This window comes from Apodemus sylvaticus, chromosome 16 (assembly GCF_947179515.1).
Source record: "Apodemus sylvaticus chromosome 16, mApoSyl1.1, whole genome shotgun sequence".
Classification (NCBI taxonomy): domain Eukaryota; kingdom Metazoa; phylum Chordata; class Mammalia; order Rodentia; family Muridae; genus Apodemus; species Apodemus sylvaticus.
The window spans coordinates 8,218,540-8,288,959 of NC_067487.1; the positions used below are offsets into that span (position 1 = coordinate 8,218,540).

At 50.1% G+C, this 70,420-nt stretch overlaps 1 protein-coding gene and 1 pseudogene across 2 annotated transcripts; both read left to right on the forward strand.

Annotated features, from left to right (window-relative positions):
* Positions 1–7,543: 7,543 nt before the first annotated feature.
* Tent4a (terminal nucleotidyltransferase 4A) lies at positions 7,544–40,896 on the forward strand. 2 transcript variants are annotated; one of them, XM_052159514.1, is made up of 13 exons: positions 7,544–8,647; positions 25,265–25,388; positions 26,089–26,135; positions 27,159–27,279; positions 29,166–29,273; positions 30,118–30,246; positions 32,438–32,651; positions 34,144–34,270; positions 35,075–35,175; positions 35,719–35,891; positions 36,442–36,600; positions 38,213–38,377; positions 38,776–40,896. In XM_052159514.1, the coding sequence occupies exons 1-13, from the start codon at positions 7,956–7,958 to the stop codon at positions 38,968–38,970; spliced, it is 2,355 nt and encodes a 784-aa protein (XP_052015474.1). In that variant the 5' UTR covers positions 7,544–7,955; the 3' UTR covers positions 38,971–40,896. The 2 variants fall into 2 exon arrangements, with proteins under 2 accessions (XP_052015474.1, XP_052015475.1); XM_052159515.1 differs by having other exon boundaries at positions 38,779–40,896.
* Positions 40,897–62,824: 21,928 nt separating this feature from the next.
* Positions 62,825–63,207, forward strand: LOC127666478 (protein FAM136A-like; annotated as a pseudogene).
* Positions 63,208–70,420: the final 7,213 nt, after the last annotated feature.

Genomic DNA, 70,420 nt, shown 5'->3' on the forward strand with positions numbered 1-70,420 from the left:
CCTGTATCGGAAAAACGAAAACAAAACAAACCAAAACCAAAACAAACAAACAAAAAAGCAAAAAGCTACTAACTCAGTTGGCTGTGGCAGCTCACATGGAGGCACATGCGGGAGGCTGGGATAAGAGGCTATCCCAAGTTTGAGGCCAGCGTGGGCTAAACAGTGAATTAATGCCAGGCCAGCAAAAGGGGTGGGCAGAGACTATAGAAAAACTTGAGAAATGGAAGTGAAGAGCTGTTCTTCACAGCTGTGGGGCGAGAACTAGCCTGAGCCAAGCCAAGAGTGGGAGGCAGGCTGTGGGTCTATCTGCCTGCCGTCTTTTTGCTTCACTTAGAGGAGGAGGCCCAGAGGAGCCTGGAAGGCTTGGAGGGAATCCCAGATTCTGACGGAATCCCAGAGGCGAAGCGAAGCGTTGCCTGAGGGATAAGGTCTGAGAGGGGTCACTGTTGAAAGCGGCCGGCCACAGTGTGAACCCTTCATTTTCATATGTAATCTGAAGTGTCAGTGAGCAGGCTCACCCACCCTTTCCTGAAGATTTGGGGTGTGAGAGCTCAGAGGTTTTTCAAATTCCCTAAGGCTATGATGACCAAGCACAGAGTTGAAGGTTGGGAAACTGACCCCACAGGCCCCGTCCTCACTGAGTCCTGGAAGGCTGTTTGCCCTGTTTACGGACTTGGCTCCTGTAGGAGTTCTGTACATTTCCTGCTGGGTCTCCTCACCTAGGTGTCGTCCTACCTAGGTAGAGAGTGGAGTCTCTACTTACTGACTCCTGGGTAAGTAGCGAGGCGCGGCACTGGGCTACCCTGAGGTGTGATCTCAGCCAGAAAACGCTGCCAACTTGGTCAGTTCGGCTGAGGGAAGTGTCCAAGGGCAGCCCCGTGGCGTGCAACACCCGTGCTCGGCGATCACTCCCTGTCCCCTCAGACCACGGCCAGGATGGGAAAACATGGATGCTCCTGTTTTAACCGTTATTTGTCCTCGAGGAGTAAAAGGAGTGTCCTATAAACTGAGTGCCAGCCAGAGACGCCAATGTCCAGGGTCAATTGCTCCGTGGTGCCTCTGCCCGTCCATGTTCTCACAGTGGCAGCGGTGGCTTCCGTGTTCACATCTGAGCCCTCCTGCTCTGGTCCCCAGCAGAAGCCGGCAGCACTCTCCTGCCTCCACACTGAATCCACCGTGGATTCCACCACTTCACCTCCTAAGCAGTTCGTGGGAGAGTCAGCACTATACACCTGCCGTTACGTTCTGGGCACAGCCAGACCAGTTTCCAGTCTTCCTTGGGAATCTGCATCCATGTTGCAGATGCGAGGCCAGGCCTGCCAGGCTCCTGCAGGACTGGTTCCATTCTCTCGCCTGCTGGCCCTCCACGGGAAAGCGGAAGGCTCTCAGGCCCAGGGGAATGGCGATGCTGGGAAGACACCTGGATTTCCGCGTGGGTGGGTGACACTGAGCCCCCACCCCCACTCAGTTCAGTGGATTGAGATGGGGTCATGAACAGGACAGAAAGATGCTGGCTTCTAGCAGCTTTCGTTTCCTTCCGTATTTGACAGCGGCCAGTTGGGGCAGCAGCAGGCAGGAAGCCAGTATCACTGCCGGTCCCATTTCCATGCAAGTCTCAGGGATTGGGACCCGGGGCTTGGGCACTGTTGCTGTAGTTGGTTAATCTGCTTTAATCTCCCTGGTGGCGACAGTGGTGCATGCGCCCCAGTGATCTGGATTCTTGAAAGAAACACACATGCGCACATGCGCGCACACATACACAGCAGCCTTATATTTAATAAGCCTTAATCCGCTCAATGGCTGGGCCACTCCCAGACTTCCACGTTGCTCCCTTCTGATACTCCCCAGTTATTACTTACTAAAAATCTATATTCCATTTTTGCTACCCTAGACCCAATGAGGGGGGGCCCTGGGGCTGCTCGTCCCTAGCTGTTAACATGATCGGTATGCCTTTTCTTCTGCCACTTTCAAGCCTGGATCTTATGCCTTTCCTGGCACGGTGAAGCAACTCTCTCTCCCCTGCGTTTCTTGCCCCGGATCTTCAAAGTGCCGCCTCTGTCTCCCTGCCCGGCCACTGGCCACTGTATTTACCAATCAAAGACAACTAGGGGAAAGGGATTCTTAGTGTCTTAATGGAGACGGATTCTTGTGCACTTTGGGGAATCTAATTAATATAACACAAGCAATAAAACAAATCCACAGGAGGGCACAGCCAGAGTTAAGAGCTCTCAGCCTTGGGTCCAGGCCCCTTTGGCTCGAAGACTGACAGTTCTCTGGAGGTCTTCCGGTGTGCAAGCTCTCTTCTCTAGCTTGTAACCTGCTCTGTCATAGTCTTTCTATTTCCTATTATCCTCCTGTCCTGGCTGTTTTTGAGCTCTTCAGCTCTCCTTCCGTTGTCAGTGGCTGCGGCCAGGACTCAAGTTTGATGTCTCTGGTGAAAAGCATACCAGAGCCCGGATGCGGCCGGGGTGACTGCCACTTCTCAGGAGCTGAGGTACCCAGAAGCCCGTCGGGATCTGGACATGGAGTACAGCTGGGACCATCAAGCACAGCCATCTCCTCCTCTAGGAGGTGGAATCCAGTGGATTGCCGGGTGGTCTCCAAGCCACACAGTATCACATTACAGAGATTCAGGCTTGGGGCTCTGACTGTGGGTACGCCCCAGGCCACTGCTGCTGACTGGGGACACATCAAGGCCAGTTGTCAGTTGGCACGCTCAGTCCTTTTGTTAATGCCCACACCGCTTTTGCCACTCTCTGATGATACTGTCAGTAATTCAGTGGGTTCTCCTGAAAGCAGGACAGGCCAGTCAAGAGGAGTCTTTGCTGCAGCTGATATTGCAACGCTGTGAGACAGAGCAGAGGGCCTCTTGGCCAACACACTTGAGCCTAAGCAACCTTCTTACACAGCCTGAAAAGGGAGACCATTAACCAACCATTTGCTTTCTACTGATTGTGGTTATTAGGAATTGTGTTTTCGACCAATCATGGCCTTGGTACAGACTACAGTCTCCCCCCCTAGTAGGGGGACAGCTTGCTATCACAAGCCTCGTACAGACCGAAACAGCCTGCTTGGCCTTGCCTCTGAGAGCCAGGGCAATCATCTGTCATCTTTCACAGTTATTTCAAGGCATCCATGGCATGTTCAAAATGGCTGATGCTGGCCTGAGGCCTTGCCCTGCTGATTGTTAAAGGGACAGGCTTTTTGCGTAGGGTAGCCCTAGTAACAGGAGAGAGCTCTCTATCTAATAAGGAGTCAAGCTACTCTATGCTAGTGTCCACCTGGTGTGTCTCGACTGAGACCTGCACTCTGTACTCAAGTCCTTGTCTGACTGGGTGGAGCTGAGCCCCTCTCCCCACACACGTCCCGAGTGACTGAACGGAGCATAGTCCCCTTTCCCAGATCCTAGATTCCTGGATAATGAGGTATAGTGGAAGTTCCTTCTCTCTCACCCAGATCCAGAGCAGAGTCCTCCTGCTTATGCTCCCTGCCCGTCTTGGGCCCACACTTACAGGGTTGTGCCAGAATCAGGCTCTCCATAGGACACCCCATTCCAGCTTAAGATTACTTCCTATAGTGGCCTTGTTTGCTGACCCTAGCTAAACCCTGCACCCCTGACTGATTTTCTCCACCACCCCTTCCTTCTGTCCTTCCCTTCACACCCCAGCCTAAAAGGCACGGTCAGACTGCATTGTCCTGGGATCGGAGCTTTAACCAGGGCCTCTGCTGCACCACATCATGTCACCCTGTCCCCGATGCCTGTCAGCATGTGTGTTTGACTGTCGCCCTCCCCAGCTTTCCACCTGCAATACACCTCCCTGGTGTCAGTCTGGAAGCCTTTCTTGATTCCCTCCCTCTGCCCCATCGCCCTCTGTGCATTCAGGGCGCACACTGCGTTCTCCACTGAGAACCTCTGGACTTTCTCTCATGCAGAGGCTGTGCAGGTACTGAACACATGGCAGGGACTAGGATCTCTCAGTTACGACAGCCTCTGCATGAGAGAGCACCCAGAGATTCTAACACGAGCTTAGTACCCAGCATCCACATTGGGCAGCACACAACCATCTTTAATTTCAGTTCCAGAATATCCAACATCCTCTCTGGCCACCTCAGACATCCACATGCATGCAGTGCACAAGCTTACACAGGCACACAGACCACATACATATAGGTAGCAAACATACCATATTTACAATATATACATAAGTAAAATATACCATGTGTGTGACTGCGGTATCTTTCATTAGGACAAAAAGACTGTACGCAGACACACTGGTTTCTATCAGGATCGTATCTGTCACTTGGGTTTACGGTGTGCTGAGATGTGATGACTCGCCAGCTTCCGGCTTATGCACCTCTGCTGGCTTCCTGTCCTCTTTAGCCATATGAGAACAAGCCAGGGCAGCTTGTTGCATAAGGAAGTACACGAGGTAGGGAGCCTCCTCCGTGCCCTGGCTGCCTGCCCGCCAGCAGCCAGCGGTCGGAGTGTGGTCCTCTGGAAAGCCCACCTTTGGCTGCTCTGCCAGGTAACTTACAGCAAGGTTAGCTCTGTGTGGTTTTGGCAGAACTACTCTGTTGGTATGCTGACTTTGAGGAAGACTAAACACTATTTTGCCACTGGGTTTGAGGGTAGCCTGCTCTCAGCAGTAGCTGATATACCACTCAGCCTGGGAACTCAGGTCTAGATTTTCAAACTTCTCTGTGCGTCCTTCAAGCCTCAAAGGGAAAGTGTTGGGCTCTTTCTCTGTAGAAGCTGATGAGAATGATTTCCCTGCCCAGGGTTAAAGCACTGAATTTTACTCGCAGCATCAAGAAATACACAGCCTCTATGGCTGGAGGTGGCCCAGCAGTTAAGAGCACCCGCTGCTCTTGCAGAGGACTTGGGTTAGGTTCCGGGCAACCACACTGTAGCTCGCTATCTGTAGCTTCAGTTCCAGGGGATCTGACACCCTTCTGTGGCTTCCACGGACACCAGGCACACATGCAGTGCACTTACATGCATACACATTATTATACATAATTATACACATAAAATAAAAAATAAATAAATCTCAAAAGAAAGGAACATATATATGGCTTCTGATTTACATAAAACATTTGTGGGCTGGGCAGTGGTGGCGCACGCCTTTAATCCCAGAACTTGGGAGGCAGAGGCAGGCAGATTTCTGAGTTCAAGGCCAGCCTGGTCTACAGAGTGAGTTCCAGGACAGCCAGGGCTACACAGAGAAACCCAGTCTCAGAAAAAAAAAATGGTGATCAAACATTTAACAAAACCTTTGCTTTGATTACAAAGACTTGTCTAGTGGCTGATTAATCAAGAGCGGGTTAGCTAAAGGAAGCAGCAAAGGCAGTGCGTGAGACTATATGAAAAAAAAAAAACCCACAGTGGAGAACTCTAAGAAGAAAATATCAACAGCACAGATGACAGACCTGGAAGCTGGCAAGGGGACCGAGTGTGCATGGCCGTCTGCTACCCCTTGTGGGAGGACTTACCCTCTGTCCTAGAGCTAGAGAAGTCTAGCAGAGAAGCGGATATGCCCGTCTCTCCTTGGAGACCTGCCATTCTGACAAAGTAGAGGGAACACAGAAAAACTATGTATTGGATGGTGTAGTCGGTGAAATCAAAACGTGTTGAGGCCTCTCTCCCAGGTGCCTGAATGGCCTTGCAAGGAAACAGATCTTCACAGATGTTCTCAGGTTATGGTGACACTGTTAGCATGTGCCCAATCCAACAAACAGGCGTCCTAATAACAGAGACGGACGCAGCTAAGTACCATGCGATGATGGAGACAGGTTAGTGAAGTGGCTGAACCAGCAGGGCCAAGGATTGCCAAGAATAACAGACACCTGGAGGAAAGCGGGAAGCAGGGCTGGTTTTCCTTGTACAACCCTTCTGAGACAACACGGCTGCTGACATCCTGACGTCAGACTTCCAGTCTCCAGAACTGTGAAGGAGCAAACTTGTTTTCTGGATCAGTAAAATCGGGGAAAGAAATGGGGGAAGCCGAGGATGAATTATTCAGGGTAAGCAGTTACTCGGAAGTCCTTAAGCCATGAAAAGGGCATGAAGAGACCTGTACGTCTGGGGAAGGTCGCGCCTACTAGCTATAAGAGCCAGTGTAAAAGCCCCGGGGCAGGACTGTGCCTCACACTCGCTGCTTGTGAGGCATTGGGACAACCTGGAGAAAAGGGGGATGCTGAGGTGGAGTCTGGCAGGTGAGCAACGCGAGATCATTTTGATCAGCGAGAGTAAGCTCCTGTAAGAGTCTGAGGCGATAGACGATCTGATTTCTTAAAAGTTACAGCTTAAGTATGTATGCATTCACGTGTGGACATATCAAACGCTGGGATCACCTGCTGTGTGGGTTAAAAACTAAAGGGAGCAAGGAAGGAATACGGGAAAATCCCCGGGAGACACAATTTTAAAAATAGACCAAAGACAGAGTTGATTGGAAGGACCAATGGGAGGAGAGGCAATAGTTGCGCTTTGGCTGTCCCTGGCAGCCAAAGGACAGTAGCAGGGCCAAGGGGGCAGAGGGCTGAAGGGCAAAGACCCGAAGCACTTTTGCCCGGATCCATTAAAAGTAGAGTTCACACAAGAACTTTCCTGTAGTATTTAACACAACATACCCTTTCTTTGGGACAGGGTTTCAGGGCTTGCTTGTACTGTTTGCAATCGCCCTGCCTTGGCCTGGAATTACAGGCACTCGTGACCACACAAAACACAGGCTCTACTCGTTGGCTGTGATCTCCACATATGCCGGTGGTCAGGAAAGGCCAGAGATGAAGCATTCATTCACATGACGCCACGGACTGAAGGCAGCAAGCACGCTACACGGCCCTTCCTTCCACCTTGGTACAGTATGAGAAGGACCAAGTACTTAGTAAGGTTTGCTCCACAGTGGTATAGACCATGAGGGAAGCAGTTCCCTCGTGCTCAAATTTTAGCGGAGCCCGGATGCAGAAGCCCAAGTGCGGCACGGGCAGAGCGGCCACCTGCTGGGCCGGACCCGCACACCAAACGTTTAGGACACTGGAGCTGCTTCCGACTTCACCAGCAGTGTGGCCCGCGCAACGCGCACGCCAAAGCAGGCGCACTAGTGGAGCGCTCTGCGAGGGGCGAGCTACGCGGGACAGGCTCTGCCCAGTCACTCGACTGTACAGAACACGCGAGGAGATGGCGGGAGGGCGGAGGCTCGACTCGCAGCCCAATCCCGGTGCAAATGCACCGGTTTCGTTTTCCCAGCAAGCCAGCGATCGCTGCACACCAGCCGGCGCGGAAACTTCCACCCGGCTCCCTGGTGTCTCTGCGCACGCGCGGCGCAGCCCACACAGCGCTTACCCGTCCCCCGCCCCCTTCGGCCCCGCCCTGTCTGTCTGGTCTGCAGGCGTCCGCGCCGCTGTCTTTCCGCCGCCGCCCAGAGCGTGCAGTGCGCAAGCGTGGTAACTAAGGCGGCGCTGTCTAGTGAGGATTTGAAATCCCCGCGCGTGCGCACTGCGCCGCGGCCCGCGAGGGAGGCCGCGCCCCCGCCCCACCGCCCCCGCGCCTCCTCCCCGCCCCTCATTGGAGCGGAGGCGGCGGCCCCGATCCGTCCCCGTGCCCGGCCGCCGCCGAGGGCGTCTTTCCGCCGCCGCGACGCAGGAACACCGTGACTGACTGACGGCCCGGCGCTCTGGGCCCGCCCCCTCGGCGGTCGCCGCCCCTCCGATGGCCTCTCCCCGCCGCCCGCACGCTACGCCGCCGCCGCCGCGGCCCCCTCGCCCTCCCCGCGCCGCCTGAGCCACCCGGACCGCAGCTGCGCCGCGCGCCCCATCGAGCGCCGCCCGCGCCCATCCGCGCGCACCGGAGCGCGGCCCAGGCCCGTCCGTCCGTCCGTCCGTCCGCGCGGCCGGCCCGGGGCGCGGCGGGGGCGGGGCGCGGCGGGCGGCGCGGGCCCCGCGGGGGCGGCGCGTGGATGGATCCGCGCGTGGCCTGGATCCAGCCGGAGCAGAAGGGGCCGGCCAATGCCCTGTGGATGCAGATCTGGGAGACTTCGCAGGGCGTGGGCCGTGGCGGCTCCGGCTTCGCGTCCTACTTCTGCCTCAACTCGCCGGCGCTGGACACGGCGGCCGCGCCCGGGGCGGCGGGGCGCGCAGCACCAGCAGCAGGAGGCCCGGGGCCGGCGCCCGCCGCCTCGTCCCCGCCGCCCGCGCCCGGCCCTGCCGCGCTGCCCCCGGCGCTGTTGACCGCGCTGGGGCCGGCGGCGGACGGCCCAAGGCGCCTGCACAAGTCCCCGTCGCTGTCGTCGTCGTCCTCGTCGTCGTCCAACGCCGAGTCGGGCACCGAGAGTCCCGGCTGCTCGTCGTCGTCCTCCAGCAGCACCTCGCTCGGCCGCGCCGGTAGCGGCCGCACCTTCTTCAGCTTCGCCGACGGCGCTGCCCACGCACACTCGGGCCCACGCGGCCCCACGCCCGTCGGCTCGCCGCCGCAGCACCAGTTCCACCCGGGCCGGCGGAAACGCGAGAACAAGGCCAGCACGTATGGCCTCAACTACCTGCTGTCGGGCAGCCGCGCGGCCACGCTGAGCGGAGGGGGCGGCCCCGGGGGCCAGGCGGCGCGGCCCGGCACGCCGTGGAAGAGCCGCGCGTACAGCCCGGGCATCCAGGGGTGAGTGCGCCCGAGCCGCGGGGCTGCCAGCGTCGCCGGCACTTTAAAAACTCGTGAGATCGAGACCCACCAGCAGGGCATTGACAGTTCGGGATGGAGGCCTGGGGCTAGACTCGAAAGCGGTTCCTTTCTTTCCTCCTATCCAGGGCTGGAGCAAGCGAGGGCTGGCAGTCAGAGTGGGAAGCGTGTATGGTTTTTTCCCCCTGTAGGCTAAATCGGATATTTTAGTGTTGTGAGGCTGAAAGTAAAAATTTTTTGTTCCTTTTTTGAGACAGTAGGTTTTTTTGGTAGTGGTGCACTTTAGCCATCAAGAGAGGTTTAGAAGTGGAGTCTTGTGTGTGTTGAGGTTACCTTGTACGTTTTAATTTTGAGCAAACGTTCACAGAAAGACCATCACCTGGGGTTTCTGAAAACCACCTAATAGTACTCAGGTTTTTTCCCTGTGTCCTCCCTCACAGGAAGGTGTAGTTTTCATTTAGAATTTTTCCACACAGCCTAGAGGACCTTAGAGGTTTAATGTGCCCAGTGACAGCAAGGTGGTGGGGTTGGCCTGGAATTGCCTCAGCTGACATTGCTCTAGCGTGAAGCTCTTCATTCACCTCATTGGCTTTTCCGAACGTCTAGAAACAGAATAGTCGTTTGTAGTCTCAAGACTGGTGAGCTTGGCTTGCCTCAGTTCCTGCAGTTCTAAAGGGCACCTAAGCCCCCTCCCCCTCCCAGCCTTCCCGGGAGCTACTTCCCCAGTTTAAGTCCACCCGGATGGTTGCTAAGCCCTGGGACTCCTTTGAGGTAACTTCTTAGGGGGCTGTTTGCGGTTTGAAGTCTGTGGGGAGCACTAATACTTCTTGGGGGGGGGGTGTTGCATAGAAACAATTGTCCACTGCAACTTGTTTCACCTGCGTTGGGTTGGATTCTCCAATATGCATGCACTACAAATCCAGGAGGAGCCTTGTTTCTTCTGCTGGTTCTCCACAGTGCTTGCTTGTAGAACTTTGTGAGTCAGGTGTGGAGGAATGGATTGTGTGTGGCAGTGGACCTAAGAGAGGTTTCTGGATTGTTACATAACTGTAATGGACATGCTGTCTGCTGTGAGACAGAGCCTGACCCCTCACAGAGCTCCACTTGTGTCCTGAAGCGTCAGCAGCGTTATCTGCCCCTCAGCGAGAGTTCTGCCCCCTGAATCCGTCTCTCTGGTGATTTGTAAGCTGGTCAGCCTCTGCCTGTTCTTCTGTAGCTTTTGTTAGTATCTGTGCTTCTGGGCTAGGTGTGTTTTTAGAATCTGGGGTGCAGTTGGCATGGGTGGCATGTAGTTCTCTTCTCACAAACCTGGTTCCGTCTTTAAATACCCTTCCTGGTACAGATGAACATTGCTACCTAGGTATTCATAGTTGGCTCCTGTCTAGACTGCTCCCAAGTCTATAGTCCTTGATAAGTCGCTGTCCCCGGAGCCTGGGTGTCTCTTCATACTTCCAGCACATTGTAACCACCCTCTGGAGGAGGCCTCTTAGGCAGACTATGACTGGGATCTTCTGGGCACTGGCCTAGCCTGTGCCCTTGGTCAGCACCGTCAGTGGGATGAGGTTCTACCAGCTCCTGACTCTCACAAGAGCCTCCATTGCTTCCCCACCCCCAAGAGCGATAAAGGCCTGAACTCAGTGGTGCTTGGGTTCTGTTACTCTGCCTGAGCCCTGCCTCAGATCCCCATTCCTCACTTCAGGGCACTGAGTTATAGCTCTTACGAAGGCTCAGAAACCAGCTAAGAGTTTGGCCTTGAATGCTGCCAACATATCTTTCCCATGCCTGGTGACTCTTCCTTGTCTGTCTAGGTGGCATGTGTCATGCTTTTTGTTGAATGGTGAATCCTGGAGGAGGAGCTTGCTAGTTACCTTGGCATGTGTGCGGAAGAGGGCAGGGTACCTCTGTCTGTCTCCTCCTGTGACTGACCTCTCAGTGGGTGTGGGGAGGAATTCGTAGTAACCCTGGGGCCAGCAGAGCTGAGCCTGTGTGTTAACAGTAAAGGTGGCTCCAATGATTGCTTCCATGTGGCTGGTTGCTCTTACTCTCTCTGACCTTGGGATGGCAAGAAAGGGACCTGTCGGAAGCTACTCTTGTGCTGTGTAGGGCGGCACCAAGCCTTCCTTTGTGGCTTAGCAAGAGACACAAGTAAGGTTAAGTGTTGGTTTGAGTGTGGCCCAGTTAACAGTGAGGGGGCCTGCTAGTGAGAGGCTGCTGAGTTTTCTTTCTGATCTTGGGGATATGCTTTTGGGGGACTCTGTAGACCTCCAGAGAGGACAAGTGGTTTTCTGGAGAGAGTCTGGGTCTCTGCCTGGTGGACACGTGGCATCTGCACCATTCAGCTCTCTCTGGGAGGAGTCTGCCCTTGGAAACTGCTTGTTGGCTTGGGTTCGTGAAACTGCTGGATGGCATTCGATCCCAGGTTGGGTGAAGAAAATGGAAAGAGGACAGGGCTTAGTGTATGAGCTTGGGGAGTAGAGAAGGTGAGGTCTGCTGTGGGAGCCACCGAGCACAGCCCTGAAACCTTTGTTAGGACATGGCGTGCTAACGGCAGACATGCCCCTGCCTGAGCTTCTTGCTTAGAGATGGAGGCAGGTGTGGCAGGCTCTCCTGGGCCTCCCTTCCCCCTTTAACTAACTCACTGTGCCTCCTGAGTCCTTAACTCTGACCCACAGTGTGGTTCCCTTGTCCTGTCAGTCTCAGGCGTTAGAGTCCGCCTTGGGGTAGAGGTAAAGAACGGTGCCCTGAAAGGGAGTTGGGAGCCTGGTCCTCACCGGTCAGTCAGCCGGATCCTTGCTGGTGTCTTCCAGGAGTGCAGGTGGACAGGGCAAGGCCCCAGCCCTTGCATACTCTGCAGCCCCATGACCCGAGGTGACTGTGAAGGTTGTCCTTCCAGGTGTGCCTGCAGTGGGCAGCAGTCACGTGCTCTCGTCACCATGGTTAGTCCTTTCATGTGTTCTGTGCCCTCGGTGATGGGAATCCCATTGTCTGTCCGAAGCTTGGGAAGCCTCTGGCGTCAGCAGTTACTGCTTGGTTGTGGCCTGTAGTGCTCACAGGGCTGCGGGGTGGTTCCCTCCCAGTGCATGGATGCTCTTTTTGCTGTTCTCTGTGAGGGAGTCAGAGCTTGATGGAGCAGGCAGGGTCCCTCTCCTGCAGCACAGCTCCTGCCTGCTTTGACAGAAGCAGTGGGCCTTTCCTAGAAGGCGCCACTGGGAAGGCGCAGTGAGGGCCCCGTGGGTTGTGCTGTGGAACACAGGTGTAGTCACTGTCTTCTCCCTCCCTGGCTTCCAGTGAGCATCTGGGTGCACGGGAGGGAAGCTGTAAACACTGCCTGTGCAGGGGACGAGGCACAGAGGCCTGCTTTAGAGGTTTCTCAGCAGAGATGCTCAAGGTTGAGGGGGAGGTGAGGACAGTGTACAACACGGATGCTTCGTTGTCATACTGACCGCGCTACCTCCTGTGCAACCTCCAACTGCAGCACACTCTTGTCCCATGGCCAGTCTCCACACAGCTCTGGAAAGGCCGGTGAGATGCTGTCACAGGCGGCTGAGGGGAGTCCCGGAGAATTGCTGAGCCACGGCTTGCTCAGGATGGAGGAGCTGACGCTGGAGAAGGCGGCCGGGAGGACAAGCCAGTTCTTTCTAGACTAGAATATTAAACAGGCTGGCACAGTCCTGTGGAAAACTGAGAGGCCCTAGGGTTGGGGGGCTCTGGGTTTGATTCCTAGCATCAAGGAGAAAAGAAACAGAAACAAACAAACAAAAACCATAAAAATAAAAATGCAAGTTAGGAGGGTGTCCTCGTATCCTGCTGCAGTGATCTTTGGATGAAAAAGCAGGGCTGCTTTCCCCTTTGAAACAATACACGTGTGGCTTAAAAATAATTTTTAAGTAAAAAATAAAAATTTTTTCATACTATTATTTATATACTTGGTTTTTGATTCTTGTGTGAGTTTATGTGCATTACAAGTGTCTACAGTTGCCAGAAGAGGGCATTGGATTCCTCTGAAACTGTAGTTACAGGCAGCTGTGGGCAACCAGATGTGGGTGCTGGAGACAATATGGACTCTTTGCAAGTATTCCTATCTGCTGGACAGTTCATCTAGCTCTATAAGTAGACATTTAAAAGAAAAAAAATCTTTAAGACTTGTACTTCAAAATCTTGCTTATTTTTGATGACAGACGTGAGCTTTTGGGCATCACCTTGAAAGCTTTCATACAAAGTATCCTTTGGGTGCAGGGCTACCAGTGCACCATGGACAGAAAGGATGCTGTGCCTTGGTAAGGGGATCTACTTAAGAAAGTAATCAGGATGCTCAAGTTCAGACACTTGATTTTGATGATGCAGACAGAACCCAAGCTGCAGGATTGCCCGCCCTTTCCAGGAACTATCTCTAGTGCTTGCTGTGGCCGGTGTTGCCGTGATGAGGCCAGGTTGGAGGCTCTGCCCAGCCTGTCAGGGTTGCTTTCCCTTTAAGCAAAGTTGGATGGTATGCTAACCTGATAAGGCTGCCCAGGAGAGTGTGGCTTGCAGCAAAGTCAAGCCAGTGATGCTCTCTGCATGCCTGTGAGCGGGGCAGCCATGTCCTCTTCCCATTTGGCATGTGCACAGACTCACACAGCATTGCTCACTGTTCTGTGGTCAGGTAGCAAAGTCCAGTGCACTGGGCGTGGGCCAGCTATCAGTCACATCCTTCTGGTCACTTGAGGAGGGCTTGGGTGGCTTCTTCGTTCAGCAGAGCAGAGGGCTAAGTGTCAGCTGCTTGCTGTCACATCCGTCTCTAGGGCCCACTCACAGGCACATTCTTGCAGTTACAGCACTTGGGGAGCTTCCTCTAAGGGCTCACATGATGTCGTAGGCCCATTCAGATGGTCTGTCTTCAGGCCATGCAATACAGTGTGATCCATAGACTGTTCCATCAGAACCACAGGTTTGGGCATGGGACGCTGTCTGCCACACAGGCATTGTTTAGTAGGAAGACAGCACTGTTGTGGGAAGAGGAGGCCATGGTTGTCTTGTCCAACACTCCTGTCTTCTGCTTGGACATCAGCCCATTGCAGTGACTCTTGCATATTGCCAGTCCTGTCTTCTGGCTTGATTGTCCCCCTGGAGCTGGGGTATTGATGACAAGAACAGTGTGCTCGCTCTGTGCCTCTCACAAATGAACCATTCTTTAGTCTGCCATTTAAAAAAGTTTACACAAGAACCACGTGATTGCACAGAAAGTGTTCTAGTCATGAGGGCACCTGCATTGATCAGATTGTCATCAATCTGATCACTTAAGTTGCCACTTGGCAATGACAAAACAGCCCTTCGTTGCCCTGTAAGATGTGGCCAACACCTGATTGGAAGCTTGGGTGACGGGATGGTGGTTTGCCTGTGGCCTCGGGTGCAGGACATGTTGTGCCTCCTCCTGGAGGAGCAACATGATCCCACAATCCTTGCCCTGGCTCTTCTGAGCCCCACAGTGAATCTTTAGTTCCTGTGGAGTTAGTGTCACGCTAACTGTCCCCTGTCTTCCTACACTCCCAGCACCAAGGACGTGCATACTAAGGAAGATGCAAAAGATAAATAGATTTAGCGTGCAAAAGTAAAGAAAATTTTAGTTTTTGTCTTAGGCATTTTATTTATTTATTTATTTTATTTTTATTTTTATTTATTTATTTATTTTGGTTTTTTGAGACAGGGTTTCTCTGTGTATCTCCGGCTGCCCTGGAACTCACTCTGTAGACCAGGCTGGCCTTGAAGTCAGAAATCTGCCTGCCTCTGCCTCCCAAGTGCTGGGATTAAAGGTGTGCGCCACTACCGCCTGGCTGTCTTGTGCATTTTAAATATAGACTGAGTTTTGCATTGATTTTTAAATACAAAACTCTGTGAGAGTGTAACTAAGACCTGTAGCACAGGATGAAAACATTAACAAACACACAGGGTGAAAACCGTGTAGGAAAGTCTCATGCCGCATATGAAAGGTATTCCTGTTTGCTTATATCATTTTTTTTTAAACTGTATAGTAACAGAAAAGTTAGAAAACCTGGGTAAGTTTGGAGACTGACTGGACCACCTGCTGAGCATTGATGGTCTTCTGTGCTGTTTGCTGGCCTCCAGCTTGAGCTAGCTGGGCTGTCAAGACTTGGACATGGGTTCTACATAGGCTTATCTTTTCCCAGATGGTAAGTCCCTTTCATAGGGACAACCTTGAGTCAGTGGCTTATTACACTCATTTGCCTTTAAAAATTTTTTTTTATTAAATTTATTTATTTACATTCCAAATGTTCCCCCCAGCCCAGAGTTCTTCCCTCCCATCCCCACTCCCCTTCGGCTCTGAGAGGGTGCTTCCCCACCCACCTACCTACCCCCGCATCCCCTTCCTTGGGGGATTTAGGCACATCCTCTCCCACTGAGGCCAGACAGGGCAATCCTCTGCTACATGTGTTGGGGGCCCACGTATGCTCTGGGAGCTATGAGGAGTCCTGTTGTTCTTCCTATGGGATTCCTGCTTTGCACAACTCTGAGGCTCTTCCCGGTGTTTGTTTTCCGAGAGACAGCAGTGGGCATAACCTTGAGTTCTGTCCTGGGACTGATGGGGCCGCAGCGTTGAACTATTCCCATTTTCACCTTGTTCTGTGTCTGTATTGGGAAGCATGCACTGGGGCCTGAGAACATGCTTCACTGGCCCAGTCACATGCTTGGGACTCTAACTCCCACACCGCAGTTTCCCCACCTGAGAAGTAGGGCCTGTGACATAAGTCAGTTTGTGAGCTGGTCCGCATATGTGAGAAAGGCTGCTCCTTCCCCCTTTCCTCCCCTCAGGAAATGGAAACCAAAAATGGCCTTCTTGTTGCCAACAGGAAAGCCTTCCTCTTCTTTTCTTAAATAGACTCAAAGCTTCATGTCTTAGAGAGGGAGGAGGGTGTGGACTCAGCTGAGACCAGTGCTGTCACCGGGAGTTCTGGGGTACCCCCTTCCCCCAATCTTTGTATTTTAAATGCAGGCTGCTCTATAGTGAGTCCATTGCCCCTGCGTGCTGTGCTGTGCTGTGCTGTGCTGTGCTGTGCTGTAGCTGGAGTTAGGTTGGTTTCAGTTCTTAGTCTCTGCTCCGAGGGGAGGTGCGAGTGGCCGTGGATGACCCTTACTCTGAGTTCTCTGCCTCTTCCTACACAGTTAGTGGGTTGGAGGGAAGAAAGCTGTGTGCCACGATGGTGCAGGGTGGCACAGTCCTGGGGGGTGGCCACTCTGCTGTGCACTAGCTGGCACTTGGAGGGTGGCCAGTGCAGGTGAAAACTAAATTGAACTTTAATTTATTGATTTGTTTTGTGGCGTTGAGGATCGATCTGAGCACCCTGGGCATGCCAGGCAGACATTCTGCTAGTGAGCACCTCCTGAGCTCTTGTTTAGTTTTAGTTAACATTTAAATGGCCCTGTGTTTGGACAGTGCTGACTTTGTACAACTTTGTTTTATTTGAAATAGTTTAACTTGGTAAGTTGCTGATATAAATTGAAACTCAGCAGCAGTAAGCAGAGCGTTGCTCAGCGAGTTGCTATGGAGAAAGCTCTAGAGTTCATGTTTCTGAGTTTTCAGTGAAATCCTTTATGACAGGCTGATGTCTTCGTGACTGAAGCAGCCTGGAGCACTGAGGAGTGGAGCAGTTCTGGTCAGCATGCGGAAGTCGGAGCAGGTTGCTGATAGTTTTACAAATGGCTTGCCTTCCAGGTCTCCCAGTTTTAAGGGCTTTCCTCACCGTCTCCCAGCAGCTTCTGTGCTCAGGGTTCTTGGAGGCGAGTGAGCCCTGCTCCACTTGCCTCTGACTTCCTGGTTCGTAGCCACACAGAAGCATTATTTCTTGTGTTTACAGGTACAAACCCAGTCTAGATTAGCTAAAATGGCCTGGCAGAGAGGCCTGCACTTGGGCATGTTGCTGTTGCTAAGGGAGATAGCTACCACAGACTAAGGATCTAGCAAGGCATAAGGCAGAGCCAAAGGTAAATTTGTTTTGTTTTGTTTTTCGAGACAGGGTTTCTCTGTGTAGCCCTGGCTGTCCTGGAACTCACCCTGTAGACCAGGCTGGCCTCGAACTCAGAAATCAGCCTGCCTCTGCCTCCCAAGTGCTGGGATTAAAGGTGTGCGCCACCACTGCCCCCGGCCAAAGGTAAATTCGTAAGTGGCCTTTCCTGTGCCCAGGACTGCCTTCCCTAATGAGGACAGGCAGGTTCAGAGCCTGCCTGTGCGCCCCTGTGTGGCTGCTTGCCTGCAGAGGGCCCAGGAAACCCTTTGGGACTGGATCTTGCTTCCTGGGCTGTCTAGAGGTTGAATTTTGGAAGAGGCAGAGAGGCTGTGAGATTCTGCCTTCTGAACTCTTACCTGACATCTCCTGGAAGAGCCAGGCATCCCTGCAATCCCAAACCAGCTCATTTGAATGAGATGAGCTCATCTTTAGGAGATGCTCTGATCTTGTCCACGGGTCACCTAGGAGGTGATAGAACTGGACTCAGATGCAGGTTTCTTGCCTGTCAGGTCCATGCACCTGCACAGTGCCTTCCCGAGAGTGAGTGGGAACATGAGTTGTGTCAGAAGCAGGATTTGGTGAAATGGCAGAGACAAGAGGTGAAGCATAATGAAGAGTGTTTTGGTCCCAGGAATCTTCTCGAAACTGAAGTAACAGTTATAAAGTAAAGAGCAGCTATGTATGATATGGTATCCAAAGTAAAGAATGCACTTGGCATGATCTGGGAAACAACGGAATTCGTAGTATAGCTACTAGTTACCTTGTGAGTGAGTCACCAGAGACTAGTGTGTGCATGGAAGCAGGGTGGCTGGAAGGAAGGTCACAGCGTTGACATGGCACTCTGAACTACAGAGTGGGCTACTGCACAGTTCGGAGCTTGTGGGGAGCGGCTTGTGGCTGGAAGGAAGCTCACTGTGCATGAGCTTTCCTTAGCGGGCGGGCTCTGCCTCTTTCCCTTTTCCCATCTGGCTGTAGGCTGCTGCGCTAGCTGGTTAGAGCCATTACTGGCCCCAGTGACCCTCACCTGTGCCAGACCTCTCTCTGTTATCCTGCTTCCCTCGGGATGCTCCAGGAGCTATGGCACTGAAAGAGATAATCCGCCCAGAAGGGCTGTCAGTGGAGCCCGGGCCCTGTGATTTCCTGGCTCACTCATTAACTAGGAACAAGGTAGAGGGACTTGCCAAAGAGGTGAGGCTGTTAGGAGCACTGCCTGTGAACTCCAGGCTCAGGCTGCTCTGGAGAGAGGCCAGATACTGCTAGAACTCTCTGCTGCTGAGGACCGGTCTTTGAATGTCCCCAAGGAACATGAGCGACACTTCTCACTAATCTAGCAGCAGAAGGACAGGGAGCTTTGTCCTACTAGAGGGAGGTTCTTCACCTTTCTATAAGACAGTTATAGGTGACTTTTCGGAGCATTGATACCTGTTCGTTTATTCATTGTTTCTTGACTTAGGGGTACCTGCTGCTGATGTAAACTTGGGGCTGTTCTGTCTCAGCCTCCCAGCTGCTGAGATTACAAACATGAGCCATCATTTCTGGCACCAATTTTAAAATAATGATGTATTGGTAAAACCGGCTCATTTCTTAAAAGTGGAAGCTTTAACTCAGTCCATCACCTAGAACTCTCCAGGATAATTAGATGACCACAGCTGTAGATGCTGTTCTCCAAGGTCCTGTAGATATTACTTGGGACATCAACAACAACAACAACAACAAAACTCACTAGAATCATCTTCATGTAAACTGTAGTAAATTGTTTATTTTGCTTCAGTAAGAAATGTGCAGTTTCAAATAGAAACACGGCCCTTGAGAGCGACTGCTGTGCCTGAGAACGTGAGCTGAGGAAGCCGGCGGCCGAGCTAACGAGGCACCAGGTTCTCTCGGTTCATGGGCTGAGCGGTCGCCCTTCCGTGGCTCCCTCCTGACTGGACATAAGGCGCTGCTGTGAGTTGGCTGTTTTGTTGTTGGTTTTGTTCACTAGCATTTGTTGATTGAGCCTTTACTGAGCCCATGTCCCAGGCCCTGTTCTCAGGACGTTCCCTGGGGTTATGCTGCCCCACTGCACTGTCCTGTGCTCCCCTGCAGGCCCTGTTCTCAGGACATTCCCTGGGGCTATGCTGCCTCTCTGCGCTGCCCTGTGCTCTCCCCGCCCCCTGGGTTTTGGGTTGCTCTGCTCTGACCTGTGTGTAGTTTTTACCTGAGATGTGGTTTGGTGGTTCTTCACACTTCATGGCGGCTGCTGCCAGTTCCTTTTTATGAAGGGATGGGTAGTTAACATTTCTGTAGAGTGGATGCGGGCTCCACTCCCTTCATGAAGCCTGTTATGGCCCTGTAGGGTTGCTTGGCTGCTTCCCATCTCAGAACAGTGCCACCACCACCGTCCTTTGAGGTGAAGATTGGTACTGATTGCTGACCTGTCTAGACATTTCTGTCCAGCAGGCCTCTGCATGAGGCAGACTTGGACCTCAGGTGCTTGTGCACTGCGGGCTGAAGGAGGCTCTGTCAGGTCCTTGCTCCTGTGTTGCTGGCTCTACCTTCCTGGGGTGGCAAGTGTCTGAATGCCTGTCCATTCTTGCATGCTGCCTGCCTTGGCCCTGTCACGGACACCCAGCAGCCTCTTCCCGATCCTTAACTTTTCTCTACACCAGGGACATGTTCTTTCTGATTTTTTTCTGTGGAGCTGGCAGTGAGGTAGCTTTCTCTCTGAGTTCACTGTTTTTGTGATACACTGCATTCCTTACAACATCCCTCTTAGCCTACCTGTGCACAGCCTGTTTCCCCCTCTGCTTATCCTAATACTTAGTAAGTCTTCATCTGGATTTGCTCTGGAGGTTTTCCTGTGGAAGCAGCCTCCACCCCTAAGCCTTCTGCAGCCTGCAGGTCTGCCTGTCTGTGGCCTGCTGTACAGTTGTGGGCAGCAGAAGTTCAAGCTGAGCTGGGCACTCACTACCTTGTTGGAAACTGGACTCTGCTTTGAGCTGTTTTCGGCTTTCCAGGGTCAGTGCTCTTGGCTTACCCCTGGACTTCCTAGAAGGCCTGGTGGCCTTTTGTTTGCAGTCAGCCCCTGGGGACAGGAGTGGCCCTGGGCTCTAGCAGCAGTCTGCTGCTGTGTCGATTCCTTGCCTGGGGCCTGCTGTTGCTACCTGGCTGCTGCTTCTCATTGCTGTCTCAGCCTCAGCACCAGCTCCTTGGAAGGCAGTCCCTGACAACTTGTCCCGTGCTGCATGAAACCAGTTTGAATTTCTTCACTGCTCCTGTTTATTCATTTCCCTTGTCCCCAGGGAAGAGCCTTCCAGTGGAGGAGAGTGTGGGCAAGGCCTCAGTCTCTCCTTTCTGGCTCACTGGTCTGCAGAGCGAGCCACATAGGAGGGCCTCAGGGAATAACTAGAGATGCAGGTCACTTCTGCATTCTCTACTGGCATATTGGACTGGCAGAGACCCGGACCTGTTGGGTTATTTTCTCTCTGTCTTAATTCCTGCCTTTTCTTTCTATATTTTTGGTAAATTTCCACTGTTAGGGTCCCCTTTTCTCATAAGGGTTCTTTTTTTTTAATCTTGAGTGAGGACAGATACTGGTCCCTGGTCCCAATTTCCATATGTGGGGCTGTATGCAGAGTGGTTGACAGTGGTACCAGGACTCTTCAGTGGCCAGCGTCACGTGGGAGAGGCCCACACAATGTGCAGGTGCAGTGTGATGCTTCCTTCCAGTCTGAATGCAGCAGCAGAGCTCTCTGCGTAGTCCCTGGGCTTGCTGAGTGGCTGGGTTGCTGGGAGGGGGGTGTCCATTCAGGGGCTAAGTCTTGAGAATCACACACCCTCTGTGTGGAAGGGTTGTCCTGAGGTGGCATTTCTGAGCAAGGTGGGGGTCTGTGTCTGAGTTTGCTGCAGTAGACCATGGCACGGAGTGGATCTGGGATGTGTCCCTAGATCCAGTGCAAAGTGGCTCAGTCCTGCTGGAAGCCTGTCTCTTTGCTGCATTTCAGTATGCTCAGTTCCTAAGTACTGGCCCTGCTCCATCTGGTCCAGGGCTTACCAGACTCCCCTCTGTAGAGACCGAGAGGGGCTGTAGCCACGTCAGGCATTGCCAGTACTGCGGCAGGCAGTGCATACTCTAGTTAGCAGTTTGTTGGTGGTGTACCTGCTGTTGAGAAGTGATGCTCTTGCTTTGCTTGCTGAGTGGCTCTGGGCCTTTGCCGGTGCCCTTGGGCTTGCTCTGCTGGGGGCCGAGTCTTGAGTCACTGAGCATGCACACAGTGCCTCTTAGAACCCCTCCCTCGGCAGGCTCTGGAAGGCTCTTGGACATCTGTGTGTTCAGAGTCCAGATTGGTAATGTTGATCAGAAAGCTGCGGGCCCTCCCTCCCCATCTAGTGTATTAACTTGTTGTAATTAGCTTTAACTGTAAACTTGACCAGACTGGTCTGTGGGCTTGCCTGTGGAGGATTGGCTTCTTGTTAATGATGTGGGAGGAACCCCAACCTGTAGAAGACACCCGCCTTTACCTGGGCAGGTGGTCCTGGGTTGCATGAGAAGTCTAGCTAAGCATGTGCCTCAGTGAACCAGCTGTTGGATGCCCCTCATTGATGAACTGCAGCCTGCAGGCCACATGGTGACTGGCTGTGACCTGGAAGTGTAGCCACATAAACCCTTTCCTCCCCAAACTGCTTCTGGTCAGTGTTTTATCACAGCAACACTGTTTTACCCTAGCTTCCCCTGGCTGCCCAGGGGAGCCGCTGCACAGAGCCCTTCTCCCTTCAGCTTCCTCTGGCCACGTGTAGAAGATAGGCACCAGTTAGATTCCTGTAGCTAGTCAGAGTAGCTAGTGGGAGTCCCCCAAACACCCACGGGCTGTGTTCCAACCTGCAGCCTTCCACTTATTTTAAGCCTGCAGTCAAAAAAAAGGGGGGGGGGGGGCTGATCGTCTGAGACAAGGTTTTCTAATTTGTTTCTGATTCAAAGATTTCTAATTTGTTCAGATACTAGTTGCCTTGTGACATAATTAAAAAAGTGATTTATAATGAGTTCATTAACCATGTCAGTTAACGATGCTTTAAAGAAGATTACCTGCCTCAGACTCGTGGAAGCAGCCCACTCACTCTTTTGTGGGTACCTGTACTGCCTCGCTCAGTAGCCTGTTCCCTCCAATAGTAAAGAGGCACCGGCAGAGCTCAGTGCAGTGCAGCAGCTGCACCCGTGTCAAAGGACAGACAGACGCTGCAAGCCCCTCCTGTCCTGGCTGCTCTGCATGTGCTGCTGTTAGCGTGCGCACGTGTGTGTGTGTGTGTGTGTGTGTGTGTGTGTGTGTGTGAGTGAGAGAGAGACAGAGAGACAGAGACAGAGAAAGAATTGTTTACATTCAAATATTTTACCAAGGGACTATTTCTATTTTCTGGCAAAAATGGTTCCCAAAGTGAAGGGTTTTGGTCCCAGAAACTACTGATTTTAAAGTTTTTTGAGGCTGAGTTTACTGGGCCACACCTTTTCAGCACTAGGGAGGTAAGGGCAGGTGGATCTATGTGAGTTCAAGGCCAGACTGGTCAACATAGCAAGTTTTAGGTCAACCACAGCTATGGAGTAAGATCATGTCTGAAACCAGCAACAGTAAACGCTGAAGAAGTTGGGGGAGGGGAGAGTTTAGATTAACAGTTGAGGAATTGAAGAGGTTTCAAAGTTCTGATTAGCAGAGTCTGGAAAGGGAAATCAGCACTTGAAGTCAATGCAGGTCCTCACATCGCTTTCCTGTAGAATTGGGAACTGATGGGATGAATGGGTGGCTCTTCAGGGTAAAGCAGGTGAGGGTAACAGTTGTGAGCCATGGGCCTGGGGCAGCAGAGAAGTCTTGTGCTAGCAGCTCACAGGTGGTGAATTACATGCTGTGGTGACACCCAAGGAGGGCCACCTGCTCTTCCTGTGTGTGCTTTCCCCATTGTTTGAGTCCCCTCCCCCTTTTATGTATATGAGTGTTTTGCCTGCCTGTGTCTGTGCACTAGCTGAGATCCTGGTGCTCTGGGGAGGATGGAAGAACATGTTGGGTCTCCTGGAATTAGATACAAATGGCGAGGAGCTCCATGGGGGTGCTAGGAAGAGAACCCGGGTCCTCTTAACCCCTGAGTCATATCTCCAGCACCAGCCCTCTTTTTCTTTTGGTAAAGGCCGAGGTGAAGCCTAAGTGACATCTGGGCGTTTCGTGTCTCTCTGCCTGTGCGTGTGTCTCGGCATCCCTGCCGCAGGCCGAGGCTCTGCTTCTGACTCCTGTGCTCCTTACTGATGCAGGGCAGCTGTGGCCTAAGGGAGAGAGCACAGACAGCACCCTCGAACAGCCTACAGCTTGTGCTTGTTTCAAGAGGGGAGTCCAAGCTGAAGGTCTGGGATCCCGGGAGTAGAGAAGGGGCCAGCTTTGCCCAGGTAGGAACTGGGGAAGGCACCAGAACCAGGAACCTAAGGTAGTGGCTGCGCCAGCCAGCTTGGACTCGCTTGGATTATCTGGGACAGCATGTCCAAAGTGAAAACTATCCTCAGAATGGCCATTGCTTTCCTTGGTAGCTAGATTTGGTATAGAGAGATTTGGTTTGGCTTAATAATAGCTGGACTCCTTTCTTCTTAAGAATAGCCCAGAGATCCCAGCTCCATGTCCCTGCCTTGGCATCAAAGACAGAAACTGATGGAATATACAGAAGACATGAGAAAAATCTGTCCTAGCTTCCTCCGGTGTTCTGAGATGGTCTCATGTGGTCCAGGCTGGCTCCAGCTCCCCGTTCTCAGGCCTCCACCGCTCAAGGGCTGCCTCCTTCCCCGCCTTGGTGGAGGCTCCAGGATCTAAGAAAGAACAGGAGTAGGGCTCCCACCTGGCCAAGAGGCTTCTCAGCATTGTCCCTTCACTGGCAGGTGCCTTACCTGCACAGGTGTGGCTTTTCCTGCTAACTGGACAGCGACAGTCATGATTGACTCCCACTGGCTGTCGGACCCATGGGAGCGGGGACAGGAGGCAGCCACAGGGTCTTGAGGTGTGCCCAGACATGAAGTGATGCTCTCCTTCCTGTCCTCTCTGACCACAGTTTGGTGGTGTCTTAGTGACCCTGCTTGCTTTGGGGAAAGGCCAACAGGAGGCTTGGCTTTTTGTCTAACCCCCTTATCTCAGAGGCTAAAGGCAGCCCGGTGGCAGTGTCCTCATCTGAGAACACAAAGCACACATTCTTACTGACCCTCCCCCAGCAGTTTGTAATACTTATATCCCATTTATCATGACTTGAGAAAGATACCTGCCTTGCTGGTAGGACCACACACACTGGCATTAGGACACCTGTGTTTACTGGGCACCACTTCTTGCTTTGGGCACTTACAGGCCATGGCCTTCCTTACCCTGGAGGAATGCCAGCCACTTCCGTCTTGGCCCCAGTGAGTGATCAGATGACTGCACGCGGTGGCAGGGCCTTTGCTGTGGATCAGAGGACACGCCCCAGCTTTCCTCTCTGGAGTATCAGGGAGGGAAGGCCCTACTGGTAAAGATGCCCCTGATCCAGGAAGCCCAGCATGAAGCCTGAGGAGCAGGGGAAGCGGCCGCCTCACGCTGTTGGTACTTCAGACATCGCTTAAACGGTCGGCCGTGTGTGCCGCGTTGCTAGTGAACACCTTGAGTCATGTTTTGGCTATCGGCCTCTCTGTCTACAGGATGCCTGCGTGTAGCTAGTTTGAGCTACGCCTGAGATTTTCGTGAGCTAGCCTCAGTGTTCTGTTGTGAAGTTATTTAATGTTTCTTTCTGTCTTTGAACCCTGCTCTCGGGCTTCAGCCTCTTGTTCTCATCCTGAGCTCTGGCCTCGTGGGCAGCCAGCAGGAGCTCCTGTGACACACAGGCTATGTGCGCTGCCTGTCAGGAGGTGTGCAGTGACGAGGGATGCCTTGGCCAGGGCTTGAACCACAGTGGCTAGGGCTGGCCGCTGTGCTGCGCTGCCGTTCATTAAAAAATGTCTGTCCTGAGTGGAGCTTTCGGACTGCCATTGTCTTGAATGCATCTTTAAAGGCTAGTCGTAAATACATTGTTGGGAACTGACAAGAGTTGGTCTGTGGAACTACAGCATACTGTGAGATTTTCATTTCATTATATATGTTCATAGAAAAGAAACTGGGAGCTGGAAAGATGGGCTTGGGCTTGGTTCCCAACATCCCCCTGGGAGCTCACCGCTGTGTGTAACTAGACCCAGGGGATCTGACGCCCTCTGAGGGCACTCTATGTATAAATGGCCCACAGCATATGTGCAGGTAAAACCCCGTACATATACTATATAGATAGTAATAAATAAGCTGGACTTTTAAATTGTCATTTCATGTGCATGAATGTTTGGTACATATCCGTGTAACGTGTACTGTGCCCTCAGAGTCCAGAAGAGGTCATTGGGTCCTTTAGAACTAGCCTTACAAAGGCTTGTGAGCCACCTTATGGCTGCTGGGAATTGAACCTGGGGTCCACTGAAAGAGGAGCGAGTGCTCGTAACAGCGGAGACATCACTCCAGTCCCAGAAGCTGGCTCCAAATATATTTTGAATTATAGGAAAAGGTAGAATTCTGCTTAATTGTAACTCTCTCACTTTTCTTTTATCCACCAGACTTCATGAGGAGATAATTGATTTTTATAACTTCATGTCCCCTTGCCCTGAAGAAGCAGCAATGAGAAGGGAGGTCGTGAAACGGATTGAAACTGTGGTGAAAGACCTCTGGCCCACAGCTGACGTGCGTATCTTCTTCACCTTGCACACACCAGTCCATGTGATTGTGTCTCCTCGTCCATGTGCACCCACGATTTCTGTTACCACCCACAGTAGAGTGGCTCTCCAGGCAGTCCTGGGTAGCATCCCCCGGGAAGGAACTGCTCAGACAAGCGCTCTCCACTCTACTGCATCAAGCCCTGTGTAGTCCAGCCTTTGCTACGAATACTTATATTCTCCTGGTCGTTCATTCTGCCCACCCCTCTTCTTTTGTTCTTGTTTTAAAACTGTGTTCAGGTTAGACATCTCCCTCCTGCTCCACCTGCACTTGCAGTCCCTGCAGTGCACAGCATGGAACATGCTGGTTTCATTTGAAAGCAGCAGAGCATGGCGATGCATGCCTTCGGCCCCAGCCCTCAGGCGGCAGAGGCTCAAGTTTCTCCATAGAGAAACCCTGTCTTAGAATATAACAGAATGCACGTGCTTCCTGGTATGGCGCTTTCGTGAATGAGTGTGTCTGTGGAGAGGAGTTACTTGCCTGTTTGTACTCCTTGGTGCAATCACCTGGCCTGGGTTTGGATGTCAATAAATGTACAAAGAATTTTCTAGTTTGTTACAGCATTTCACCTGCTCCTTCCCCTAATGTCCAAGCTGGTTTTGTTTGTCCTCGTGTCTTGCAAGGCATGCTGGGAGCCTGCTGACTTGACTGTGGGGCTCTCTTTCAGGTGCAGATATTTGGCAGCTTTAGTACAGGCCTCTACCTTCCAACAAGGTGAGTGTCAACACCGAGGCCAACACACTTGGGCGTTGGCTTATGGAGTGGCAGTGTCTTTGTGCTCTGGAGGCTCCAGTAGCAGCTAAGGGGAGATTGTGGAGCACAATCCCTTCCGGGAGGAGGCCGGAAAGGAAGCAGCATGCATTAGATCACTGTAAGGCAGCAGGTTGCTTGCTTGGCTTTTTTGTCTTCTCGCATTTAATTTCTTACACAACAGAAATGTTGGGCATCAGACAGAAAATGAGTGGGAACTGCCTCAGTCTCCTGCTGGCTGAATTGTAAACTGTAGATAGAAGCTTATTTAGCTCTCAGTTCTGGGGCCTGAAAAGTCTAAGATCCAGAGGCCGTAACTGGGTCAAGCTTTCCTTTTATAACAAACCCACCCCTGTAGCAGAGGTCTTGATCCATTTATGAAGACATTGTCCCAGAGCCTACACACTTCAGGAAGGAGATGCTGTGCTGTCGGTTGGGGGCCACAGTTCAGTGTGAGTCTTTGGGGTTGTGAGTGAATAGAAAGGGTTAATGACATTCAAGCACAGTTCTGTTAGAGCAGTATTTCAGGAAGACCTTTCTGTAGAAGAAGTGTGAGATTTCCATCCTAAAGTTGTTTTCATATTTTCATATGCAAAACGCATTTTGTTGTATATGCTGGTTAGCATTTGGAGCTACCTTGCTAGCATAGCATTTGGCTGTGATGTCAGGACTTACGGGCTGGCATGGGCAAGGGCTCTAGAAGCCAAGTAGATTAAAAGTCTTCAGGGATCTCCAGGCCAGTGACAGTAGTATAGATAGCTGGAAGCAGCTCACCCATTTCCCCTGTTGATCACTGGGCTCTGAGGACCGTTTCACTCTGGCTTTACTTACATATGTAGGTGACTCGAGCTGCTTTCAGTGCTCAGGGCTTAGGGGCAATGGGGCCTTGTTGGTAGAGAGGCAACATGCTGTGGTGCTGGCCTTCACCATGGGAGGCCACCTCCTAGGAGGTGTGTTGTGACCAATACACCTTTCTCTTCTGTCCAGTGACATAGACCTGGTTGTCTTTGGAAAGTGGGAACGTCCTCCATTACAGTTGCTGGAACAAGCCCTTCGGAAGCACAACGTGGCTGAGCCGTGCTCCATCAAAGTTCTTGACAAAGCTACGGTGAGTATTGGGGCTGACACCTTCACCTGAACGCGAGTCCCCACGTGTGTCCTCCAGTTTTCCTCACAGTGGTTACTGGTTCTATTTTGAAGATTGCCCTCTTGTGGTCTAACCACACCAGCTACCATCTTCATGATTTACGAGCTGAGAACCTATTTGGTGATAAGTGGACTTGTTTCCATTGTGAGATCTTCACTCGTGACCCTAAAAGTGTGTCTGTGTGTGTCTGTGGAGTAAGACGAGGAAGAGGATCACTGAGGAGAAGCCAGCATTCATTCCATGTGCTGTGGTCCTGGGGTGCAGCTTAGGGATCTGTGGCTGTGGTGGCAGTGGTGGTGTCTGTGAAAGACAGCATGCTAACTTACACGGAAGGAGGGAAACCTAGAGTTCCCTTTGTTGCCCAGACCTGTGTCTGTTTGGAAAGGCGTCTCTGGGAAAGCTGGAAGATGAGATTGCTTCTGAGAAGTTCCTGGGAGGGTTCATCACAGTGGCTCAGGTTAGACAGCTATGATCTTAGCTGTGGCCCTGGTATGTGCCAGTCACCAGCTCTGCTGCCATGGGCTAGGGTTTCAGTTTTGAATTGGTGTGTTACCTGTCTGTAGGGTTTTTGGGGAAACTGAGAGTTTCAATCCAGTGGCTGCAAGCTCTGTTGGTGCATGTGCTGGGGTGGGTGGGTGAGTGGGTGGGTGGAAGGAACCATGCCCACTGTGGGTTGGGTCTTCCCAGGATCTGGCCTGCCCTTCCCTTCCCAGCAGCCCCTATAGGCCTGACTCTCATACTGCCTCATGTCCACCGCGCGTCTACTTAGCCGTGAGCCTTGGTAAGATGCAGAGGACTATGTTGCTTGGACTCCAGCTGACCGCAGGCACACGGGGAACACCCACGTGAAAAGCAAGAGAATGGCTTTGTGTGCCATTAAACACTTGGGCAGAGGTGACACCTTGCTGTGACCAGAGTCTTGCTGTGGTCCAGGGTCCTACTGTGTGTGATCCAGTGTCCTATTGTGTGTGATCCAGGGTCCTGCTGTAGTCCATCTCTGACATGTTTATTTATTTATTTTTTTGTCTTTAATTCCTTATTCAGGGAGAAATGCAGCTAGCTGTCTTAGCCACTCTGACCATGCAGGCTTGTGCAGTTAGTGAAATGAGGCTCTTTGACTGTAAGGGAGGCCGCAGGGACTTGCCTTTGGTATTGTTATTCAGATGGAGAAGAGCTTATGGGTGGCCTGAGGTTCCTGAGTTCTTGAACTTTTCAAGATCCAGACTGCATTTGAAGAATGTTGGGTATAACTGCCTAGTCCGCCCGGACTCCCTGCTTCAGAGTGCTGAGAAATGTCACTCAGTCTCTGAGGGTGTCACATCCCAGATGCTGAGGGTGTGTGCGCTCTCCCTCTCCCAAGCCCCCCTCTCTCCCTCTCCCCTTCCTCTCCCCCTCCCTGTCCCTCTGGACCTTGAAGTACAGGGCTTTGTGTGGGGGCAGCCTTCCCTGCAACAGCCGCTCCAGTACAGATGGCAGTGCTGCTGTATCTCAGTGTGTGAAACCCTGCCTCTGGGGCTCACCTTGCTGTGTGGTGTGGCCCTGTAGGGCGTGTGCAGGTCAGGCCTCCCCCTTGAGTCCTCTTTCTCGAGCTCCCATCCCCTCATGCTGTCCCACCCCCCACCCAGAGTTGGCCTGCAGGAGGTGCTGGAGTGGAGCCTGCGAGGAGAGGACAGACAGGTCACGGGTGTCACGTGGGCCTCCAGTGACCACTGAGATTAACTCCTGACAGAGCCCTTCTCTTTAAAACTGACATCCGTGACCGCCAAGTCCCTTTTGTGAAGAGAGAAGGGTGAGTGGCTGTCTGGAGACGTTGATGTCACAGCAGTTTGTCAACTGTGTCCTCACAGGTGCCCATCATAAAGCTCACAGATCAGGAGACTGAAGTTAAAGTCGACATCAGCTTTAACATGGAGACTGGTGTGCGGGCGGCAGAGTTCATCAAGAATTACATGAAGGTACTGTTGTCGCAGGTCCCCAGTAAGGACAGGCGTGAGACCCTGTTACTCATTTTTCTCATGAATGTTAAAAAACTTAGAATGGGTAGTTGGTAGCAGTATAGACAGTGCAGTTCCGGGTTCTGTCCTGGTTTGTGGAGGCTCTCAGGAAGTGTATAGTTGTTTTCTGATTGGCTTTGAGTGGACTGACTGCTTGCATTTTAGAGCACTCTGGGAGATGCTGCACTGCTATACTCCCGACTTCCTTCCCCCTGCTAGACCCCATCTAGGCTGGTTCAGCTTGGAGGCTTCTGCTTGTGAGTGGACAGTGGTCGCTGCCTGAGCTGCTGCTTCTGGAGCTCAGCCTGACACAGGCAGCCCTGTGGGCTCTTCCCCTCTCCTCCCTCCCCCTCCTACCCTCCCCTCTCTCCCCTCTCTTCCCACCCTCCCCTCTCCCCCTCCCTCCCTCCTTCCCCTCCCCTTCCCTCCCCTTCCCCTATGTCCCTGTGTTCCCTAGTTCTGCTCTCAGGGCTGAGCCACCTGCTTTCTGAGTGCTGGCATTCCTGTGTCCCACTGACACTTGCAGTCACTGCCTGGGCTGGTAGGGCATTACCCCTCAGCTAGTGTGGATCCTTAAGCCTACCATTGGATTTTTTTGGGGGAGGAGGGAGCAGGAGGATGAGTATAGAGAGCTCAGAGGTTAAGAGCAATGACTGTTTTCACAGTTTAGTTTACTGATGGGAACCATCTATAATGAGATCGGGTGCCCTCTTCTGGCCTGCAGGTATACATGCAGGCATAATTAAAACAACAGCAACAACACAAATTCTGTCAGCTGACCGGATGCCTCTTCTTGGGTTTACAGAAGTACTCGCTACTGCCATACTTGATTTTAGTGTTGAAACAGTTCCTCCTGCAGAGGGACCTGAACGAAGTCTTCACAGGCGGGATCAGCTCCTATAGCCTCATCCTGATGGCCATCAGCTTCCTGCAGGTGAGTGGGCGGGCCGGCCGGCCAAGGAGGCTCCCTTCCCTGCTTCTCCTCACAGCACTGTGGGTCAGCAGCCTTTGGAGGTGGATTCTGTGGGTGAGGGTCTCAGATGTTAGGTGAAGCCTGCTGTGCTTGAGGAAGCTCGGCCGTTTACTGAGAACTGTGCATTGACTGAGAATTGTTCATTTGGAGCAGGAGCGCAGGAATTGGTTTATTCCTAGACAAATCATGACAGCCTCTTCCACTGGTGCTTATCTGTAATTAATTCCCAAGTACTTTGAGAATAAAGGGCAGATACCAGCATGGGGACGAGGTGGAGACATTCCCTTCTACTTTTCTTTCTTTCTGTGTTTTTGAGATAAAGTCTCTCTAGTCCTGGACGGCCTAGAACTCGCTGTGTAGCCCAGGCCAGCTTTGGACGCATGGCAGTCCTGTTGACTCAGTTTCCCTGGTGCTGAGATCACATATGTGAGCCACTCTGCCTGGCAAGCCTTCTCCGGTTGTTGGTCTTGAATTGGGTGTCGTCTCTGCTTGTCGGAGTGAAGCACGAGGAGTTGCCAGTCAGCAGCTGGCCTCCCTCTCCTTGCTGGGTAGTTGGTCGGTTGGTGGTGTTGAGCCAGAATCTCTTATTTATAAGTCATACTGACCTGGAATTCACTTTGTAGCCCAGGCTGGCCTTGAACTAGTAGCAAGTATTCTGCCTTAGGCTCCTAAGTACTGAGATTATAGACGTGAGCACCTGCTGACTCATGTACAGAATAGTCCCTAGGTTAGTAAGCTTTACTGCATTTATGTTTGCTTGAGAAGACATTTGCGTGTGTGTTTTAGCCACCCAAGTGTACGTCCTCATGTACATCACTGAAAGTGTATGTATGTCCCCATAGCTGCCCAAGTCCGTGTCCCCACGTATGTCATTGGTTCTGTGTGTGTGCATGCTGAGGGCTGGTTATTCCCAATGACGCTGCTAGCCTGCAAGTCAGACTATAGCTCGAATTGGTGTGCTCGAGCTGTGATGCAGACTTGATGCCCCTGAAGCATTCGTCCCCAGGTGTGGCAGCAGAGAGCTTACAGTGCTGAGCTGTGAGCTCCTGCAGCTCACTCCTTTCTAATGGATGGTGCTGGGTCACAGCACACTGCAGTGGTGACATTACTGTTGCTAAGTGGCCTCTTTTTATATCTTGAGTACCCCTGATTTGAGGTAATATGTTTCAGAAATCTTGTCAGGACAGGTGATGTTACCTTGAGTGGGTTTTCCCAAGGCTTCCTGGTGTGCTGTTACTGGGGTCCTTCTGGCTGTCAGACCTCACAGGTGGGATAGCCTTCCTCCTCCTACTTCTGTTGGACACCACCCACCTCAGACTGAGCCTGGTGTAGCATCCTGCTTATCTCTGCCGCCTGAGGAAGAAGGCCAGGCCTGTACTGGCTGGCTTGAGTATTTGATTTGGCTCAGAAGCAAGGACATAAAGGCCCATCACAAGGACCTCCCTGTTCTTGGGAAGGGGGCAAAACTCTGACATTATGGGGCATCGTTCCTAGAGGACCACAGTCAGGCTCCAGCCTCTGCTGCCAGGACTACACTAGGGAGGCCTGACCATCACCATCCAGAGTTGTTCAAACGACAGAGCCCTCTGTGTGGCCACAGAAGCCATGCGTCACATGCTCCTCTGGGGTGCTCATTCTGTAGTGGGCAGCTCAGGTCTGCAAAGCTGTGGCACCTAGGAGCTGGTTGTCAGGGAGCGGGCAAGCGTCACACTGAGACTGTGGTGATGTACGAAAGCAGGAAGTGAGTTCCCAGGCAGAGCTGGCTCAGTCCGCTCACATCGTGGTCCCCATGATTGTGACACTGTTCAGGCTCTTCCTGCCACCTACTGGTAACATGTCAAGATATGACATTAATATGAACCGTGCAGCCACCATCCAAATGACAGTTGTACAGAATGTGGAAAGCTTACCGTTGGCAGCACGAGGGCACTGGCTGTGTGTGTTTGGATGTCATGATCTGAACGGATGTTGAGATGTCGTCCTTCTTCCACGTCCCCCGCCCGCCCGCCCGCAGCAGAGGCTCTCCCTCCATTGTCTCGTTCTCTCAGGTGCTGTCGGGTGGGGCCTCTCATGGGTCCCTCAGAGGCTGCTAGGTGCGTGTCTTTGGAGCGCAGCTTGAATTCAGGTGCCTGTGGCTCTCTTGCCTTTACAGTTACATCCAAGGATTGACGCCCGGAGAGCTGATGAAAACCTGGGAATGCTTCTTGTAGAATTTTTTGAACTTTATGGAAGGAATTTTAATTACTTGAAAACTGGTATTAGAATAAAAGAAGGAGGTGCCTATATCGCCAAAGAAGAGATTATGAAAGCCATGACCAGTGGGTACCGGCCGTCGATGCTGTGCATTGAGGACCCCCTTCTGCCTGGTGAGCTTGCCCCCTCTAGCTGGGAGTACAGTGCTGGCTTTTCTGTACCAGCAGACCTCAGTGGTGCACTTCCAGGAGTCCTGAGTCTAACTAGTTTCCTGCATTTTAAAATGTTTACGTTCTGTAAATATCAGAACTAGGAAAGGGTACTGAGGGAATCCTCACAGAAAACATTGACTTCTGGAAAGAAGCCTGGGCCAGTAAGTAATGAGGTCTCCTGTGGGTGTTTCTCCAGGACTTCTGTGTCACTGCGAATGGTGCTCTTGCGTTCTGCGGTGGCTGAGCTGGGACTCGCAGCCCCGCTGCACTGGGACGTGTGAGGGTGCTTGTCTCGCCGTGGCAACGCTTGGTCTTTAGGTCCTTGCCCAGCTGATAACTGCTGTGCATTCTTGTTTAGCTACAGTCTTTCCTGGAGCTGGGTTTTCAGCTCCACACTTGCCTGTGAGCCTGTCTCGGGTGATAGGCTTTAGTGCTGTGGTGGGATCGGGGTGGGCAGTGGCAGCACAATGGCTCGAGGCTGCAGACACCTCTGCTTTGTCCTCTCATGGAGCTGTGCGCTGCAGCCATGCCACATTGGTGGCCTGTGCTAGGGCAGCCTGTCCACACTACTCACAGATCCAGTTGCGGCTTCTGTTTGTAGTCAGTCTCTTTTATTTTTCTGCTCCTGTTCATTATTTATTTACTATCCTCAAATTTAGTGATCATTTTTAAACCGTTTATTCTAGGGCGAGATTAATTTCTTTAAAAATCTATTGAAAGAAAATATAGACAGTTTTAGTCAGCTGTCTTTAAGTGGCATGACAGAGCCCATAGGTGGGGAGGTGGGGTTTTCCTGAGAATATTCTAACATCCATCTGAGTGTCCCATGTCTTCAGGTTCTGTTTCAGTGTCCTGGACCATAGCTGTGTCTAGGAAGATGAAATTCTAATATCTTCCCTAGAAACCTCCTATCTGAGGTGACTGAGCAGTGAATCTGTGTAGGAGTTACGGTTCCTCTAGATGCTAGTGTCAGCTCCATCTGCTTCGCCCCGTGAGTGTGTATCTGTAGCATTCTTCCCTAAAGGGCTTCCTTCAGATGTGCTGGCTGCTGTGCGCAGGGTGAACAGCCCCTCACCCTGTGTGCCCCTCAGGGCTCCTCATGGTATCGATCATGCCTAGTCCACACTGCTGGTGGTGTGTTGGCTATTCTGGATTTCCTTGTGGTATGTGTGGACTTCCTTTTTTTCTTTTCTGCTGCTTGGGGACTTAGCAGGCTCTGTGAACTGTCAGACACTGTGACACTTCTGACTTTCTGTTGTGAGGAGTAGACTGGTCACAGCATCTGAAGCACTGAGCTCGTGCACATTCCCATACCATGAGCTGTGTGCTGCAGGCAGCGGCAGCTCGGCGCTGTCTACACGCCTGCCGCTTGAGCTGCTGTGGTGGGAGGCATTTCCGTGGTGAACCCCTAGCCACAGTACCTTGTCTGAGAGCAGGTGCCTTTGTGTTGCAGGAAACGATGTTGGACGGAGTTCCTATGGGGCCATGCAGGTGAAGCAGGTGTTTGACTATGCTTACATTGTGCTCAGCCACGCTGTGTCACCGCTCGCCAGGTCTTACCCCAACAGGGATTCTGAAAGGTAATGGGCTTGTGCCTGGGCTGCGGGCTCCTCTCTCCTGTGGAGGAGCAGGCGCTTCTGTGACATGGATGGGTACACTGTCATACTTGAGTGGACCTTGAAAATAACGAAAGCTTTTTCAGGACTCGGGATGGCTTTGGGCAGCCCACGGCCTAGGGCTGAGCGTTTCTTAGTGGGGTGTTCAGTAGTAGGGCAGGTTCCCGACTTTGAAAGCCTTGGTGTGCGGGCTTAGGTTGTGAGTGGGCTCAGATCTGAGCACACTGCTCTGCCTCTACAGCTGTTCAGCCGTCCTTCAGTTTACAGTTAGGAAGGTGTACAGTGTTGGCTTTAGCGCTAGTCAGACGGTTGTCTCTAATGCCAGCTTAGCTGCTCTAGTACGCGGGCATGGGGAGCAGGAGGTGACAGGAGTGGAAGGGGAGAATGAATGGGCTCACAGTGCCTGTCAGAAGTGGTTAGGGATGAGCCTGTGGCTTTCCCCTGACTGTCCATACACGGTGTTGCAGGCTAGCCCCTAGCCTGTGATGGGCACCTGGGTGTCTCTCCTCACCTGTGCAGTAGGAAACAGGATGTCAGGACTTGGCCACTGTGCCTGGGGGTCTGAGCTCCCTCAGACTGGATTGAAGCCATCATCATTTGTAGACAGATCTTGGTTAAGGACTTTACATAGTGAACCTACTTTTGTCTGTACCATGATTTCATGGTACGTCTGAATGTAAACATGTCAGAACTCATGCTTTCTCTTGTCCTTATTAACGAACCTCACATCTCACACCTAGTGTTTATATCCAACCTTGTTCTCTGCAGTACTTTAGGAAGAATCATCAAAGTCACCCAGGAAGTGATTGACTACCGGAGGTGGATCAAAGAAAAGTGGGGTAGCAGAATCCTCCCGTCTCCAGACCTAGGTGAGAGCCTGGCATGTGAGGCGTGGCACTCTCGCTGTAACACGGGAACATCTCTGCCCTCTCGTAGGCTTGTTTCTAGTGTTTCTGATAGGCCGCCCATTCTGTAAGCCCTGGACCCTATAGAAACAGTTGTAGCTGCAATAAACAAGGGGCAGGGGGAACAGATGGAAGTATTTGCTAATGTTTCATTAAACTAAGGTACACTCCAACACACGGTGGCAAGAAATCACTGAGATGCATATAGTTTTTGTTCCAAATCTTAGAAATCCAGTGTGTATTTGTGTTTCATAATTCTACATTCTATATTGATATTGGAAATACTTGGTTTATGTTTATAGTTTATGACAACTACAGATTAAGACTTACACATCAGCATGGACAGATTTTAGTGTTTTCTGATATCTAGTTTGATACACATTTGAAATTAGATGAACTCAGATGTAAGGTTTGCCTTGTTAGTCACATGTAGCATTGAGAGTCCGGAAGCCTGTGCTTCGGGCACACTGCGCTAATCACTAACCTGGACCTGCTTTCCTGCCGCAGACAACAGGATTAAGATAAAGGAGAGAATCACCACGTGCAATGGGGAGCAGATGCAGAGCCGGGAGCCCAGCTCCCCGTACAGCCAGCGGCTGACTCTGTCCCTGTCCAGTCCCCAGCTGCTGTCTTCAGGCTCCTCTGCTTCTTCCGTGTCCTCGCTTTCTGGAAGTGACATTGTGAGTGGGCTTCTGCTCTTGACTGTCATCTGTAGCAGGGAGCTCAAGACCTACGTCTCCATCTCAGTTCCTTGCTGGTGTGTGGGTGTGTGCTGTCTTTGGGGGATGTAGGGGTGTATGTATGTTGTGGGTGGCTGTGGCTGTGGGGGAGTGGGGGTAAATGTGCTGTGTGTGTGTGTGTGTGTGTGTGTGTGTGTACGTGCACGCGTGTCAGTCTTTGTTCGGTGTTCTTTGGCATAGACTTTAAGAACCCAGGCTGTGCTGCTCATGTGACCCTCTGACCAAGGTAGTAATAGCACTCAGCCAAACTGTGGACATGTTTGTGTGGTTTTTGTTTGTTTGTTTTTTGTTTTTTGAAAATTGGTTTAGAGATTTACAAGTTAAGTCCATGTGTCTCTCTATATTTCCTATGGCCTAGCCTTTCTCTGCTCTGGAAGGACTGAGGAAGGGGTAGGCTTGCTCTAACCTTCCCTCGCCTCCTCCCGGGGGCGCTCCTCCCACCTCGGCAGCGCTGTGCTGATGGCTCTCCTTGTTCCTGTGCTCGCTCTAGGACTCTGACACACCGCCCTGCAGCACACCCAGCGTTTATCAGTTCAGCCTGCAGGCACCCACTGCCCTGATGGCCAGCCTGCCCACAGCCTTGCCAATGCCCAGCAGCAAACCCCAGCCTGCTGCTTCCAGAACATTGATCATGACAACAAACAATCAGGTACAGACTTCCTCTCCAGGGGTAGCATCCACGCCAAGCCGTGCCCTAGATCAGCGTTCCTGTGGACTGCTGGGTCTGGTGCTGTCTGCTAACACTGTCATGCCTTGGAGGCTGGAGGACAGCTCAGCCTGTGCTCTAACAGCCTCGGACCTGGAGTCTTCTGTGGCTCCGGAGTCCTGGATGCCTCTGACAGGCGTCACTCTCTCTCTCCCTTCATCCTCAGCATGTAGCAGTGTCCAGGGCATGTAGTGCTGGCTGTGTAGACACTTGCTTTCTTTCTCCCAGAAACTCCGTGTGCAGATGAGGTGACAGCATGGATTTGACTCTCTCTGTTAGTCGTTACATGGGACTTCTTCTCTTTTTAAATTTTATATATAAAATGAATCAAAAGAAAAATATCTTATAAAAAGTCAGTATTATGTAAATAACTCAATTATATACCAGTTGTGTTTGTATACATTCTACATTATTAAATCCTGCAAGGACGAGCAGCATTGAGGTGGGAGTTGAGTGTAAACAGAGCGGAAGCGTGCCCATGTCTTTCCCGCAGTCCTTTGGCCCTACCGAGATCCCTTCCCACAGCTGCTTTGAAGCCGTGAGCTACTAAAGCACAAGTCTAATGGTGGCGAGCACTTGACACAGTTCACCCAAACAGCAGAGCCCAGACACTGGACTCAGCGCAGCACACATGAAACCTCCCAAGGCAGTGGTTGAAGCTGTTACATTCTGTCCCATTCAACCTGACTGTGTCTGGAGAGGACACTGCCCTCCCTCCCACTTGGGAGGCCTCTGTCACTTCTCTTCAGGACAGTCTCCTGCTGGAGGTGTTTTGGACCTGTTGTGTTTAAGAAAGTGTAGGTGTGGATCCCAGTTGGTTGTCACAGTTGCATAGCCTGTGTGAGTGGGAGTCAGGCTGAGCTTCTTGAAACTCAAGTTTGAGATAATGGCCGGGAGCAGAGTGCTGGGATCTGATTGTCCACCATATGCTTTCAGCAAAGGCAGCCAGACCGTCTCTCCTGGCCGCAGGGTCTCCTGTGGAGCTCGGCCTTGAAGGGCTAGCCCACTGCAGCCACTCTGCAGTGTGGGCAAGGCAGTGACGCGGGTGCGGGTGGGGGCATTGGTGCCTGAGAGTGCCTCTCACTGGCTTTCTTTTGCTTTGGGTAGGCCAGATAATGACGAAGCCAGAGGGGCGGCCAGAAAGAACCGCCTTCTCTGACCCTTCCCTGTGTTCCTCTGTTCCTCTGGGTCTGAGGAGTGTTCACTTTGGGGCACACTCTGACCCTTCCCTGTGTTCCTCTAGGTCTGAGGGGTGTTCACTTTGGGGCGCATTCTAGGGACTAACAGGACAGTCGCTCTGTTGATGGCTCTGATTGTTTTGAATTTGGTTTGATTTTTGGAGAATGTTACATTTTATGATTTAGTGACTGGCATAACTTGGTATTGTTTGAGAAGATGAGGTGCTTGTAATTCTAAGGCCACGGCATCATTAGGTCACAACAGAAGCTGTGCTCTGTGGAGATGTGTGTGAGTGGACTTCACAGCCAGCCCCCACTGCTTCCACTTGGTGCGAAGCTTTCAGTTGTGGGAAGCTCATGTTTCTCTTTCCTTCTAGACCAGGGTTACTATCCCTCCACCGACCCTTGGAGTTGCCCCTGTTCCTTGCAGACAGGCTGGTGTCGACGGAACCACATCTTTGAAGGCCGTTCACAATGTAACTTCCCCAGCCATTCCCTCGGCATCCCCCAACCCACTGTCTAGTCCGCATCTCTACCACAAGGTGAGTGCTGGCTGCTGCAGGGCTGCTGCAGCTGCTCCCTTGCTCACTTGCACATGGGTGGGCCTAGCGTGTGGGCCTCGCCCGCGGCCTTGCTCCTTGGAACAGAATTGCCCTGCTTGCTCTTTGGTTGGTGGTTCAGTCTCTGTGAGCTCCCATGGGCCCAGGTTAGTTGACCCTGCAGGGACCTTCTCAGACCCATGAAGAGCAGAACAGATCAGGAACCTGTAGGCCCTGAGTGGAGCGATAGTCTGTTCAGAGTTCAGAGTTCGCCTGCTGCATGCCGCAGCAGTGACTGTGTGGCCTGTTCCTGTTGTGCATTGTGTCTGCTCACCTCATGGGCTGTGCGCTGCACTCCAGCCCTGCTTTCTCTCTCTCTCTCTCTCTCTCTCTCTCTCCAGCAGCACAATGGCATGAAACTTTCCATGAGAGGCTCCCACAACCACACTCAGGGTGGCGGCTACAGCTCTGTGGGCAGTGGAGCTGTGAGGCCTCCTGTAGGCAACCGAGGACACCATCAGTACAACCGCACCGGCTGGAGGAGGAAAAAGCACACACACACGAGGGACAGCCTGCCTGTGAGTCTCAGCAGATGATGGTCCCACTGCCTGCCACAGGCCTCGGCACCGCAGGGATGAGACCAGCACCCAGCAGCCACCGCCGGCCGCCGATGCCGCCCAGCGCTGGTCACTCTGCATGTTTGTGTGGTGGCCGCGTCCATCTTACAGAACAGCTCCTTGTGCTCATCTGTGAAGCCTTACTACACGTGGATGTGCGTCTGCCTGCCTGCAAGTCTCCATCTGTGCCCGGCCGGCGGCCTAGGCGCGCCAGGGACTGGATGTGCAGCTGTGCAGTGTGTCTGCTAGGTGGCGATTTGGGGTTCTCGTCGTGTCTGACACAGGCAGAGATGCCAAGCCTTGCCCCATGTCTTTCTGACAGAGTGGGCAGGCTGCTGTTTTACTGCCCTCATGTCTTGTTTGAACATTTAGGACTGTTTTTCTATGTAAATATTGAAAACCTATGATTTGTGCAATAACTCAGATATTTTTTATTTAATTTCATATTTTCACATAAGTTATATTTAAGGGAGGAGGGAATTTTTTTTAAAACACGCTTAAATCCTTTCCCAATTTGCATTTTCTAAGTTGGGTTCCTCATGTTGACTGGTTATCTGATAGCATCACGACATGAACACCGTGAGGAGGGCCTGTGGGCTTTATTTTTATGTCTTTTCTTTTGGTCAGATGCAGTGAAGGAGCCAAGACACCCTTGATGGTTCTGTGAGGCCAGTGTGTACCTGGCGGCCTCTCCGTAGGCGGTGGGCTGCTGTCCTGCTCTGACCACGAGTTCTGACATTTTGGTTTGGGTTTTTAAAAACTAGACAGCAAATCCAGCATTTAAAGTGCCAGAAGTAAAAACCTCTAAGGGGAGAAGAGGTTGTCACGTCGTATAAATCGTAAAGCATTGTGACTGTGGGCGTGCTTCGGTAGAGTCACGGGCCTGGTGAGTATCATTACAGACAATGGCACCCAGATTTAGGAATGCGGAGAAAGGGATTTCATTGATTCCATTGAGGAATCTGCATAGGTATGCACTCGTTCTGTTAAGAGCAAATATCTGATGGACCTCCGCTGTTCAGGGCACATGGGGAGTATTTTAATTTATCACAGGAGAGCACAGCCCAGTGTGGGCCCAGGAGCGGCTGGTGCCTGACGTCAGGAGCATACAGGTATACTATGCAAGTGTATTCTGCCACAACCACTGTCTTTGTTACTTTTTTTGAACAAGAATATATCCATCGCCTGACCCTGAGTCTCTGGAGTACCACAGTTGTCCTGGAATGCTTGCACTTGTAGGCCCTCGGACTTCCATTTCTAAAATGGGGGTCTGGCCCTGCTAAACACTACAGGTAGGTCGGTCTAAGTCCACTAGCACAGAACAACAAGACAAGAAGCCGAGTGCTGGGCCACCTGAATGACATGCAGCAGCGGGGATTCTGAATGGATTTCTGAGTGTGAGGACAGCTCGCCGAGGACAAGCGCTGTGTGTCTGGGTCTGCCTCCGGCTGCCGTGGTGAGGCCGTTGACTCTGGGAGACATTCAGAGCAGAGTAGCACATGGGCTCTGCAGCTTGTGAGGATTGGAATCATCCAGAATATTTAAAATTATTTAAATTGTGAAGCCTGTTGCTAAAGAATATTTATGAACACTGGTCCATAGCCTGTACTAATTTACATATTAGCAATATTGACTGTATCTGCATTAAGGAGCCACCGTGGGGCCGCTCGAGTGACCCGCAGATGTGCGTTTTAAAGTTCCATCATCCACAGGCACAGGTGTGTCCATCCCGGTAATGGTGAACCAGATGAATTGGCCTGGCTACCACTGTGGCCACATGCTACAGTTTGACAAAAGGACATCATGTTTCAATTTTCTGTGTGGACAACAATGTGGACACTAAAATTGACATATTTTTATGTAAAGTTTTTCTATTCTTTGATTTTTAATAAACTTTAGAAACCAGCTTTGTGTTTCCTAGATACTTTCCTCTGAAGTGGTTTCTGCATTAGCTGCTTGCTAGAGTTATATCCGATCCTAAGGTCAGCCCTGTGGCCATGGGTCATTTTGCCACAGTGCGGGGTTGTGCCGCCGTGACTGTAGCAGGAGGCTCAGCCTCACATGGGTGCTCTGAAGACTTGTGGATAATTGCACACCATACTGTTCTGTGTTCTGTACTTGGGTCCACCAGTGACTGTCACACTTAGAGCTCCAAGATACAATGCACCTTCAGCCTGTAAGTGACAGGACGTTCTGCTGCTCAGCCCAGGCAATGTGTGTGTGGTGGATACTGTGTCTTACGCGTGTCTGTGAGCGAAACGCTCATCTATTCCAGCACAATAGTCTTTGCTCCAGTGGCTGAGCCACTCTTAGCAAAGGACCAGTTCATGACCATAGAAGCCTCAGTGAGTTCCAAGCCAGATCAGGAAACCCGTAGCAGGCTGTTTTTTCATGGAAGCCAGTGTGGAGGCTTGTATTTGTTCTGACCTCAGGAGTGTGGGGCTGGCCATGCGGAGCAGGCTCTTGGCTATCTTGGAGAAAGTGCATTGTTGTTATTCTTGACAATTTACCTGCAGGTTGTCAAGTCCTGTGTGTGCATTCAGGCAGTGTGTGCAGAAGTGAGCCTGTGAGCCGGCCTCTCAGCTCTGCCGGCTCAGGTAGGGAGAGGCCTTACGGATCAGCTGGAACTGCTCAGTCATAAAGCTGAGAAGCAGGCCCGATGCAGATGCAGTGAGATGCAGTGCGACACTGCCTCTCAAGGACACGTGGCAGAGAGGATGGATGGAGCCACAGGCCTGCTCCATGCACACGGCCCTTTTCCCGGTGGTAGCAACCGCTTTAAATTGTGACAGAACCCCTCTGAGCGACCTGTGCCTCTACTTTGCTGTCTTTGCAGTTATCAGATGACAGTTTAAGTTGAAAACAGAGTGACGTAGCTGCCTCCGGCTCTCGGAGGCTCTGCTGTTTGGTAGACGCTGCCTTCTGGAGACATCTGTAGCAGAGTTTGCTTTGGCCCTGTTAAACGGCCTCTGATTCCTGCCTTGAGTTCATCAGCTTGCACTTGCTGTGGTGCCGCGGCTAACATCCCATGGCCATGGCTGTCCTGTGTGCCTCTCATCTGGTTTGCCCAGCTTTGAGGACAGAGGTAAGAGATCTCTTGAGAGAAGCTGGCTCATCTGCCAGCCACCGCAGACTACTTGGGGAAAAGGATGCTGTGGAGTTACTTGAGATGCAGATAAGTAAGAGAATCCTCTCCACTAAGCCAGAGAGGAGCCCTTCAGGTCCGGGCCTCTTTCTTCAGGCAGCTGTTGCCTGTCCAGTGACAGCTTGGGTACTTCATCTGGCCAGGCTTGCCTTTGCTGTCCTACTGTCATATTAGCCCTGACCTTAGTATCTCAAAGGACAACTTCCCTCTTGTGCCTTGCCACTGTTTGCCCGGTGTCCACATCCCTTCTCCGTTGCCTCCACCTCTGCTGGCTCCAGCTGGCCCTGCAATTCAGTGCAGTGCTTACGCCCGGCCTGACTCCACCCCTGCAAGTTCCCTTCCTGGGCGTTCTCCACACTCTCTCCCCAACACGGGCCAGGTTCCGTGAGCACTTCTGCCCTGGGTCTGTCTGTACAGATGTTGCCCAGGCTGCCAAATCAGTGGTCTTCGAGCACACCCTCTCTTGCTTCGTCAGCAGCTGCTTGCAGTGAACGTGCAGGGTGGCCATGAGCATCCGCTCTGTTAGCCTCTGGTGCTTGCTTCCTCCTGACTGTATTCTTTCACCTCTTGGAAGCCTCCATTCCAGTGTGTTCCCACTGCCCCTTTGGGTTTCAGATAACCCCTCACCAGGTTCCATTCCTCCAGCCCTCTCCCATATCCATCACTGAGAGCCATCTTTGAAAGTTGCACGTAACTCCCTCACTGCCTAGGATCCTCAGAACAGCACTGCAAACCTTGGGTGCTGGCTTCTCCCTCTAGTGTTAATAGTTGCCGTGGATGCGGCTTGTTCTTGACCTGTTCCTGTTCACATACACGCTGTATTGAGATCCTCTCAGAAAGGGAAGCATAGATCTGGGGAGATGGTGTGGTTCATAAAGTCCTTGTTGCATTATAGCCGTGAGGACCATGGGACAAAGCCGGGGACTTGGGAGGCAGCGGGATCCCTGGGGCTCACCAGGTGGCCAGCCTAGCCTAATTGGTGAGTGCCAACTGTGCAGGAAGCCAGCCGCGTGGATGGCAAAGTACAGTCCAATGGGGACATCCCCCTGCTGCACAGCCCTACCAGAACACGGCCCAGCCAAGGCCAGAGGGTGATCATGGATCTGTTGGGGAGTTCGAGCAGACAGAAAGGGGCCGAGTCTCTAAAAAAACAGTGTTCTTAATGTGTTCTAACTGCTGCCATTGGGGCCGCCCACCCCTGTTTGTCAGTCACCCCCTCCCCCACTCTGTGACCTCTGTACCCATTTTCTTAAGCTACGAACTAAAACCTTACAACACACAGAGAAAGCTCCGAACTGTCAGACCCACAGTGGCCCCTGACATAAGCAACATAAGCAGGTCAGACCCAAAAGGATTGCTATGTGGAGCTAAGCCCTCAATTTAAAGGCTCTAATTTCAGGAACTGATTTTTTAATAAGGTCAAAAAGAAGCATTTTAATGCACAGCTGTCTCTTGCATTCACTGAGCCTTAGTGTTCTTTCATATTTAAGGTTCTTAGGGTCTTGGGTAATTTGGAATGAAGGAAAGTTTCTGTATTAGGTTTTCTAGAGTCACAGAACTTATGGGTAGTTTCTATATCGTAAGGGAATTTGTTGGTGACGTACAGTCTGTAGTCCAACTCCCAACAATGGTCAGTAGCAGCAGTGGATGGAAGTCCAAGGATCTAGCAGTTGCTCAGTCCCACAAGGCAAGCAGGCAAAGAAGAGTGAGTCTTCCTTCTTCCAATGTCCTTATGTAGCTCTCCAGCAGAGGGTGTGGCCCAATTAAAGGTGTGTGCCACCACGCCTGGATCTGGGACTTGCTTTGTCCCAGATGACCTTGAACTCAGAGATCTCCCTGTCTTAGTCTTCTGGGATTCATAGCCACTATGCCTCAAGAGCCCCAAGTCAAGATCCAGGTCAGTGTTCATTCCAGATATAGTCAAGTTGACAGCCAGGAATAGCCACTACAGTTACTTAGGTTTAAAATAAAGTCATTGACACTGTGATGTACTGGTGTATGAGTCATTTAGGTTGGCGTAGTAGACACCACCAGTTGCCCGATAGCTATTTTCCTTTGTCACTTCATAGATTTACCAGTTCAAGGTGGAAAAACTCAGATTTAAATAGAAAGCGAATGATTTCGGGTGTTTTCTGGATACCAAATGAGTAGTCTCATTGGGTGCTCCGTACTGTGCTGAGTTCCATTTTGCTTGTGGAGATGCACACTAAATGTCCTTCTGCCCAAGGATAGCTGTGCAGATGGATGTGCTCGGCGAGTTGCCTTTTGAGTTGAAGGCGGTCCTAATTTCATGTTGCTTCTGCATGGATAGAAGGTGGACAGCTTCAAGGTGTGTCATCTGGACTTCTGCCTCATGGTGCCACCTCCTGGCACCTGCTGCCTGCTGATAGGACATGCCCAGCCTTATGGAGCCCACCCTGACATGACATCATATATGCTACAAAGGCCCCTTCTCAATGTGTGATCTGCGGAACTCACATTTGCCTGCTAGTAACCCACCAGTTGTAGCTCCCCATTGGGAATCCCATGGATAAGCCTCAGGACCCAAGAAAGGTGTTGGCCTGAGGACTTTTCTCTTTCTCCACAGGCTGCTATTCCTGTATGTGGCTTCTAAGGCAGATTGGATACTGCTGGGGATGTAGCCACTAAACTCCCATTTCCGTCTTATGAAATGACGCATTCCATCATTCCCGGTGTTTTCTCTTGACATAGAACCTTTTCTAGGAGACAACACCTTGATTTCCCCCTTGGATTCTTAGCAGAATTTGGATGTGATGTTGGGAGGGGCAGCCATCTTGAATACACAGCTGCATGGGTGACACAGTAGAGGAAGGTAGGGAGGTTCTGGGCCTTCAGGAGGCACCACAGCCCTTCTCGTGGGCACAGATGGAACATTTACATGCAGAATGAACTATTCCTGGCTCTCGCTGAACACAGTTTTAACGGAGTTGTATAAAAAGCACCTGAAATACAAGCTCATGGGTGGTCCTGTAGGAGGTGCTCTAGGTTGGGGAACAGTTTCATATGTTTGAAGCCCCGCCTGACCTCCTCCTGGATTTGGGGGGGGGGCATACCCCATGAATGAAGCTCCTAGCAGCCCAGAAACACAGTTTTAAGCCAGCAGACCAAACACTCACATCTGTCTTTCATTTTAACTTGTTTTTTTACTGAACCACTTGATTTAGGCTAAGGAAGACACGTACGTTGCATCTTGGGCCTTTGTCCCGGAAGGGGCAGCTCCCATACTGACTGATGCCTGCACACTGGAGTATCTATTGAGGGACGGAGCCCTGTCCGTCCTGGTTTCATGTCTGCCTCCTAACTAGTGAAGGAAGGGTTGGACATGTGATGGTCTCAGTCAGGGACTTCTCCTGTGCCCAGTCACAGCCGACTTCTCCACTTTGTCCTCTTTAAGGCGGCTCCTCAGCCCAGCTCAGCCTGAACGTGTAACCAGCGACCACACAGACAACTGTGGCTGCACACGGAGGTCGTTCCAGTGAGCTCTGGGATGCTGTGCCTGGAAGGTCAGTGGCTCCTCCTACAGGAAGAAGTTCTCCCTGGGATGGCATTCAGAGCCTTTGCCTTTCCTGCTGTGGACGCAGTGTCTCCAAGAGAAGAGAGAGGGCACCCTTGTTCCGATCTCTCTGCCAAACCACTGTCCAAACCCAGGAGCACCCCTCCTGTCAGGTGGCTGGCTAGCTGACCTTTCACCTCCGGAAAACGTTCTCTCTGGTAGGCTGAGTTAACATTTAATAAGAAACCAGGCGAGGTACTCAGGATTTCAAAGTCCTCAGGGCAGTGGGGCTACATTTTTTATTTTTTCTCTGTTGAGGAACAGAAAGGTCCCATGACACACTATCAGTGACAGCGAAGGGAGCCTGGGGCCGCTGCCTCTTGGGAGCCATGGGGTCTTTGATGGTGACCCAGGCCTGCCTGGGGGCCACTAGGTTGTTCGTCAGATGTATCCCCTTCCTAGAATCAGCTGCAGAGTTCTTATTCTGAGTTGTGGTGTGGCCAGGGCTTTGCTGGCCACCATGGTCCACCATGTACTGGGATGGGGCCCTGACTAGTTCCCATGTCATGTTGCTTTGTCTTCCTGAGGAGGGTGTTTTCCTCACACCCAGGAGCCCTGTGTGTGAGGCCTTCTCACTGTGATGAGAAGCAGGGGTACACAGGTTTGAAGGCAGTCCCCAGCAGCCCTGTCTGCTCACTGCTATGAGTGCCGGCAGAGGATGCTCTGCCCTTTTAACTGGATTGAGATGAGGTGGCCAGTGTCTGGGTGTGCTGAGAAGGATGAGTGTCCACACAGCACCCCACAGTCAGCACCACACACAGCCTTCCCCTGAGACACACATGGCCTTCGGGGGTGGGTGGCTCCCCGACTCCCTCCCTTTGCCCTTTCTCTCTGGTGCTCTTTGCCTGGCTTCACACAGGCTTGCCGGAAGTCCTCGTGGGCTACACGGGCACCACCCTTCAGGTCTCACACAAGGATGGAGGAGGGTGATTGTGGGTGACAGTGGTGAAGCTGGAGTTATCTGTCCTGGGTGGGGCCTCGGGGTGGACGGCACATGGAGTGCCCATAGAGACTCTTGTGCATTGTGAAAGCACTTACCTGTCAGTCAGTGAAAACGTCTATGACCAATAAACTGAGGCAGGAAATAGGAGGGGGGGGCTCCATCAGAGAGAGGGGGGGGGGAGGGAGGGAGAGGGAGAAGGAGAGAGGGAAAAAGGGAGAGGGAAAGGGAAAGGGAGAAGCAAAGAGGGAGAGGGGGGGAAAGGAAGAGAGGGAGAGGGAGAGAGGGAGAGAAAGAGGAGAGGGAGAGGATTCCGAGATTCCCCTGTACACAGAGGGAGAGGGTAGGTAACTCGAGACCGAGGACAGGTAAGCACCTTAGACTTTAAACTGCGGTATGCCGGTGCAAACGAGCCAAGGCCATGGGCCTCCGCATTTATTCCCATATAAGGAGTCCCAGAGCCATATGTGAGGTGGGAAAGCCTGCAGATGCACGCCACAGAGCCGAAGCCCTCTTGATGGAGACAAGCCTTTCTAGCCACAGAAGCACTGTGGTGGACGACCAGTGTGAGCTGGGCAAGTGGAGGCCACAGCCGGAGACGGGGCCGACTCTCTCACCAGGCCTGGGCCAGGAAGGGATTCTGGACTCTGGCTGTTTTGGTGAATAGACTTATGGCCTCATGAGAGGACAGCAACTTGGTGAATGGCCCGAAAGCAGCCACCACCTAAATATTCCATATTTCATGAGTGAATGAATTCGGTAATATCTGTCCACCACGCCCCATCCTGGAGGTACCTGAAGGTTTGAACAGGCTACCTCTGTTCCTCACCAGTGTGGCAGACACCGTCATAGGGTGATGTAGGGGTCATAGTTAGCTAGCTCTGTGTCCTTCACACTTAGGCAGCTGGCCCAGGGTATCTCTGAGAACAGCCCAACACAAAGCTATAACTTCCTTAAAACATTGTAATGCTCTATAGTAATTTTTAAAAAAAAAAAAAAAAAAACTTGATTTCCTGGTTCTCAGCTGTGAACCTTTTAGATGACATCATGTCACGGTGTCAGAAGGCTGGACAAACCTCAAGTCAAATGACCATGGGAGATGTTTTGCTCTATTTCCAGCTTCTACTGGGTCTTGGGAACTCTGTGAGTCACAAGCCCTATGTGCTCTGGGTTTTCCACGCCCCAACCTTGTTTCTTTCCCCTTGTTCAGTATGGGGAGTCTCAGCTCGGGGAGTCAACGAGGGAGGGTGAGCCCAGGAGAGGAGCGCTGCAGGGTGGGGTGGGGCAAAACATTTTATGGTTACACCTGAATAAACTCAGGCCAGTTCTATTGAAGGGAGAATTTGTCACTTAGGTTTCCTCAGAGGACGGGACAGGACAGGCTATCCACATTGGAATGGCCAGGGGGCATAACACAGGAGTCTGTCCAGTCACTGGGATGTGCCCTGCAGTGAAGGCAGAAGTGTGGCTGTGGGACAGTGGACCGTGCCAGGAAACTAAACAAGGTTGAGTGGTCCAAGATCCTGGTACCCACCTGAGATGGTAGGAGTTTCCCTGCTCCCTACTAGATTCCTGGCCTGGGACATGTGCCACACTTCCCACATAAGGAAATGTGACCTGTCATGTAGCCCAAAAGAGAGTTCTCCATGCTAATGAGCTACCTAGAGGCCCTGAGGGTTTAGCTAATAAACTTTCTTTCCCTGATATTCCTCCCTGCAAAAGGTATTTAATCTCTGGTCCACCCTGAGGAGTTGGTGTGTATCCATTTTCTACGATGGACAGTCAACAAACTGTATGGATAAACATGGACTGTCTCGCTGACAGAGCCACAGCCTGTCTGCGCCCCCAGACAACCATTGTGGCTAAGCTAAGAACAGATGAGCTAAGCGGAAGTTCCCACTTGCTGTCATCCTCAGCCCGAGGGCCCCCAACTCATTCCCAACTCATGTGCGACCCAGCAGCGCTGGATGTGCAGGAGTTTGGGAGCCTCCGGTCCTGGCCTCATTGTGGGTCCCTGACACTTCCTTCTCGGCTCCGCTGTGCAGTTTTCCAGCAGCGACCGGATGCCCAGGAGCCTGGGCACCCCAGTTTTGGCCGCGAACATCCACATCGTAGACTGCCTTTCCCCACCCTCTGAATCACCATTGAGAGGTTCCCTAAAGCCCAGCACAGGGTAAATGCAGTCTAGCTAGCTCCCCAAGTTTCGCCTCCCCAGCGGCGGTGTCACCCTAACAGCGGGGCGAAATGTGCACCCACCCGTGGCCATATGACTGAAGTAGCTTCTGGGCTCTGTCATCTGCCCTGGGACAACAGACGCAGGGGATGTTGGCTTGGGTATGAGGGTCAGACAGGACATTGGAAGGCTTGTTTGCTTGTGGGTGCTGAGTGTACCCCAGCGGCCTTGAGGAGCCACACATGTAGGTTGATAGTTTGCCTTGTGATTAGTGGCTGCCAGGTATGCATGAGGAATCTGGACACGCTCAGACAGACAGACAGACAGACAAGAGAAGGCTGTTTGGACAGGAATGGGCTTTGCCTTTTCCTGATGAGAGACTTTGGTAGGAGATGCACACTTCTAAGTCCTCAGACCCCGTGACTGCGGAGAAGTGTGTGAATCCTGGTTTCCGTGGCTTTTAAGCACCTTTGTGTGTGAGGGTGCTAGAGCACTCTTGCTCCCTTGGCTTGGAGTCTCTCAGGAACTTGACATTTCAGCTCATTGGCAGCTACTCCAACAGGACGGAGCTTGACCAGGTGCCCCAAAGCCTCCCGGGACCAAGACTTCAAGGGATCCTAGGGTCCAACTAGACAGACCCTTGGAGTCAGGTGTGTCCAAAAGAGGACCACAGAGGAGAATATTTGTGCATCACATGCATACAGTACCTACAGAAGCCGGAAGGGGCTTCAGATCTCTTGGAAGTGGAGGTACAGATGGTGCTGAGATGCCTTGTGGGTGCTGGAATCAAATCCCAGGGAAGAACAACCAGTGCTGCATACCACTGAACAGTTTGCTCGGCACCCCTCCATCTTTCTTCTTGACCTGTTCCTGCCCCCTCAGTCTGGATGCTTGGTGTTGCCTGTGTCGAGGGCTTTTAGCTCTTGTACAGGCAGAGGTGCCACAGGGGAAAGGCCATGTTATGCATCCCTGCGGTATCTTCACAGATACAGGAAACCTGTGCCCCTTCTTTGAACTGGTTTCCTAAGCTTGGTAGTGGGGTGGGGCGGCTGTGGCTTAGCTGCCTAACACAGTCCCACAGGAGAGTCATTCTTGCTTCTCTGGCCACTCCCCCCGGGAACGGGCCTTGCAGTTCCCCCTTTCCTGGAGACTCTGAACTTCTGCAGAGTAGCTCCTTGCCAGAGGGTCAGGCTGTGTTTCTGCCCGCAGGGGCTCAGTACTGGGCATGGAAAGGTTCCGGAGGAGAAGCCTGGCCTCTCACCATTAGACGAGGGTTTGGACTGAGCTCCCAACCATAGCCAACATGAAGAGTGGATTCTCAGCTGGCACGGATCCTGCGCACCAGGTACTTTTGTTAGACGCGTTAAAATCACTGGCTTCGTGACTGTGTGAGGACTCCGAAGATTTCCCCGATTTTCAGCAACTTTCTCAGAGGACTCAGGACATGACGCATAGCCTGCTTTCCTGTTTGTCACAGCGGAAGGAAACACAGCACATGGCAAGGAAACAGGGAAAGGATAATGAGTTTCCAGAAGCCTTTCCTATGAAGTCACGGGGAGAGGGGTGCGGGTGTGGAGGGCACATCCTTCGTGAAGAGTGAAAGAACGGAAGACCGCGCCGGAGGCTAGCCGAGCTTCAGATCTCTCTTAGGAAGAGCTTCTGTCTCGCCATCGCCATCTCCCTGCTGTGTGAGTCAGTCCCCCAGCAACAATGCGGATCAAAGGTACAAATAGTTCATTCTCCACGCCGCAGCGTGCTTTCCATCTCTGACTCCTCAAGGAGCTCTCTGCTGCTGCTTTGGATTAAACAATTCCGATCCTCCCCAGAAGAGAGGGAAGATGAGGCGTGCGCAGCAAAGGAGGGAGTTCAGTACGAGCATGGCTCCACAGCCAGCCTGAGTTTCATGTGAGATGCCGCGTCCAACCTTTTCCTCCGGTGCTTTTTAAGTTAGCAGATAAAACTCCGTGCTGCTGGCTTCCGGGGATTTGGCTGAAATGACTTTTCTGAGCTGTGACACGGACTCCTGTCTGTAGCCGGCTTTGGGGGCGGGGACTGAGGCGGGGAGAAGGCCCTGTTTGCCTGCCTTTTGTGGCACAGAAACCCCGTGTGCTTTCTAAGCCTGTGCCCAGCCTCAGGAAAGCCAGCCACACCAGCTCATAATGGTTCTAGCCCTTCCAGCATGAGGGGCTAAAGCATGCTGGGGAAGAGATCTGCAGGTGATGTGGAGAGTCGCTTCCTTTGTTCACACTTCCACCCGAGCAAAAGTCAGCCACTTAACCTCGTGTCAGAATAAATTCTTTTAAAAAGATTTGCCAGGCAGTGGTGGTGCACGCCTTTAAATCTCAGCACTTGGGAGGCAGAGGCAGGTGGATTTCTGAGTTCGAGGCCAGCCTGGTCTATAGAGTGAGTTCCAGGACAGCCAGGGCTATACAGAGAAACCCTGTTTCGAAAAAACAAAACAAAAACAAACAAACAAAAAAGTATTTATTTTATGTATATGAGTACACTGTAGCTGTCTTCAGACACGCCAGAAGAGGGCATCAGATATCATTACAGATGGTTGTGAGCCACCATGTGGTTGCTGGGATTTGAACTCAGGCCCTCTGGAAGAGCAGTCAGTGCCCTTAACCACTGAGCCATCTCTCCAGCCCCCCAGAATAAATTTTTTAAAGACCTAATTTTATTCTATGTGTATTCATATATATATGTATGTGCGCATGCGTGTGTGTGTGTGTGTGTGTGTGTGTGTGTGTGTGCACACACACACGTGCGCGTGCATGAAGTGTTTGCAGGTGCTCTCAGAAGAGTAGAGAGCACTGGATCCCTTGCAACTTGAGTTTTAAGTGGTTGGGAGTCACCTAACGTGGATGTTGGGAACTGAACTTAGGTCCTCTGGAAGCATCAACAAGGGCTCTTAACCAATGAGTCTTTAAAGGAGCAGCAGGGGCTGATGAGCGAGCGGTTCTGTCTGCTCTAACCCTCTTAGATGTGAGAGCAAGGGAAATAAACGGCTAAGGCTACTACTGGTTGGGTATCCAGGGGAGGGACTACTTAGGTGGTGCAGGCAAAGCATGTGGGGCCTGAATTTTCTTGTTGCTGCTAGAGCTCTTTAGAGAGGTCTTTTGCTCAGTGTCAGAACTGCTTCTGCAATTTCCAAATTGAAAGCAGAATGCTCACGCAGTGTCCAGCCTTCTGGTATGACCTTATCCCTTATCTTCTGCATGCACAGCCTTCCTAGGCTACATGGACTCAGTAGGGCGATGCCTTAACCTGGACAGATTGAATGTTTATGCCTTCCCACGATGATTACACCAAACCCCAGTACCGCTCTCAAAGGCATTAGGAGAGTGTTGCTATATTTTTCCAAACCAATTATCCGGTAAAAGAAATCTCAACTCGATCAGTAACAATGCAAGCTATATGCCTAGACTGAGAAGATCTCCTACTACACTATTCTATTACCATCTATATTATCCCATTTAACTTGTGGTTTCTCTCTCTCTCTGCAGCCTCTCTGTCCATCCCCTGTAGCTCCTCCCCCTTCCTGTAGCTCCTCCCTCTTCCCCCTTGGATCCTTTCTCCTCCCCAAACTCTCAGCTCCTGCCCTTTCCTCCTGCCCAATCATTGGCTCAAGCCTTTATTTGAAAAGTTAAGGTGGGGAGAAGGTTCTCAAGGCCTTGTCTGCAGTCCCTAGCATGGAAACACAAGCCCAGGGCTGTCCACAACAGGAGAGAAGGCCTTTGAGAGGCAAAACTTCACAAGCAGCCGGATCTCCTGATAGAAGAGGTCAGACAGGGCTCCCTTGTCACCTGACCTGGACTCCAGCATAACAAAACGCTGGACGTTCCAGCCTACAGAACTACGTGGGTAGTTTCTGCGTGTTTCTTTTTCCCCTTACCCCCTTTGTGTGTGTGTGTGTGTGTGTGTGTGTGTGTGTGTGTGTGTGTGTGTGTGAGAGAGAGAGAGAGAGAGAGAGCATGCGTGTGTGTGTGTGTGTGTGTGTGTGGGCGCACGCAGTCCATCATGGTGGGGAAGACATGGTGGCAGGAGCTGAATTCTGCATTCATACTCCAGAAGCGAAACGGAAGCAGGAAGTAGGGCCAAGCTGCAAGGCCTCAAGGCCCTCCCACAATGGCTCATTTCCTCCAGCAAGGTTCCAGCCTCTGAAGGTTCCGCGATGTCTCAGACTGTCCCAGCAGTCACGGACCGAGTGTTCTGACGTGTGAGCCTCTGAGACATTTCACGTTGTAGTGGTTTGAATGAGAGGGGCCCCCACGGCTCATCTCTCTGAATGCTTGGTCCCGGGTTAGTGGGTTAGAGGGTTAGGATTTTTGGGCCTTGTTGGAGGAAGTATGTCACTGCGGATGGGCTTTGAGGTTTCAAAAGCCGGCGCCAGGCTCAGTATCTTTCTCAGCTTGGAGCTTGTAGATCAAGATGTGAGCTGTCAGTTACTTCTCCGGCACCATGCCAGCCTCCCCGACAGGAGGATAACGGAGGAACCCCAGTTAAATGCTTTCCTCTGTAAGCTGCCTCTTCGCAGCCATAGAACAGTAACTAAGACAGCATTCAAACTGGCATCGAGTGCACACGCGGGGCTTTCGTCTGAACCTGCTTTTACTCTCGACACTTTGAGCTAGCTAGGCGACTCTACTGTGTAGACGTGAACTGTGCACTGTAGACCGCGCAGAAGCAGTGTTGGACTCTCCCCACTGGAGGTCAGGAGTGTCCCCTCCTGCTCTGAGTATTTAGGAGTCAAAAAGGAGAGCTGCTGGTGGCTGTAGCCCACCTGCCCACCAGTCCTTCATGGGCGGGGGCTCTCACACGCCCAGAGGCAATACCCAAGGACATCTACATGCATGTCGTTGTCCATACAGGTGGCCGAAACAGAGACTCTTATCTTCAGTCTGTTGCTTGGTACTTAGACATCTTTGTGTCTAGTGAATTTCTTTCACTGTGCATTGTCCACCCAGATCCTTTTTTTTTTTTAAATACATTTAAAAGATACATTTTCAGCGTTAATGACTACGTAGTAGTGTAATGTATCTGTAGGGTACAGCATGACACTTCAAGGCCATACACAGTGTGTAATGATCAGATCAGGGAACCTAGTGACTTGCCTTTAACAGAAATTGTATTTCCTTTGGTCAGTTATATAAATCCTAGCCTGATGAACCAGAGACCACATCCATATCTGCTGAGTACAGGATAGCCAGTAGAGGAGTGCTCCACCTGCGGCCTGCGGGATGACGGTGGATGGCTCTCTCAGCTCACGTTTCCCCTCCCTAAAATGAAAGGCTAGACTATAGACCTGAGGATGTTTCTAGATTAACAAAACCCCCACTGATTCTCAACACCAGGTTTTTTTTTTTTAAATGTATGTGAGTACATCTTTGCTGTCTTCAGACACACCAGAAGAGGGCATCGGATCCCATTACGGATGGTTGTGAGCCACCATGTGGTTGCTGGGAATTGAACTCAGGACCTCTGGAAGAGCAGTCAGTGCGCTTAACCACTGAGCCATCTCTCCAGCCCTCAGCACGAGGTTTTTGCTAATGTTTTATATAGAGAGCCAGATAGGGAATAGCTGAGGATTTGTGGGTCACACAGCCTCTTGCACTGTGGTCAGGGACCACGTGCAAATGAGTGAATTAGCTTCCTTCAGATAAGGCCATTTCTTAAGCCAGTGCTCTCTGGATTTGGTGTTCAGACAGGCCATGGTTGGTGGTCTTCTGTACCTGCTAGTGGGCAGTGGGCATGGGGTGTGTTGGGCAGAGGGAATAGCTTCTAATCCTTCTTGGCCCAGTAGGATACATTTTCTCAATGAAAGTTAATTGAATATTTCAGAATCTTTATAGAGAGGATTTTTGAATCTTCTCAACACAAGGAAATGATGTATAGATTGATGTTGTATGCCAGTTAGGAAGAAGAGGAAAAAACGGTGCAGTGCTTTGCTAGACAGCAATGTTCTACGAGCTGACAACGCACAGGGGTGTCGACCGAGGAAGACAGTCAACGGGTTATTTCTGATGTGTCATGCATGTACTCCTGCATGTCAGGTAGAGACCAATGTCACCAAACATGGCTACAAAACAGGAATTAGAGAGTGGTGAGTTGGCCAGTGAAGGATCTCTTAGTGGTCAGCTGGTGACAGGAGGGTCCCCCAAGACAATGATATGCTAGCTGGTCAGAAGAATGTCTCCACAGACAATGGTGAACTGGTCAGGGAAGGGTCTCTCAGGCAGCAATGAGCTGGTCAGGGATGGGATAGCCCCCAAACAGCAATAAGCTGGCCGGGGAAGGATTTCCCCAGACAGTAATGAGCTAATCAGGGAAGGGGCCCCTAGGCAGGCAGGGAGGAAACAGTATATTTGAATACTTTCCTCAAGATGCCCTTTTGTCTCCTTAGGTAGAGCTGCCTACCCGTTTCTGCTGTGCCCAGGGTAGCCCCACTTTTTAAAATAGCAGGCGGTCCCTATTTAATTAATGAATCAAAGTGGGGGTCTAGTTGCTTGAAGAGAGGAGGATATGAGCCGGCTTGAGGCTTGATGTATCTCCAGAATCCACATGTTGAAGTTGCACTGACAACACTACAGAGTGTGGGGGTTGTCACCTGGCAGCACCCCGAGGGAGGGGATTAGGGATCCTATGAACGGGTGGAGGGAGTGCTTCGCTCAGCCATCCTGTGAGACCACCACCTCGCCCCCTCTTTGCCTTCTGTCCTTATCCATGAGAAGATGCTGCAGAGAGAAGCAGCCATGAACACCATTCCACAGGCACTCCCTCCTCACCCCTACTGAGCCTTGATCGTTAAGTGTTGTGTTGTTTATTAATTCTCCAGTCTGGGGTAATTTGTTATAGTTACACAAAGGGATGAAGTCAATGCTTTTTGAACTAGACAGTAAACACATTCGACAGTTCAATCCAACAGGCTGTCAGAGAAGTGGGTTTACTTTTTAGCAAGAAAGCATTCCAACGAGAGATAAGGAAGGACACTTCCCTGGAAAGACTGACCTCCCAACCTTTGCCCCTCAAGGTTCCCTGGCTTAGGAAGTATGTCAAACTGATTCATCAAGGGCTTGTCTCCATTTCTCGCTGTCCTGGTGCAGACTGCTGACATCCACAATAGTGATGCAAGACACAGGAGATGGTAGTCTTTTCTTTCTTTCTTTTTTTAAAAAATATTTTATTTATTTATTTTATGTATATGAGTGGACTGTAGCTGTACAGATGGTTGTGAGCCATCATGTGGTTGCTGGGAATTGAATTCAGGACCTCTGCTTGCTCCAGCCCAAAGATTTATTTATTATTATATGTAAATATACTGTAGCTGTCTTCAGACATACCAGAAGAGGGCATCAGATCTCATTACAGATGGCTTTGAGCCACCACGTGGTTGCTGGGATTTGAACTCAGGACCTTTGGAAGAGCAGTCAGTGCTCTTAACCACTGAACCATCTCTCCAGCCCAATAGTAGTCTTTTTCTATCAAACACTGGACAACTTTTGTTCTTGACGAGAAATTAAAAATCTATTTACATTCTTCATCTTCTAAACCCTTTACGCAGACATTTGAACCCTCACACCTTGTAAAAACATTTGTTTACACAAAGGTTCTGCTGCATTTTTTGGAATTCCAGCTACTTAAGTGGCCGCCATTTCCCTCTTCCCTTAATTCCCTTATTAATTTAAAACTAGCCAATCTCGAAAGACTGTGGGGTCAGACCCCAGTCAATGGGGAGAAGTCACAGTCCCCGTTTGCTTTAGAATGAAAACATTCTGCACTTCCTGCCCCACGTGCTTCCTCTTCTCCACAAGGGTGGAGTGTACCAACGTGGCAACGAGTAAAGATTTGTTTTCTTGAGACACTTTAGTTGGAGTGGTGGTCCCTCTGCAACCCTGAACTTATTTCTCACCAGGATAGGGGACATTTTTATCCAGGTCACTATGCAGCCTCTCACCATGAAGATACCTGTGTTTCCCATAGTCTGCCTGTTGAGGACAGTGTATTAACAGGTGTCAGGCTGTCTACCAGAGTGACATAACATGACATTCACCTTGGATGGATTTGTATTGGAATTCTCCCTTGAGAACAGTCTTCAATTCTTTATGCCTGTCTAGTGTACAAGAATATCAAAGCATTAAGAATCGAAGTGCTGACTCATGCTACAGAGTGACATCTGTGTGGCAGATGACGTTCTGCAGGGCAGGCAACAGGGCTCAGCAGCTGGGGACACTTGCTGCCAGGTCACATGGTTTGAGTTGATGTCCAGGAACCGACAGAGGAGAGAACAGATTCCACAGAGCGTCCTTTGACGGCTACATGTTATCTTGTCACGAGTGCCCATGTTTACACACTTACAAACCCAGGGGCCTCTCCCCTCTAAATTCGCACCTCTTCCCACTGCTCTGACACCTCCTCCCCTTAAAAATCCCTAAACGTAAGGAATTTCCATTTTGCTATGTGCTGTTAAATATCCTACCCCAGCATCTCACCTATCCGTGAGTAGTGGGATTTAATTAATAAAAGAATTTTCACCTGTAGTCTTCCTTAGCACACCTATCTACTGCACCTGCACTTGATTTTTATTGCAACAAAGAGAAAAGAGACAAGAAAAAGAAAAGAGAAGAGAGGTGCGTGAAGACCGTGTGCACCATGGCGGGCACGGGAATGGCTTGCTGGAGTGAGAATGGCCCAGATCCACCCGTGCTGCTTTGAGATGAATATTTAGTTACACTTGCAGCCTGGGAATGCTGGGAGTTTTGCACAGCACATGGGAGGGAGCCAGAGCTGTGCCTCTGCTGACAGACCTGAGAGCCTCTCTAAATTTATCCTGTTTCCTGCTGTGCTAGATCCAATTTGACTTTGAACTTTAAGAAAAAAAAACACAAAAAAAATCATGGCTCTGCGGGTTACATAACGTGGCGGATGTGAGCGGGAGGAGGGGACTGGAGCTTGTGAAAAGAAGGAAAAAGGTTTCTCTTGCTCCAAGGCAGGTGGTGCTGGCGACTGCTAGGCAGGGTGGAGGAGTGGGTGGTGTCCTCCACCCCAGCTGCCCTTTGAGTCAGGGCTTCTCCTGCCTGCTCTGGACCTATTGCTTCAGGGCTCTGCAGGGGTCTTGCAGATTCATCTGGAACAGATTTAAGATGTGAGCACTCTAAGGCTTTGCTGGAGTCTTCTCTCCATCTTGGCTGCTCCTTGGCCTCACCTGGGAGCTCCTGCCCGAGGGATCCCTTTACAGCGATTTGGATTTAATTAGGCTGGGGTGGAGCCTGGTGAGAAACAGGTCTCAAAGCTCTCTCTTGTCAGTTTTTGATTTACGACTAGGTCTGTGCTCAGTTTGATTGAAGGTGTTGCTTTCCCAGACATTTCTCTGGGAAAATGGAGAGAAATCCCACGTGCCGCTGAGGTTTCATTTCTCATGGAGAGAAACCTCACGAGCTTCTAAATCCGGAGGTGCGAGTTTTCAGCACCTTCGAGAACCTAGGTGCAATGCATCATGGTCCAGGTGTCCCTGTGCGTGAAGCCGCAAACACTTCCAAAATGACCCTTTAGCTTTGTGCTGAGTTGAAACCCAAACAGGACTGATTCAGTGGGACTTCTAATAAACTAATAAACTCACGCGCGTTTCTTATTTGCTTGTTTGTTGAGTGTGTTACCTGGAAAACTGGAGTTTCCTTAATCTCATTAATAAAAAAAGAATTAGCGACTTGGAAGGAAGCCCAGGGACAATTTTCTTAGAGTCTGAGATCAGCAATAGCGGTCAGTGAGCAGCTGCAGGAGCTACTGGGAACAGCAGGTCAGAGAAGAAACTGTGTGTAAATAACCACAGGGTGGATGTCATAAGTAGCTCAGCTGTTACCCTGACAGAAACTCGGAGTCCTCAGTGTAGGGTCAGGTCAGATTGGCATTTTCTTGACTGTGAGGCATTTTCTTGATTGCGAATTGATGTGCAAGGGCTGGACTCGATGTGGCGTGGGCGGTACCATCCTCGGGCAAGTGATCCTGGGCTCTGCAAGAAGGGTAGGCGGAAGAGAGCCCGGGAGCAAGCCGGAGAGTGGGGTTCTTCTGTGGTGTCTGTCTCAAGCTCTTGACTTCCTGGGTGACGGACTGTAACTTACAGCTGAAATAAACTCCTTTCTCACTAAGTTGTCTTTAGTCGCCGGTCACAGCAACTGGAACAAAGGAGGAGCAGCCATGCGGTGGACGGGGGTGGTATAGTGGGGGAAGGTAAATGCGTGTGTGCGAGCGGAGTGCCAGGGAAAGAATGCCCAGGCTTTGGACAGCATCTGAAAGAAAAATAAACAGGAAGAAGGAGAAAGAGAGCTTACAGGTCGGAGTAACTGAGACAAGCGTTAGATTCCGTCGCCGCCACAAGGCAGGAGTTCTGCCAGTGGCCCCTGAGAAGAACAGGTACTTACCGCATAATGGGATGATTATTCCTCCCGTCTCGTCTCTTTCTCATGTCTCCAGGTAAAACATCTTTCCCGGGGAAAGGGGCCTCCGGGCCAGGTGACTGAGAAGCCCAAGTGAATTTACTCAATTTACTCTTCTCTCTGGAGAAGATGCTATTTCTCCACCCACAGCAGAGGTTTCCCAGACTTTTGATGGGGACTTAGGAGAGGCAGAACTGCAGTTTACTGTGGTAAACTTGATTGACAACTTGGCAACTGGGAAGAGGGGAACTCAGTTGAAGTGGTTCCATGGCCTGAGGGCGTGTCTCTGAGGCACATCTTATTGATAAACTGGTGTCCCACTGGGTGAAAAAAACTACCATTTTTTTCAACCAACTCTGAAGCAAGTCTTTTTTTAAAGTTCATTTACATCCTGATTGATGTCCTCCCTCCCAGTTCCTCCTCCCTCAGTCCCCCCCATCCCTTCTCCCCTTCTCCTCTGAGAGAGTGGAGCCATCCCTTCCCACCACACACTGCCCCCCCCTCCCCCATGAAGTTTCTACAGAGCTAGGCGTGGAGCTTTATTAGATACTGTTCACTGGTTGGAGAGATGGCTCAGCGGTTAAGAGAACTGACTGCTCTTCCTAAGGTCCTGAGTTCAAATCCCAGCAACCACATGGTGGCTCACAACCATCCATAATGAGATCTCACGCCCTCTTCTGATGTGTCTGAAGACAGCTACAGTGTACTTACAATAACAATAAATAAATCTTAAAAAAAATACTGGCTAGGATGATGGATGCTGACCTGGTGTGGGTTTCCAAAGAGCAGCTGCAAATGATGTTAGTTTCCAAAGAGCAGCTGCAAATGATGTTAGTCCAGTACTCATAAAGGCAAAGCCCACAAGGCTATATGCTACCTCCTTCATTCAATCAGGGGCCAAGCATACATCCTGACATACTTCCTGCCTATATTCATTCCTCTTGCCTACATGCGATCAGGTACACCCTGTGCAGTTGGAGCAACCGACCTTGTTTACAAAAGTGAAAAAGTAGGTAGTGATCTTACAGGAACAATGGCCCCTACCACTTCAGAAAGTTATCATCTGTCCTTGGGCAAGTGGAACTTACCGGCTAGAGGCAGTTTGTAGTTTGTTTCTGTTTTATAGATCTCCTAAGCACAGTCATTAAGACATAACTTCATCCTCATGTTCCTCCCTTGAGCCGTGTTCAGAGTCAAATCCCTGACTCTGTGATGGCTACCTGTTTATATGGGGATCTAATAGCCATCAGCTTCATGGTCCCAGATGGAAATGTATGTACCTAGTTAAGGCATTAATGATGCAGGGCAATAGTAATTAGCGAGAGACCACTAACAATTAGCCTAGACACAGTGCCACTTAGAAAACTGTCAACCTTAAGATAGCACTCATTGGCCTCAAAGGCTGGCACTCCCTCCGTACTCCCTCCAGCTGCAAGGAAGAGCACTCCCCTTGCTTCAAGGACCCATCCCCACTCAAAGTGACTGTGTTTGCCCAAGATAACCTGTAACCTTCCGCTGAGCCATGAATTGCCGCTGATCTCCCCCTTTCTTATGACATAGACCACAGCCTAAGCATCCCCCCCCCTTTCTTTATGGTCTGTTTCTTTAAAAACCACAGCGGCAGCTGCTCAGGGTCCTCTGTCCATGCTCCTATCCCAAGACTTGAGTGAAGATTTCCCAGGATTCGGGGAGTCTTTCCTTAGCAGGAACAGAAGGGCCAAAGGCCCTGTGATGGCTGACATCGGAGTTAGTATGAGAATGAGAACTGGTCTGTTATTTCATCTTGCCTCTCCACTTTTGAGTACAGACAGATGACCTCTAATGATTCTCTGGTGGTTTTCTTTTTTGAAACAACAAATTTCTCTTAAAGCCACTATGTAGAGCAGATCAGATGCCCTATCACATTGTAGAACTCTTTCAGCTAATGAATCTACGTGTTTATAGATCTGGGTCTATTTGATTTTAACTTGCACCTCTCCTGGTACGCCTGGCAGATTAGCACTGTGGTAGTGATTTTGTCCCCTATGCTAGGGAGTTTCCTTTTGATCTAACATTTTTGTCTGTTGGGGACAAGAGGTGACATACTCTGTAACTATTTCCTGACAAATTAGCAAGTCCTTGTCAGGGTCCAGGAGGCTGGAATTCTAGCCAGGGATGGGAGGAATTCAGTCAATGGGGCATTCATCAGAAGCATCTGCTTCACTGACCCAGCTGAAGAGACAGGGAGCACTTCAGAGGCCAAACCTTTTAAATTCAGTTTTTTTTTAAAAAGAGAACCTGACCTAAGTTTGAACTCATGTAAACTAACAGGCTGGTGCCTAGCGTTAGTTTCCAACAATGCTAGTTATCCCCCCAACAAAACCCAAGCCTAGCTCCAGTCTCCAGGTTACACTCCCAACCAGACCAGCGTCTCCAGGTTATTTCCCCCAACAAACCTGCACCCCCAGGTTACAAGCCCACCCCGTCTGCACCTAACAACCACCAATGCAGAGGGAGAAGAAATTAAGTTTATGATATGACTCCCAGCACCAGCTAACTATGTTAAAGGCCACAGAAGTTTTCTAATTAGATGCTTGCACACTCCCCCCCCCCCACTTGCTGCTTATTAGAAAGTCTTGCCCCATAGATATTCGGGCTCCCCCACCTCCAAAGCCATCCTGCGTGATGGTGGGAACTAGCTCCTGTGGGAGCTAGCTTGACTAGACTAAAGACCCTGCTGTGAGTTACATCGGATGGGCTCCTGCCTGTTTTTTGGGGGTCACCAGCATTTCCCTGGCACAACACGATCACATCGGCTGGACTGGACTAGTTCATAGCAGCTTTCAGCAAGTCCAGGGCTCTCAGCTGTTTGGAGCAGTTTGTAGTCCGCAGATGATTCCTGGATGTCTGTCAGCCAAGTGGAAATCTGCTGAGACAGATAGAGACAGACTAGGGAAAGAAACTAAAGTTTAGGGACTTAAAGGAAAATCTTACATTTGAACTTTCAGGCCCATTATCTTGGTAGTTGGGGGAGGGGAGGAGCCCTAAGCCCAGGGGGAAAGAGTGATCACATCCTCAGGATGGTAGGGAGACTTAGGCTGTACTTATCTAGAGTCCTCTGACTTGTGAGAGACGGATCCAAGTTTTACTTCCTTAACTCCCTGAAACTTCCATGAAGTTTTTTAAGTTCACAAAAAAAAGTTTAAAAATATTAGCATTACCACTGTTTGTAATCTGTGCTAAAATCCACATTGTAGGAAAAGCAGCTAACAGATGTTTGTAAAACAGGTGGAGTAGATTCACTCCTTTTAGCCATATAGTAAAAAACAAGGCTTTGTAGTAAAAAAGTATGAATATTCTCTTCTTTGTTCTTAGGGATATATATATCCATAGGGATGTCTATCTATCTATCTATCTATCTATCTATCTATCTATCTATCTATCTATGTATGTATCTATTGGACAGAGATGTTTTTAGTCCAGTAAGAAGCACCTTTAAGTCTATACTTAGAAGACAACCAAAGAAGTTTGACTCTTGAGCTTGTGACTGATACTGGTAGTCAGATCTATTCCATTGATCAGGGCCGCCATGGCGGAAGTGCAGCAACTCCGAGTGCAGGAGGCTGTGGATGTTATGGTGAAAAGTGTGGAGAGAGAACACCCGGAAGTTGCAGGGCCAACTGCTGTGAAGACACCCAAGCATCTATGCAGCGGGTGCACCAATGCATTGAGCGCCGCCATGCGCCTCTGGCTCAAGCCCAGGCTCTGGTCACCAGAGCTAGAAAGGTTCCAGGACTGCCTGGCCTGGTGCACCATGCATTACAGTGACAAAGTCAACGACCAATGGATACAGGAACTAAGAAGCTTCAGGCGAAGCGACAGCTAGACAGTTGTGTGGCCAAGTGTGTAGATAACCACATCCCAACAATGACCAAGAAGATGAAGGAGTCTCTGTCATCCATCAAGCAATAAAATTATTTGCCGGTGACCATTGGGACCGAGAGCAGGCTATTTACAAGGAAGAATTGGGAGTTTTATATGTGAACCAATGTTTCCAAATGAGGAAAACTTAGGACACTGCAAGTTCCAGGCAAATGCTGCTCATTGCTCCAGGCAATGCAAATGCTGGACACTGATTCCTTCACATCTGGATCTTAGAAGGTGAAATGGAATGGAGTTGGTGCTAAGATTTGGATCACAGATTTCTCAGAGGAGAAGTCTAGATCCTAGATACTCATGTGCAAGTGTTTGTTCTGTAGTAGAGATTAACCTTGTACCAAGAGCTGAGATTCTTACTACAAACACCAAGACTGGCGGCTCTCTCCAACCTGCTGGTAAAATCTGAGGAGAGGTGTTTCTCCTCAGAGAAGCTTGACAAATCCTGTTTACCAGAAGTCTCACCACACCACCTTCCATATGCTGTGAAACAAAACCCAGTAGGCTAGTAATTTAGAGGAAAGAACTTCCTTTTCAAATCTAGACTTTGCTTAGTTTTGTCTTTTGTTCAGAGCACACTGGATTTAAGATACAGGATGGGGAGTGGTTTGAATGACTTCCAAAGGTTCCTAGTATTATCTACCATCCATATGGGAATGTCCAATTCTTCAAACTGTTATTCTGGAAGCCCCTGAAGAAGCCAGTGTCACACAGTGTCCATAGGAAACAGCTTTCTTCACTGACTTGTACAGCAAACTGACACACCCTTATGAAGAGCAAGTAGGGTTGGCTGTCCCTCACAGGCCAGTTGTGAGAATAAACAGTAAATAGGAATTGTTGAGAAGTGTTGGACTTGGGTTCACAAAATAAAAGTGCGGACTCAGTATTAATCAGCTCTGGTTGACAGAGCCTTATAGCAACAAGGAGGCCTAAAAGTAAGCAAGTTGGGCCAAGGAAAGCTAGGTCCATTATAGAGCAAGAGAGGCACACACCTTCTTACCAAATGCCATTTTTCCTGGGTTTATTTTTTGTAGTGCAGTGCTGCCGGCCCAACCTAGCACCTTATCTTTTAGATAAGTACTCTGTTGTATTTATACCAATTTGGTTTTTTGGATTTTTTTGGTTTTTTCGAGACAGGATTTCTCTGTATAGCCCTGGCTGTCCTGGAACTCACTCTGTAGACCAGGCTGGTTTCAAACTCAGAAATCTGCCTGCCTCTGCCTCCCAGAGTGCTGGGATTACAGGCATGTTCCACCAACGCCCGGCTTTATACCAATTAATTACTTGAAACAGTGACACATCTGTCTGCTTGCTGTGTGAAGCCTGCAATATATTTTCCAAGTGGTTTGGTTTTTAAATAAAGTTTCATAGTCTCAAAAAAAATGTTCTTCCTAGCATTATTTGAATCAAATCAGGAATTTTATAGAATCATTAGTTCATCTAAACAGAATTAATTCGAGTGGAACCAAAGCGAGAAGGTCCTGGCAGGCCCTGCGCCTGCTACCACTGACCATTGCTGGCCAGCCGGCGATGGTTACAGCACTTTTCACCACACCGAAGCCACATCAGAACTCTGCCTCCTGCCAGTCAGTTACGAGAGACTCTCCACCATCTTGGCCCTCGGACGCCAGAGAGAACCGACAGCCCGAGGCATGCAGACTTAGCCTGAGGCTGTTTGGGGGGCCATCGGTGTGCCAACCCGGCCAGGAGGTTGTTTGCCCGGCAGTCTGTCCCGGCACTTACAGGAAGCGTGCGCCACCATTTAGGCTACAGGATGCCAGACAGTTCTAGTAGGCAAAGCCAGCTAACAGTCACAGCCAGAGGCTAACGCCTCAGGGGTCTAAGCCCGACAAGCATTGGACTGCACCCAGGCCCTGGGCTGTCCAGTGGGCCATCTGTGTGCCAACTCGGCCAGGAGGTTATCAGCCTGGCAAACTGTCCCGGGACTTGCAGGGGGAACATGCAGCGCCATCCTGGCCACCTGACAGAACCAGTTAGCAGTCATAGCCCGAGGTGAACATTGCTTGGGCCTAAGCCTGTCAGGCTTTTGCCTGGACTCAGGGCCTGAGCAGCTAGGCTAGCCTGGTGTCCACCAACCCGGTTGGGAGATTGGCTGCCCGGCAGAGTGATCAGCACTCAGAAAAGGTCCCTGCAGCATACATTATCAGCACTCCCTGAAGGAGCAAACGGGCATAACCTGGTTCACAGAGACAGTCTGGGGCAAGGCACACTAGGGCTCCAAGGGCACCCAAGAGGAGGGAGGCACATCAGCAATCTGTGACAGGGAAACCCAGCCATCCAGTGTTGCAAAAACAGCCTTACAGCCTCACAGGAGGCTCAAACACCAGCCAGAGACAAGACCAATTAACGCCAGAGAAAAGACGGCAAAAGGCAAATGTAGGAATGCTACCAACAGAAATCTAGGCAATATGGCAGCATCTGAACCAAACTCTCCAACAACAGCAAGTCCTGGATACCCCAACACACCAGAAAAACAAGATTTGGATTTAAAATCACTGATCGTGATGCTGCTAGAAGAACACAAAAAGGACATAAATGAATTGCTTAAAGAAATATAGGGGAACATGAATAAGCTAGAAACCCGTATAATGGAAACACAAAAATCACTTAAAGAAATTCAGGAGAATAAGGCTCAAGAGATAGAAGCCAATAAAGAAGAAATGCAAAAAAAAAAAAAAAAAAAAAAAAAAGCTTAAAGAAATGCAGGAGAAAGTGAGTCAAATGGTAGAAGTCTTGAAAGAGGAAGCACAAAATTTTCTTAAAGAACAACAGGAAACACAAACAAACACATGAAGAAACTGAACAAAACCATCCTGGATCTAAAAACAGAAGTAGAAACAACTAAGAAATCACAAAGGGAGACAACTTTGGAGATAGAAAACCTTGGGAAGAAATCAGGGGCCATAGATGCAAATATAACAACAGAATACAAGAGATGGAAGAAAGAATCTCAGATGCCAAAGATACCATAGAAACCATTGACTCAACAGTCAAAGAAAATGCAAAATGCAAAAAGATTGTATCCCAGAACATCCAGGAAATCCAGGACACAATGATAAGACCAAACTTAAGGATTATAGGTATAGATGAGAGTGAAGATTTACAAATGAAAGGGCCAGGAAATATCTTCAACAAAATTATGGAAGAAAACTTTCCCAACTTAAAGAGAGAGATGCCTATGAATATACAAGAAGAGTACAGAACTCCAAACAGACTGGACCTGAGCAGAAATACCTCTCGCCACATAATAATCAAAACCCCAAATGCACTAAACAAAGAAAGAATATTAAAGGCAGTAAGAGAAAAAGGCCAAGTAACATAAAAAGGAAGACCTATCAGAATCACACCAGACTTCTCACCAGAGACCATGAAAGCTAGAAGAACCTGGGCAGATCTCATGCAGACTCTAAGAGAACACAAATGTCAGCCAAGACTACTATACCCAGCAAAACTCTCAATCACCATAGATGGAGAAACCAAGATATTCCATGACAAAACCAAATTTACACATTATCTTTCCACAAACCCAGCTCTGCAAAGAATAATAGGAGGAAAACTCTAATACAAGGAGGGAAACTACACCCTGGAAAAAGCAAGATAGTAACCTTTTTTTATTGAACCCAAAATAAGATAACCACTCAAATATAAAAATAACATAAAAAATGACAGGAAGTAATAATCACTATTCCTTAATATCTCTTAACATCAGTGGACTTAATTCCCCAATAAAAAGACATAGACTAACAGACTGGATAAGGAAAGAGGACCCTACATTTTGCTGCATACAGGAAACACACCTCAGTGTCAAAGACAAAAACTACCTTAGAGTAAAAGGCTGGAAGATAATTTTACAAGCCAATGGTCTCAGGAAACGAGCCGGAGTAGCCATTCTAATATCAGATAAAATTGACTTTCAACCTAAAGTCATCAAAAGAGACATGGAAGGATATTTCCTGCTGGTCAAAGGAAAAATCCACCAAGAAGAACTCTCAATTCTGAACATCTGTGCTCCAAATGCAAGGGCACCTTCATTCATAAAAGAAGCTTTACTAAAGCTCAAAGCACACATTGCACCTAACACAATAATTGTGGGTGACTTCAACACTCCACTATCCTCAATGAACCGATCAGGAAAACAGAAACTAAATAGGGACACAGTAAAATTAATTGATGCTTTGGACCAATTGGATTTGACTGATATTTGTAGAACATTTTACCCTAAAGCAAAATAATATACCTTCTTCTCAGCACCTCATGGTACCTTCTCCAAAATTGACCATATAATTGGTCAAAGACAGACCTCAACAAATATAAGATTGAACTAATCCCATGCCTCCTATCCGATCACTATGGAGTAAAAGAGTGGTCTTAAATAGCAACAACAACAACAACAACAACAACAACAAAACCAAAAAGCCCACATACACATGGAGGCTGAACAATACTCTGTGACACCTTGGCCAAAGAAGAAATAAAGAAAGAAATCAGAGACTTTTTAGAATTTAATGAAAATGAAGGCACAACATACCCAAATCTTTGGGACACAATGAAAGCAGTGCTAAGAGGAAAACTCATAGCCCAGAGTGCCTCCAAAACGAAACGGGAGAGAGCATACACTAGCAACTTAATGGCACACGTGAAAGCTCTGGAACAAAAAGAAGCTAATTTACTCAGGAGAAGTAGAAGACAGGAAATCATCAAACTCAGGGCTGAAATCAATCAAGTGGAAACAAAGAGAACCATACAAAGAATCAACGAATCCAGGAGCTGGTTCTTTGAGAAAATCAACAAGATAGATAAACCCTTAGCCAGACTGACCAAAGGGCACAGAGAAAGTATCCAAATTAACAAAATCAGAAATGAAAAGGGGGATATAACAACAGAAACTGAGGAAATTCAAAAAATCATCAGATCCTACTACAAAAGCGTATACTCAACACAACTGGAGAATCTGGAGGAAATGGACAATTTCCTAGACAGATACCGAATACCAAAATTAAATCAGGACCAAATAGATCATTTAAATAGTCCCATAACCCCTAAAGAAATAGAAGGGGGTCATAGAAAGTTGTCCAACCAAAAAAAGCACAGGACCAGATGGTTTCAGTGCAGAATTCTATCAGACGTTCAAAGAAGACCTAACACCAATACTCTTCAAACTATTCCACAAAATAGAAATGGAAGGACCACTACCCAACTCCTTCTACGAAGCCACAATTACGCTGATACCAAAACCACACAAAGATCCAACAAAGAAAAAGAACTTCAGACCAATTTCCCTTATGAACATCGATGCAAAAATACTCAATAAAATTCTTGCCAACCAAATCCAAGAACACATAAAAACGGTCATCCACCATGATCAAGTAGGCTTTATCCCAGGGATGCAGGGATGGTTCAATATAAGGAAATTTATCAATGCAATCCACTACATAAACAAACTCAAAGAAAAAAAACCACATGGTCATTTCATTGGATGCTGAAAAAGCATTTGATAAAATTCTGCATCCTTTCATGCTTAAAGTCATGGAAAGAACAGGAATTCAAGGCCCATACCTAAACATAGTAAAAGCAATATAGAGCAAACCGGTAGCCAACATCAAACTAAATGGAGAGAAACTTGAAGCAATCCCACTAAAATCAGGGACTAGACAAGGCTGCCCCCTCTCTCCTTATCTTTTCAATATTGTACTTGAGGTACTAGCTTGGGCAATTAGACAACATAAGGAGGTCAAAGGGATGCAAATTAGAAAGCAAGAAGTCAAACTATCACTATTTGCAGATGACATGATAGTCTACCTAAGTGACCCAAAAAACTCCACTAGAGAACTTCTACAGCTGATAAACAACTTTAGCAAAGTGGTAGGTTATAAAATCTACTCAAGCAAATCAGTAGCCTTCCTATACTCAAAGGCTGAGAAAGAAATTAGGGAAATTACACCCTTCACAATAGCCACAAACAGTATAAAGTACCTTGGTGTGACTCTGACCAAACAAGTGAAAGATCTGTATGACAAGAACTTCAAAACTCTGAAGAAGGAAATGGAAGAAGACCTCAGAAAATGGAAAAATCTCCCATGCTCATGGATTGGCAGGATTAATATAGTTAAAATGGCCATTTTGCCAAAAGCAATATACAGATTCAACGCAATACCCATCAAAATCCCAACTCAGTTCTTCACAGAGTTAGAAAGAGCAATTCTCAAATTCATCTGGAATAACAAAAAACTCAGGATAGCTAAAACTATTCTTAACAACAAAAGAAATTCTGGGGGAATCAGTATCCCTGACCTCAAGCAATACTACAGAGCAATAGTGTTAAAAACTACATGGTATTTGTACAGTGACATGCAGGCGGATAATGGAATAGGATTGAAGATCCAGAAATGAACCCACACACCTATGGCCACTTGATCCTCGACAAAGAAGCTGAAAACATCCAGTGGAAAAACCATAGCCTTTTCAATAAATGGTGCTGGTTCAACTGGAGGTCAGCATGCAGAAGAATTTGAATAGATCCATCCTTATCTTCTTGTACTAAGCTCAACTCCAAATGGATCAAGGACCTCTATATAAAGCCAGACACTCTGAAGCTAATAGAAAAGAAACTGGGGAAGGCCTTTGAGGACATCGGTACAGGGGGAAAGTTCCTGAACAGAACACCAATAGGGTATGCTCTAAGATCAAGAATAGACAAATTTTCATAAAATTACAAAGTTTCTGTAAGGCAAAGGACACCATCAAAAGGACAAATCAGCAACCAGCAAATTGGGAAAAGATCTTCACCAACCCTACATCAGATAGGGGGCTAATATCCAATATATACAAAGAACTTAAGAAGTTAGATGCCAGAAAGCCAAATAACCCTATTAAAAATGGGGTGCAGAGATAAACAAAGAATTTTCACCTGAAGAACTTCGGATGGCTGAGAAGCATCTTAAAAAATGCTCACCTTCATTATTCATTAGGGAAATGCAAATCAAAACAACCCTGAAATTCCACCTTACACCAGTCAGAATGGCTAAGATTAAAAATTGAGGAGACAGCAGGTGTTGGCGAGGATGTGGAGAAAGAGGAACACTCCTCCACTGCTGATGGGGTTGCAAATTGGCACAACCACTCTGGAAATCAGTCTGGCGGTTCCTCAGAAAACTGGGCATGGAACTACCGGAGGACCCTGCTATACCACTCCTGGGAATATACCCAGAGGATTCTCCAGCAGTTAATA

Bases quoted from the DNA above. Each gene is read 5' to 3' on its own strand.
- Tent4a (XM_052159514.1), top strand. From the start codon at position 7,956: ATGGATCCGCGCGTGGCCTGGATCCAGCCGGAGCAGAAGGGGCCGGCC. The intron at 25,389-26,088 runs GTGCGTATCTTC...GCTCTCTTTCAG, and splicing joins ACCTCTGGCCCACAGCTGAC to GTGCAGATATTTGGCAGCTT. The intron at 29,274-30,117 runs GTACTGTTGTCG...TTGGGTTTACAG, and splicing joins TCATCAAGAATTACATGAAG to AAGTACTCGCTACTGCCATA.